At 41.7% G+C, this 70,776-nt stretch overlaps 10 protein-coding genes across 12 annotated transcripts in view; 6 read left to right on the forward strand and 4 right to left on the reverse strand.

The window, feature by feature from the left end:
- Positions 1–937: 937 nt before the first annotated feature.
- LOC308100959 (histone H4) lies at positions 938–1,249 on the forward strand (the record flags this gene model as incomplete). Its single annotated transcript, XM_080450164.1, has 1 exon — positions 938–1,249. One exon carries the CDS (start codon positions 938–940, stop codon positions 1,247–1,249), a length of 312 nt encoding a protein of 103 aa, XP_080306290.1.
- Positions 1,250–2,598: 1,349 nt separating this feature from the next.
- Positions 2,599–2,973, forward strand: LOC308100952 (histone H2B-like; the record flags this gene model as incomplete). The annotated part of the gene is made up of 1 exon (XM_080450157.1): positions 2,599–2,973. The coding sequence occupies one exon, from the start codon at positions 2,599–2,601 to the stop codon at positions 2,971–2,973; it is 375 nt and encodes a 124-aa protein (XP_080306283.1).
- Positions 2,974–3,498: 525 nt separating this feature from the next.
- LOC308100943 (histone H2A-like) lies at positions 3,499–3,882 on the reverse strand (the record flags this gene model as incomplete). Its single annotated transcript, XM_080450148.1, has 1 exon — positions 3,499–3,882. The coding sequence occupies one exon, from the start codon at positions 3,880–3,882 to the stop codon at positions 3,499–3,501; it is 384 nt and encodes a 127-aa protein (XP_080306274.1).
- A 3,837-nt stretch (positions 3,883–7,719) lies between these two features.
- Positions 7,720–8,334, reverse strand: LOC308100933 (histone H1-like; the record flags this gene model as incomplete). The annotated part of the gene is made up of 1 exon (XM_080450137.1): positions 7,720–8,334. The coding sequence occupies one exon, from the start codon at positions 8,332–8,334 to the stop codon at positions 7,720–7,722; it is 615 nt and encodes a 204-aa protein (XP_080306263.1).
- A 1,956-nt stretch (positions 8,335–10,290) lies between these two features.
- LOC308100357 (histone H3.2-like) lies at positions 10,291–11,246 on the reverse strand (the record flags this gene model as incomplete). The annotated part of the gene is made up of 2 exons (XM_080449378.1): positions 10,291–10,414; positions 10,940–11,246. 2 exons carry the CDS (start codon positions 11,244–11,246, stop codon positions 10,410–10,412), a joined length of 312 nt encoding a protein of 103 aa, XP_080305504.1. The 3' UTR covers positions 10,291–10,409.
- Positions 11,247–11,681: 435 nt separating this feature from the next.
- LOC308100675 (histone H2A-like) lies at positions 11,682–12,789 on the forward strand (the record flags this gene model as incomplete). The annotated part of the gene is made up of 2 exons (XM_080449741.1): positions 11,682–12,084; positions 12,686–12,789. 2 exons carry the CDS (start codon positions 11,682–11,684, stop codon positions 12,787–12,789), a joined length of 507 nt encoding a protein of 168 aa, XP_080305867.1.
- A 21,751-nt stretch (positions 12,790–34,540) lies between these two features.
- Positions 34,541–43,015, forward strand: eif4e1c (eukaryotic translation initiation factor 4E family member 1c). The gene is made up of 7 exons (XM_080449504.1): positions 34,541–34,566; positions 35,708–35,838; positions 38,407–38,502; positions 40,068–40,131; positions 40,894–41,007; positions 41,124–41,263; positions 42,522–43,015. The coding sequence occupies exons 1-7, from the start codon at positions 34,549–34,551 to the stop codon at positions 42,634–42,636; spliced, it is 678 nt and encodes a 225-aa protein (XP_080305630.1). The 5' UTR covers positions 34,541–34,548; the 3' UTR covers positions 42,637–43,015.
- A 4,175-nt stretch (positions 43,016–47,190) lies between these two features.
- LOC308101130 (transmembrane protein 150A) lies at positions 47,191–54,846 on the reverse strand. Its single transcript, XM_080450487.1, has 7 exons — positions 54,481–54,846; positions 52,798–52,845; positions 52,629–52,694; positions 52,434–52,501; positions 52,203–52,333; positions 49,378–49,561; positions 47,191–49,045 (listed from the first exon to the last, which is right to left on the reverse strand). The coding sequence occupies exons 1-7, from the start codon at positions 54,543–54,545 to the stop codon at positions 48,837–48,839; spliced, it is 771 nt and encodes a 256-aa protein (XP_080306613.1). The 5' UTR covers positions 54,546–54,846; the 3' UTR covers positions 47,191–48,836.
- Positions 54,847–61,190: 6,344 nt separating this feature from the next.
- LOC308100186 (NFU1 iron-sulfur cluster scaffold homolog, mitochondrial) lies at positions 61,191–68,955 on the forward strand. The gene is made up of 8 exons (XM_080449137.1): positions 61,191–61,260; positions 62,161–62,252; positions 62,419–62,554; positions 63,299–63,365; positions 65,581–65,692; positions 65,840–65,903; positions 67,442–67,616; positions 68,272–68,955. The coding sequence occupies exons 1-8, from the start codon at positions 61,196–61,198 to the stop codon at positions 68,338–68,340; spliced, it is 780 nt and encodes a 259-aa protein (XP_080305263.1). The 5' UTR covers positions 61,191–61,195; the 3' UTR covers positions 68,341–68,955.
- Positions 68,956–69,866: 911 nt separating this feature from the next.
- ccar1 (cell division cycle and apoptosis regulator 1) overlaps positions 69,867–70,776 on the forward strand; it is a 30,582-nt gene continuing 29,672 nt past the window's right edge. For 2 of the 3 annotated variants that reach the window (XM_080450378.1, XM_080450380.1), the window contains exon 1: positions 70,537–70,658. In XM_080450378.1, coding sequence (XP_080306504.1) covers positions 70,639–70,658 — 20 coding nt within the window. In that variant the 5' untranslated portion in view covers positions 70,537–70,638. Of the gene's footprint in view, positions 69,895–70,536; positions 70,659–70,776 lie in introns of those variants that run through there. The other variant, XM_080450379.1, reaches the window with a different exon arrangement.

The following is a 70,776-nucleotide window of genomic DNA, read 5'->3' on the forward strand; positions in this document are numbered from 1 at the left end:
TACCTTTTAGGGTGGTAGTCCACTGTTTTAAGTTGGTCTTTCTAAATGTCTTATCGATTCGGTCTCATTAGGTAGCCTATTTTAGGCTCCAAGGTGATGCATTTGAAATAGAGCTCAGTGAAAACATCTATAGATTATCCATGACACGTTTGTCTCATGTCTAAATGTTCTATTTTATAAGGGAGACAAGAATAGCGGCACCACAAAGTTTAAACATATGATATTATATAAACATATAATGATCAGATTTTTGCACACAGTCAACGTGGATTCCATTTTCACCATTGTTTTAAAACAGCAGTGTAAATAGATGTATAGATAGTGTTTTTGTGCCGTTGTCTGAGAAGTCTGTCTTTACTACATCATTTCAGCTACTAATTACTCTACTTGTAACATTTATTTGTCATGAGCAAATAGTATAAATGATATGACTGTATATTCTCTATTGCTGTATATTATGTATATCTTTCAATATTCATGTTGAAGTCTGGATATATTTTTTTTTACTGTGAACCTACTACTGACCATGATAATGTGAATGTTGTGAGTGTTTTTATTTTGAAAAACAAAACAAAATAAATGTTAACAATAAACAAAAACATGTATTTGTTATGTTTACTGCTTTACCCCCATACCTGGCTTACAAGGATTTATAATACGATATTCTTGAAAATACATGGTATATATACTGGAATAAATGGGAATAGTTAATTACTTCCACCAAGTCTCAGCTTTATAACCATGCCCAATATAACCGTTGGAGAGGTTATTGTCATGCAGAACACAGAATAAAGGGGGTGGGGCTGCAGTTTTTCAGGCAACGCCCAGTGCAGAGCGGGCTGCCTGTCTTCCTATACGTCCTCAAAACACAGATAAATAGACATGGCTTCAGCCTTAGCAGTTACATCTTATTCATTTATAACCAAATAGCAACAAAATGTCTGGTCGAGGGAAAGGCGGAAAGGGTCTTGGAAAAGGAGGCGCCAAGCGCCATCGTAAAGTGCTTCGTGATAACATCCAGGGTATCACTAAGCCCGCCATTCGCCGTCTGGCTCGCCGTGGCGGTGTGAAGCGTATCTCCGGTCTGATCTACGAGGAGACCCGTGGTGTTCTCAAGGTTTTCCTGGAGAACGTGATCCGTGACGCCGTCACCTACACCGAGCACGCCAAGAGAAAGACCGTGACCGCCATGGATGTTGTCTATGCTCTGAAGAGACAGGGACGCACTCTGTACGGCTTCGGCGGATAAATGACTAACAATGACTGACTGACTTCTGCCAACAATCCAAAGGCTCTTTTAAGAGCCACCCACACTTTCAGTACAGAGTTTACTTCCATAATGAAATTGCATGATTGCAGGTGTTATACAGCAGATGAAACTGACTCGGAAGAGTCCGGTAGCAAAAGGCACTCTGGTTCAGACCAAAGGTACCAGCGCGTGAGTTGTGTGGAATTTGAATAAACTGCCATTCAAACATGAGCCAAGCTAACCTGTCTCTAAATCTGTCTGTATGCTGTTCAGAGTCGCCAGTGGGGGGCATGGTTGGCTCAAGGAAAAGTAGACCGTTGTGGCCATGATTCAACATGTCACTTATCAAGAAAACCACTTGTGAAAATCTTCCAGCAAGCTACACACAATGCATTCCAAGAGGATAACTAATATAACACGAATGTAATTGTTATAAGACGTTTTATATAGTCAACTCAATATTAAGATGAAGACTGTAGTTAAGACAGTTATCCTTTATCCTTTATCCTTTAAGATAGGGCAACCAATTGGTCCAGCACTTTCTATAGTGTCTAGAGAGTGACTTTATTTGACCGTGCTACTATGCTTATAAACAGTTGTTTTTTGGACTATAACAGTTTGTTACACACACACCCACTTGCCAGCATCATGTCATACTCCCTGATTTAGTTTGGAATAGAATGGATTCCCATAACGGGAGTCAAACCCGCCCAGTCTGGGTTCAAACCAGGAATCCTAACTGCTATAGACCATATGGGACCGTTTAAAGGGAACAACTTAATCCATGTCACAAAATTACACATGTCTCCAAGTATGTGTTTGAAGTCAGAGACCCCACTTATCCCAGCTATAATGAACATGATCAAATCAAAACCCTAACCCTTTGTGTGGTACAACCATAGAGGTAGGGTACAACTGGTCACGGACATGGGTCATAGAAGTATCATCTGGGATTAGTAGCAATAGTCTATTTTAATAGACTATAATATAAAATATAATAGACTATATATAGTATAGTACACATTATGCATAGATAGAAAGTGTGTTACAACTGGATTGAAATTGAAGCGTGGAATAGGACTATTAATTTCAATTCAAATATAGAATAAGATTTACCCTTCATGTTTATTATACTTTATCCCTAGTCTATATGTTAGCGGGATAAATGGATGATGCAGGCGGGAAAACATTATGCAGAAACAAAGACAGTGTAAGACACCTCCCTCTATGGGTCACATAAGCAGTGGCACCAATCATGTGCTGGGAGTAGCACACTTCATTTGCATTGGCCTGGTATTTATAGTGGTGCGAATCGGAGTTTCCGTTACTTCTTACTTCGAGAAAGAACCATGGTTGAACCAGCTAAGCCAGCGCCCAAGAAGGGCTCCAAGAAAGCCGTCACCAAGACCGCCACCAAGGGCGGTAAGAAACGCAGAAAGTCCAGGAAGGAGAGCTATGCCATCTATATCTATAAGGTCATGAAGCAGGTCCACCCTGACACCGGTATCTCTTCCAAGGCCATGGGCATCATGAACTCCTTTGTCAACGACATCTTTGAGCGCATCGCCGGTGAAGCCTCCAAACTGGCTAACTACAACAAGCGCCGCACCATCTCATCCAGAGAGATTCAGACCGCCGTCCGCCTGCTGCTCCCCGGTGAGCTGGCCAAGCACGCCGTGTCTGAGGGCACCAAGGCTGTCACCAAGTACACCAGCGCCAAGTAAACTGCATAGTCTGCTTAGTAAACACAAAGGTCCTTTTAAGGACCACCCACATTTTCAAGTGAGAGTTGATTCGAATACAAAGCAAATGTAAACTCTTCTCCTGTCATTCAGACATGTCATGGCATCACCTACACATTGCATCAGAGATGACTTACAAAGTAAGGGACCAGCAGTAGATGACTATATGAAACCTGGCACCTGCAATCGTACTTTTAGTATTGTTATATAACGTGACCATTTTCATCTACAGTGCAAAATTAGCAGTAATCCAAACAGTGAAGGTGTCTGGGACATCAGAAGCGTGTTGAAAAATGGGGAACTATATTGTGAATTGAGTGTTAATTAGATTGTCCGTGTGCCATTGTTGTGTCTAGAAATGGGTATGCAGAGTATGCTGGCACCTTTATTTAGTATTAGCAGATACATGTTTCCTTCCCCTCCCCTCGAGGGCATTAGAATGGACTCTTTATGTTGAAACAGTGGGTGGCTCTTAAAAGAACCTTTGTTTTTTCGAAAGAAGTAGATTTATTTCTTGGCGGCTTTCTCGGTCTTCTTGGGGAGCAGAACAGCCTGGATGTTGGGCAGCACACCGCCCTGAGCGATGGTCACTCCACCCAGCAGCCTGTTGAGCTCCTCGTCGTTGCGCACGGCCAGCTGGAGATGACGGGGGATGATACGAGACTTCTTGTTGTCACGAGCAGCGTTTCCAGCCAGCTCCAGGATCTCAGCGGTCAGATACTCGAGAACAGCCGCCAGATAGACCGGGGCTCCAGCACCAACTCTCTGGGCATAGTTGCCTTTACGCAGCAGCCTATGGACACGGCCCACGGGGAACTGGAGCCCGGCACGAGATGAGCGGGTCTTAGCCTTCGCCCTGGACTTTCCTCCGGTCTTACCTCTTCCACTCATGATTTAGCTTTATTTCTAGAGTTTAATAACAAAGATATGTGCTGAGGAACAGTGACAGTGCTTTTTGTATCTTCAACTTAGTACTGTCTGTGAGCGCCCCACCAATCATAAATGTGAATGAGAGCGCGGGGTGAGTGTGGACTGGAGTTCCCCTCCAATCACTACTAGTGGCGTGTACGGTTCCTCCCAGAGAAGGAGGTTCCTGACCACTGACCAATCAGAGAATTACTTATTCTCAGCGTCTATAACTTTCAGTTATCCAGTGTGATTTTCAAAGTGCATGATCAGAGACGACAAGTAAATGGTCGCGTAAATAAAGGACAATTACTACAAACTTAGCTTTATAAAGCAATCAGATATAGCCTAGGGCAGGCTATGTAAAATAATCGTAATATGAGTCGTGTAAAATATACGATGCATGGAGAATGAGGCCATGTCAGTTAAATAGCAGAAGATAACAGATGTTAAGGTGTGTGGCATACCGTAGAGAGAGAACTCACTAATAACAATCTAACATCTGATTTGATTGTGTGGACATTTATGTTACTCCCTGTCAACTAACATTCCTTCATGGTGTGTATTTAATAATACTGCTATTTATTTTCAGACTGTGACAATACAATGTTTTTTCACTACTCTACCACTAGAGGTCGCATCCTGCTTATGGAAAACCTCGGCTTGCACATCTGTATGCGTTCAAATCATTGTGTAAATACTTACTATTATGATCATCTAATTCCCATAATGTTGTTTATTATTCAACACCTTCTACCCAACTCTAGTCTGAGCACAATTACGCGAGATAATCACAGTTATTTTACACAATCGTGGGATTAGAAATGTAAAACATTAAAATAATAATAATAAATAGCGAAAATAGCAGACCCTACAAGCTCACACCGTTTAGATCGGCTATTTCTGCTACTTTTGAATGATTTTGAAAGTATTAACTTGTTTTGACCATCAGTGGTGGAAAAAGTATTCACATTTCTTACTTAAGTATAAGTGTCAATACTGAAATACTCTGTTACAAGTAAAAGTCCGGAATTGAACATTTACTTCAGTAAAAGTACAAAAGTATTTGCATCAAAATATACACATTTTTTTTTAAAATAGCAGATCTACAAGCTGTACATGCATGGCATCTCAATGCATTGTGAGCTTGTAGATTGGCTATTTTCAAATGGCCGGAAAGTATAAAGGGCTGAAGTGGTTAGTATGCTACAAAGTAACTAGTAACTGAAGTTTTCAAACGATAGTGGAGTAAAAGTATAATATTTGCCTCTGAGATGTAGTGGAGTAGAAGTAAAAGTACTGAAAATAGGAAATACTCCACTACAGTACTTGAGTAAATGTACTTAACCATTTAGAACAAGAGAGAGAGAGAGAGAGAGAGAGAGAGAGAGAGAGAGAGAGAGAGAGAGAGAGAGAGAGAGAGAGAGAGACAGACAGACAGACAGACAGACAGACAGACAGACAGACAGACAGACAGACAGACAGACAGACAGACAGACAGACAGACAGACAGACAGACAGAACGAACAGCGAACAAGACTTAGCAACATAAGCACACTTCCCCTGGAGTACACCAGAGGGTCTACAAAAGAAAGGTCATGTCAGTTTGGACAGAATTCAGCTCTATGTATTTCAAGTTTCAATTCAGTTGTCCAATGTGTGACCCTACACTTACTTTATCAAAGTCAGTATGGACCTCTGAAAGGACATGCTGTGCTCTAGAAGTAAAAGAGACATAACATAAAGTAGTAACATAAATCATTGGTTCTCAAAGTGGGGTCCGGGGACCCCATGGTTCCTTGAGGAGGTTCCAGGGGGTCCCTAGCGATTTGTTTTCATATAGCATCAAGATCAGTTTAACCACTTCAACCATATTGTAGGCTATACTTTATCTATCGGCTATTTGAAAATAGCCAATCTACAAGCTCACAACACATCACATTGTGACGCGTTGCAGACGCAGATCTGTCTGTCAGACAGACAGGCTGTGTTCATGAACCCGGTTGCCTGGTGTTAAAAGCTGTCACACAGGCTGCTGTTCCAGACCTTGAGGCCGTGGCTGCTATTGTCATTCCCATAGAACATTAATGTAGGAGCAACATGTCATTCTCCTCAGTGCAACATGCATACAGTAAACACAGACAAGACATAATTAAAAAAAAATCTCAATGTAAATATATACTCTCCTATGCCCATGGCAAGCATGGTGTAGCCATCATGTTGAGGAACATGATGGGTTGGTGGTGATACTAGGTCATCATTATTTTTGTCTATCTGACAAAGACAACATTTCTTCCAATCAGTTTGCCTGTTGGCTAACATTGGATTTGCGTTTGCCATTTTTTGGTGGATTGATTTCTGATTAAGGCCGAGGGGCTATCCTTTTACCAACTTAATCAAAGTGATACTGCACATTCAGGTATGGGATACAACTAGGTTCGGGTGATTACACCTAGCACGATCATTCATCCAGTGCCATTTAAGTCCCGTGTGATCTGTACACCTTCCGGCAGACCCTGTATTGAACTGTGCTTATTTTTGCAAACTGCAAATAAAATACTCAATCAATCAGTCAAAACAATGACCTCCAACGGTTATATTGCGCATGGTTATAAAGACTTGGTGGATGCAATGAACTATTCCCACTTATCCGGCAGTATGTATACCATGTCTTTTTAAGAATACTGTATTATAAAATCATTGTAAGCCAGGCATTGGGATAAAGCGCTCAACATGACAAAAACGTTTTGTTTATTGTTTACATTTATTTTGTTTTGTTTTTTCAATATAAAATCCACTTCATGGGTAGGTTCACAGTCACAAAAAAAAACACATCTCTTCAACGTGAATAGTGAAAAATATAAATAATATACAGCAATAGAGAATATACAGTAATATAATGTATACTATTTACTCATGACAAATAAATGTTACACGTAACTTGAGTAAATTAGTATCTGATATGATGTAGTAAAGACAGACTTTTCAGAGAACAACCTAAAACAGTATGTCAATTATAGTACAATGTAGGAGGATTTCTATGCATGTGTGCACGCTTGATGTGACACTTGATGTGTGCAGATTAAACAAGTTCCATAGTCCAGTAGAGTGCTACTATCGGTATCTATCAATCTATTTACACTGCTATTTTATGTTATTGTGTGTGTGTGTGTGTGTGTGTGTGTGTGTGTGTGTGTGTGTGTGTGTGTGTGTGTGTGTGTGTGTGTGTGTGTGTGCGTGTGCGTGCAGCGTGTGTGTGTGTGTGTGTGTGTGTGTGTGTGTGTGTGTGTGTGTGCTCTTAACGATACTTGTGTTCCCCCCCAGCTTTTTTTCTTGTATTAATTAACATGTACTCAAGTAACATGTTGAATGCATTGCTTTGTTGTACTTCTACATTGCGTTATTATTTTACTTAAAGGGCCACATCACCCCATTTTCATACAATTGGTCCTGCACTCATTTTAATATGGTTGGGGGGGTCGTTTTAAAGCTTCAAGCCTTTACTCAAAAGTGACGGTGGAGACAGGATCTGGCAGGAGAGCTGAGGAGACACAGCCAACTCCAAAACATGCAGATTCCTCCCCCCCCCCCTCTGAAAAGTATTTTGATGTTTTTTTTCTAAAATAGCAGACCTACAAGCTCATAGTGCTGCAGCATGATTGTGATGCTATATTAACTAAATTTGCTGGACCACTGGTTGAGAACCACTGGTTTATGGTCATTAAACATGTGATAAATGAGAAATAGAAACTCTTATAAAAAGTTGTGGTTGGCTCTTAAAAGAGCCTTTTGTGGATAAAGGTGGAATAGGTTTACGACTATTTACTTCTTCTTGGGAGCTGCCTTCTTTGCTGCCTTGGGCTTGGCAACCTTCTTGGCTGGGGCTTTCTTGGCTGCTGCAGGCTTCTTGGCTACTTTCTTAGGGCTCTTGGTGGCCTTCTTCGGGCTTTTAGCTGCTACCTTCTTGGCGGCAGGCTTCTTGGCTTTCTTGGGCGATTTCTTGGCGGCTACAGGCTTCTTCGCCGCCACCTTCTTTGGCTTTTTAGCCGCGGTGGTGGGTTTCTTGGCAACAGCGGGCTTCTTTGCTTTGACAGCTTTCTTAACAGCAGGCTTCTTCGCTTTTACTGCTACAACTTTCTTGCTCATCTTGAAAGAGCCAGATGCGCCGGTACCTTTGGTCTGAACCAGGGTGCCTTTTGCTACCAGACTCTTGACGGCGATCTTGACGCGGGCCTTGTTCTTCTCCACATCGTAGCCGCCGGCAACAAGAGCTTTCTTGACCGCAGCCAGGGACACACCGCTCCGTTCCTTGGAGGCGGACACGGCCTTGACGACAAGCTCAGCGACGCTGGGGCCGGTCTTCTTGGGTCGGGGAGCTGCCTTCTTCTTGGCGGCCTTGGCCGGAGCCGGAGCTGGAGCTGGTGCAACTTCTGCCATGATTCTATCAGATTCGGGTCGTCGTAGCTTGTCTTGGTACGGTAGATTAGACTGGTGGAGAACACAGTGAAGGGGCTGGATTTAAACACAACATGAGAACCATGTAGACTCATCGCACACAGAGCCCCTCTTCTCTAGGTGGCTTAATGTGCCACTTGTGTTTTCTCCTCGACAAAAACAACATATTATAAACGACTGTGTATATTATGAAATGTAACAAAGGGCACACTGCTAGCACACTTGTGCCTTTTTGTCATGAACATTATCTGAGACGCGAAGAACGCTCTGGTTTTGTATTGATAGGCTCAACATCTCACTCTTCAACGGGCAAAACACAATTCCCCCATCATTTTCCTTCTAAAACAATGTTAAACTATGTTACATTAACACCAATCCTCGTAATACTCTTAGCAGACATACCCAACGACAGGATGACATGAACTATACTCTTGTTTTATTATCTGTTTAGTTAACTGTTTAGCAGCAACTCCCATTGACAGCTATTGAATGGTGGAAAGCTTTGTTCATTGTGGACAAATAACTTACTGTGAGTAATACATCTGATCAAACTAAAGTAAACACAATAAAGCTTATCTTATACAATCAACTGTCGCTGTCTGTACCTTGCTTATGGACACAGACATGCTGGTACACAAGCCAGTACGTACCCTTCACATTTTAAAACTCCATGATGCAATGTATATCCTGCTTCATCCCGTGTTATGATTGATTCATCATTGCGTTCTGTATGAAAACAGTGGGACTGCCATAACAAATATGTCCATCCCCATATCAATTAGGCCTACCTTTATAGCAGCATGGGACAGAACTGTTCAGTAAACATATCACAAGTGAACTGTTTTCTTTGGTAAAGCTACCTGGGAGCAAATATGTATTACTCATATATTTGAATTGACACATCGTCTGATTTTGATTGATTGAATACTAAATTAACAGTTTGCAAATAGCACAGTGGTACAATTGTACAATGATGCTAAAAGGGTAACACAAAAAGCCATATAGGGGCTTGTTTCCATTACAACACAAGTAATCAATCAACACTATACACGTATATGCCCAGTAAACCGTTTAGGGGGAGGTCATTTCTGGTGTTAGGCTTAGATTACTTTTCTAGGACCAGTTAGTAATTCATTCTGCTCTTTTTTATTTAACTTTAAATGCAGACTTGGGGAAAATATTACACATTTGTTTTCACAACAAATTAGGGCCTACTCACTAATATTTTAATATACTTTTGCAATTCCATATTCAAATATTGTTAATGGTTCCTTACATTCTGGTGTTCTTTCCATTTTGCTGCATTTTAACACCCTTACCAGATCAATCTGCAGTCTACACAATAGCCTACATGAGTCTACAGTACACCTGTTCATGCAATGACCGTTAGCAGATTACCCGACTCCCTTTGTACCCGTCTGTCTGTCCCTATAATGCCTATGCAGATGTCGTAACTCCATTATAACTCAATTGAGCATGTTATAGACTCATTGAAAACTCACGTCCTGGTGACGGATTTTATTTTTCACTATATATATATATATAGTTATATATAGTTATATAGTTATATATATATTTTTTTATATACATATTTTTTAAATATATATATATATTTTTGGAAAAACAAAAACGTGGCCCACTCACACGAGGATAGCAGTCACCAGAACCAGGGGAGATGTTATTTGGAGGGCTCTATTATCAATCATGTTTTATTGTGTTTACCAAGGTTTAGATATGGTAAAGAGAGACCCCAATCAAATAGCCCAGTATATCATTATGGGAATTACAGATTTCCCTTTATAATATTATGAACTTCTATACAAACGTTTATAGTTTGACTGCTATAATTACAGCCATAACGGTATGGCTAACAGTTTTAATAAGTGGAAATCTTTTACAGAAATAAGTGGGTGGCTCTTAAAAGAGCCGTTTGGGGGTTGTGGCAGTATCAGATAAGTTTAAGCACGTTCTCCACGGATACGGCGGGCCAGCTGGATGTCTTTGGGCATGATGGTCACCCTCTTGGCGTGGATGGCGCACAGATTGGTGTCTTCAAACTAATCTCTCAAGAACAGATTCTGCACTGCGTTGGAATCTGTCGTGAAGGCTCGTCATAACATGTACACACTGGGCTACAAGTGGGCGTGCCTTCAGATCAGGAAGCAGGCCGCGCTTTACCCAATCAAATGTAGTGGGCGGGATTCACATGTCCGTCGATCTTTCCTCCTCGAAACAAACCCAAACTAATTTAACAATAGCGTCCGCGGAGCAGACAAAACCACGGAAAGATTATTCACATTTTAACTTACTCTTTCATCATAGAAACAAGTGGGCTTATAACCAAAACGATCCATGTTCTCTGGGAGAAGTGGTGTTAGTGTTCCGTGTAGAAATATTGTTAGTGGGAATGAAAACATAGTGGCACCCACCGGAAGTGAAAGCTGAAGGCAGACCTAAACCCCGGTTTCCTTGTGCACTGGCGTTACGTTTTCTTCCGCCCAGAGCCAACAGACATAGAACAAACAGCAGAGGGCGCTGTTTTTCATTTTCAGTTGGCGATGGGTTCCCAGATTGTCTTCAAACAGACCGACCAGATAAGCCTCGGCTGACTCCTGGAGGGCCATGACAGCGGAGCTCTGGAAGCGCAGGTCGGTCTTGAAGTCCTGGGCGATCTCCCTCACCAGGCGCTGGAAGGGCAGCTTACGGATCAGCAGCTCGGTAGATTTCTGGTAACGACGGATCTCCCTCAGAGCCACTGTACCAGGACGGTAACGGTGAGGCTTCTTCACTCCACCGGTTGCCGGTGCGCTCTTACGAGCAGCCTTGGTGGCGAGCTGCTTCCTTGGGGCTTTGCCACCGGTGGACTTGCGAGCGGTTTGCTTGGTTCTTGCCATTTCTCTCTGTCTGACTCTGTAGAGTAAGTTAGAAGTTGTGATGAAACGAGCGCAAACTCCTGCACTTTATCTCAGCGGCTCTGAGACGCCGTCTTTCTCTGATTGGTCTCTGGTCAGGAACCTCCTTGTTTGGGGAGGAACCAGAGTTTAGACTGGGAGGAAACGATCACGTCACGAGTCTAGTGCTGATTGGTGGGGAGCTCATACACAGCCCGCGCTCTCATTCATGGTCAGGAACCTCCTTCTCTGGGAGGAACCGTTCACGCCACTATAGGTGATTGGAGGGGAACTCATACACACTCACCCCGCGCTCTCATTCATATTTATGATTGGTGGGGCGCTCACAGACAGTACTGAGTTGAAGATATAAAAGGTTTCGTGTTCATTCCATTAGCACATTTCTTTGTAGATTAATTCAAGAAATACAGCTAAATCATGAGTGGACGAGGCAAGACCGGAGGAAAGTCCAGGGCGAAGGCTAAGACCCGCTCATCTCGTGCCGGGCTCCAGTTCCCCGTGGGCCGTGTCCACAGGCTGCTGCGTAAAGGCAACTATGCCCAGCGTGTTGGTGCCGGCGCCCCAGTCTATCTGGCGGCTGTTCTCGAGTATCTGACCGCTGAGATCCTGGAGCTGGCTGGAAACGCTGCCCGTGACAACAAGAAGTCCCGCATCATCCCCCGTCACCTCCAGCTGGCCGTCCGCAACGACGAGGAGCTCAACAGGCTGCTGGGTGGAGTGACCATCGCTCAAGGCGGTGTGCTGCCCAACATCCAGGCTGTTCTGCTCCCCAAGAAGACCGAGAAAGCCGCCAAACTAAACCATTTCGCTACTCACCGAAGCAAAGGCTGTTTTGTGTTGTTGAAAGTCTATTCTCGGAATGCGCGAGCCTCTCAGCACCCCACCTACTCTGTAAAATAAAAATTTTGGGCAGAAAATAAAATATGTCAGCGAGACGGAAATTATTTTTATTACTCCACAGTGCCCTCTACAGATTTTGGTTGATGGTAAGCAAATCCTCCAGATCTGTAGAGGGCACTGTGGAGTAAATACATTTTATTTCCGTCTCGCTGACATATTTTATTTTCTGCCCAAAAAGTGTATTTTACAGAGTAGGTGGGGTGCTGAGCGGCTCGCGCATTCCGAGAATAGACTTTCAACAACACAAAACAGCCTTTGCTTCGGTGAAGCGAAATGGTTTAGTTTATTTTCACTACTCTTGAGCGCTGGCAGGGCAGTGGAATTCCTTGTACATGCGCAGAGCGAGGGGTCTTCCAGGGCGTTAGAGGGAACTCACTAACGCTCTGAACCAGGTCTAGGTTGTTGGTAGAAGTCAGTCAGTCATTTACCCGCCGAAGCCGTACAGAGTGCGTCCCTGTCTCTTCAGAGCATAGACAACATCCATGGCGGTCACAGTCTTTCTCTTGGCGTGCTCGGTGTAGGTGACGGCGTCACGAATCACGTTCTCCAGGAAAACCTTAAGGACACCACGGGTCTCCTCATAGATCAGACCAGAGATACGCTTCACTCCGCCACGGCGAGCTAGACGGCAGATAGCGGGGTCTGTGATACCCTGAATATTATATATATAAATTGTGACGGTTCCCTGTATTATGTGTAGTTGCTATATGTATTTCACCTTCATATGTTTCACTTAGGTTATATGGTTATGTTGTGTTTCCCTTCTAATTGTTTGTTTCTATTTGGTTCCTAGGACTTGGGGAGCAGATTGATGCAGGTCATCAGGCTAAGTGGTGTGCACCTGGGCCCAGGTGCTCACGCCCCTATAAAAAGCCTGCTCCCCAGTCCTTTGGCAGATCTCTGTCTTCTGCACTTCCCTACCTGCACTCCTTCCAACATTTGTTAATACATACAACACTCGCACCCACACTACACCATCCACTCATCCATACACACATTACATTACTGACTACTGATTTCCACACCTCATATGTTGAATTATAGTTTGTTTGATTTGGGTTTGATCTTTAATAAATATTAAGTATACTTTTTACACTGCGTCTCCCTTGTTTTTGCTATGTTCCCTGGTTCCCCTAGGCCAGGGTCATAACAAAATGGGGGCTCGTTCCGTAAAATTTTGATTGTGCAGTAAGTTTGGTGAGTTAAGTGATTCTCCCTTCTGCATTTGTTTGTGCCACATTGTGGTAGTCAATTGGCTCGTCAGTGGGGATTTCCGGGGATTCCCTTGCATTCCTGTTTGTTCAACTGGCACGGTCCGGTGAGTAGCAAAATAATCTTGCGCGCTTTTTGTTTGGGAGATGCAGTGAATTTGTTTGGTTAAAGTTAGTATTTGAGTAAATTTGTGCGGGTGGGGAGTTTTTTTTTTCCTGGTTTATTGGTGCTGCTAAGTGGAGAAAAAAAGTTTTCTGGCTGTTTTTTGTTTGAATTAATATGAGTGTCCCTGTTAGGTTTAGTTTACTTAACAAAATAGGGGGTAATAGTAGCAGGGTTTAGTTTGGGGGGTGGATTATGTGCAAGGAGCGGCTGTAGATAGCGAGTGGGTACCGGTGCGTGCGCATTCCGTCTCGGGGGCACAGCTAAGGGCTGGATGCAGGTCGCCAGCTACTGGTTGCTTTTCCTACCCCTTGGTATGAGCTAGGCCTTTGCGGTGGCCTTCAGTGCATAAATACCCTCCGCAAACCGGCATGAAGACGGGTGGAGTTAGTTTGGGGAGTAAATAGAGGGGCACTTGTATACTTTTTTTTTTGTGAATTTGGTTTGCCAGCTGGTACTAACTAAGCACACGTAAGCCAGGATGGTTACTGTAGAAGAGTTTGTGGACTCTCCCTCAGAGGAGCTTTTAAACCAATGCACCAAGGACCAATTGCTTAAAATTGCGGAGCATTATAAGGTTAAAATTGAGTCTGGTGATAAAAGGTTAAAAGAGAGTTTATTGGTTGTGTTGAAAAAAGATTTGTTTTCACATGTGGAACCGTCAGAGGAGGTTTCTCCTCCTCCCCCTATGTTAGATGCCACTGTGGTGGTGCCTCCTGCACCGGTGGTATTGGCCCCAGGATTAACATTTGAGCAACAAATAGAGTTAATTAAGTTGCAAGCTGTGCAAGCTAAGTTGCTAGCCGAGCAGGATAGAGTGAGGCTAGATACGCAATATGCAATTGAGAAAATGAAACAGCAAACTGAACAGGCTAAATTGCAAGTAGAGCAGTCCAGGTTGGATTTGATAAAGCACGGTAAGATGCCAGCGGTGGTACAGGTATCAGAACCTGCAGAGCCGTCTTTTGAGATTTCTGGTAATCTAAAACTAATGCCAAAGTTTTCAGAGCGGGACCCAGAGGTGTTCTTTGCGCTGTTTGAGCGTGTGGCCGATGCACGTAAATGGCCAGACTCGGTGCGCACTTTAATGTTACAGTGCGTTTTGACTGGCAGGGCGCAAGAGGCTTTTTCAGCTTTAAGTGCAACTGACAGTCAGAAATATTCCTCTGTGAAGGCTGCGGTGCTTAAATCATATGAGCTCGTTCCCGAGGCGTACCGTCAGCGTTTTAGATGTTGGAGAAAGGGTGAGAAGCAGACTCATCTGGAGTTTGCCCGTGATTTGAACACCCATTTCAGTCGCTGGTGTGCCGCGTCAGAGGTAACTGATTATGAAGGTTTATGCGACTTGATGCTGTTGGAGCAGTTCAGAGATTCTGTTCCGGCCCAGGTGGCAACCTATATCAGTGAGCAGAAGGCGCGGCTGAGGCAGCAGCTCTCGCAGACGATTACGTATTGACGCACCGGGGAGAGTTTTGGGCAGGCGGTGGTAAGGAGTTCAATGAGTCTGGTAGTGGTGGCCGATGGAGTACAAATGGTCCATAATATGTTCGGGTCTCGTTCTCTTGTTGATGTCGATGTTGAATGCTGTTCTGTTTTGGTCTCTGATCTTTGAGTTGAAGCATACATTTGTGAAATAGGTGTATATAGCCTATCCGCCAGGCATGGAGCGGCTGGGAGGCGGAGATGGATGTCTCCGCCAGGCCGTAACGGCTGGGAGGCGGTGTTTGTTTGAATGCTTCAATATTTGTAGGTACAGCCTACTGGGCTTGTATAAAGTTATACTGGCCATGAGTCTCATAATTTGTCTGAATTCCTGTAGGAGCCGAACCAGAGGTTGGTGGTCCTATTCGTTAAAGTTGGACATGGTAAAGAAATGGAGAGCGTGGTGGCGAACGCGCTATTCCGGTCTCTGATGAATAAGGTTCGGGGTGTTCTCTGTGGTTCCTTTTCTTGTCTTGTCATTCATCCCTTAAATGCTTCCTTGATATCAGTTGCTGGGGTGGAGGCTGGTGACAGGGGGGGCGTTGGCCATTGGAGGAGTGCCCTTAAAGGGGAAATCCACCCATTTTCAATATTTAACTATGTCATTAATATAGCATAAAGGAGTTGTGTGGAAATAAGAAAAAATTTACATTGCAAATTACACTGTGATGAGTCATCACAGTGTAATTTGCAATGTTAATTTTTTTGCAATGTTAAATTTTTTTGCAATGTTAATTTTATTTTTATTTTTTTCTTATTTCCACACAACTCCTTTATGCTATATTAATGACATAGTTAAATATTGAAAATGGGTGGATTTCCCCTTTAATAAGTTAATTCTGTTTGAGTGTGTATATATATGAGTTTGACTAGGTGCCGGTGTTCCCTTTGGGACTCCGTCTTTATGGGGGGGGGTGTGACGGTTCCCTGTATTATGTGTAGTTGCTATATGTATTTCACCTTCATATGTTTCACTTAGGTTATATGGTTATGTTGTGTTTCCCTTCTAATTGTTTGTTTCTATTTGGTTCCTAGGACTTGGGGAGCAGATTGATGCAGGTCATCAGGCTAAGTGGTGTGCACCTGGGCCCAGGTGCTCACGCCCCTATAAAAAGCCTGCTCCCCAGTCCTTTGGCAGATCTCTGTCTTCTGCACTTCCCTACCTGCACTCCTTCCAACATTTGTTAATACATACAACACTCGCACCCACACTACACCATCCACTCATACATACACACATTACATTACTGACTACTGATTTCCACACCTCATATGTTGAATTATAGTTTGTTTGATTTGGGTTTGATCTTTAATAAATATTAAGTATACTTTTTACACTGCGTCTCCCTTGTTTTTGCTATGTTCCCTGGTTCCCCTAGGCCAGGGTCATAACAAAATCACGAAGCACTTTGCGATGGTGCTTAGCGCCCCCTTTGCCTAGACCTTTTCCTCCTTTCCTTTTTAATATACTTTATTGTAATTATTCAGGTTTACAAAGTATGCACGGTTACATAATATGGTAATAAACATTTCAATATATAATAGACATTTCAATACTTAAGTTAATAAATATTTCAATACAAAAATAGTGGCACATTGTCAATACCCTCGTCTTGACATTTTAACTTAGTTGAAGGATCAGAAATTACGCTACATGTGAAGCCATGCCCATTTATATGTGTTCTGAGGACGTAAAGGAGTACAGGCAGACAGAGCTATATGGGCGCGGCCAAAAAGCGCGCTCTCGTGGGTGCACAAACATGCACACACGCACGCGCGCAAACGCGCTCTCACACACACACGCAATATAGCTAGTCAACTCCTCTACTTCATATCACGTTAATGCTGTTCATGTTTCATCCCAATATCCATAATCCTTGTCAATTCAAGACACTGATGCAATCATTTGTTTCCAACATTGGTTATTATCCATTTACAATGCTCTGGGCCTTATATTTCTTTCAGACTTTTAGACAGGACCAAAGGGGTAATATCTATACATTTATGCAATTTTGAACTATATTAATGTGTGACTAATTAATTGATTAATACTCCATGTTATTTTCAATTTGAAGAACCAAAACATACATTGTCTTGACAGTAATTTATGAACAAATATACTGTAGGTCAATAGGGGGTTACTTGCGACAGTGAGAGGAAATGGCAGGAGAGAAATGGGGAAGGAAATGATTGTTAACTATTTCTCTCAATGTCATCTTTGGGCATGTTTCAATATTAAAATGATGCTAATACTTTTAAAGCATTGCGTTTTCATTATTTTGGAAAATGTTATGTTTTTCGTTTGATGTGCCACAATGAACAGATGAACTGCCACTGAAAATAACGTGATCTGGAAATTCCGAAGCAAGTGTCTTGCAGAAAAAAATTGGGCCATTTCACAAATATCTACTGTAGCAATATTTTGGAGACCTGTAGGCCTACACCAGTTTCTGGTGAACTATACTGATTAAATCAATGTCTGTCCAGTTAATGACCCAAACAGACTTAGTACTTACAGTATAGGATGACTTACAGCATCATCTTGTACACTCCTCAAAGCCCCTTTGTTTGACTCATCATCATAGGCTGGTTTACTTAAAACATACAGGAGACTAGTCAACCTTTCCAGTTTCTGATTAGCCAATCTGAAATAGATCATATCATCTTAGACACTGTAACGAAAGCCTAACTAGAGACTAAATTATCTTTGCTGTAACCCTCAGTGTTTGCTATTCATTGTTTGAATGCTTTCATGTTGCCCCCTATTCTCTGGAATCTGCTGCACCAACAATATAATGGGAGTACACAATCCTTTTATTCATACATGTAACCTAGATCATGTAATTTGATCAGAACAATCAGACATGAATAAGTCAATAGTGTATACATTTTTAATGTAAGTACATTGTTGGAGAACAAAAACCTATAAATAAATAAAAGATAAAAAGCCATGACATGAGCATAATATTCTAAAAAAATCACACCCTGTGTGAAGTGGGCGGTGTCTTGCTAGCTAATCACAATACTGAATGGAGTCAACCAATCATGTACAAAAGATAAATACATTTATTGAAACACTCTTTATGATGGACGAAACCATAACTTTAAAAAAACAAATTTATGTTTTTTTTAAAAGTTATGGTTTCTTATATAGGGCTATGCACATGTGTCATGTGACACTGGCCAATCACAGTCCTGAATAGATTGTGATTGGCCAATCACGGTGCAGGGTTAGGCGGGGTAAGTTTTTGGCCAATAACAGCGCAGGATAATTGTACAAATTTCCAAACCTCACTTATAGGGGCGGTTTCACCGCCCAAAAATAAACACAAAGAAAAAAATAAAACTTATGAAGTGCATGATCAGAGTAAATTGCGTGTACCATAGTCAAACGACAGGGTAAATGGTCACGTAAATAGAGTGCAAAGTTCAGAGGTCATTCCATAACTTGTGAGCCAGGAGGGAGATAGGGAAGGGAAGGGTGTTGGCCAGGGAGCGGTAAGGGCTATACACCCTTCACTGTCTCCATGAAGCAGCAATAAGGTCTAGCACAGCTTCCTGGAAAGGCCTAAGCTGTTTGTTGACTGCACTCTCAAATAAATACCCCAAATCGGGGTATTTGCTGCTGAAGAGCACTTCGGCATTGTGCTGCTCCCCCTGTGTCAGTGTTGAGCACCTCTCTTGATCATACATGTCAGCAGCCTCTGTCGGTCCTGGCATGAATTCTGAGGGCACTTTCACCTGGAACCCACCCTCCATCCACCAGCGCATTTGGTATCCCTCTGCCTTAAGCAAATAAAGAGTGTTGAATTAACTTTTTGTAAAAAGATAATATTGGCACAGTATGGCAATAAACTTGCTTTTGTAGCATTAGGATGTAACATTACGGATATGATGTTTGGACAAATTCTGTTATACTTTAATTCATGGTTAATGTTACAGTATTTATTATTTAACTAACCGCTTGCTCTGAGACAAGTCCTCTGTTTTAGTTCCTGTGTGTCTGTTTCAGACCATCAGACAATATAGTATTTGTCCAATTGATGTTGATGCTGATGGGTCAAACCTGCCAAGATCAATTTGTTTTCATGTTGTGGAGAAAACTGGATGAAATGCCTTGGGCTGCGTGACAATTCCAAGCATCAACAAACTGCTGCAGTCCAATACTGGAAACCTGACAGGTCAGGCTTGAGACACAGTATCGTACTGTGGTGTTCTCCATATCTTTGACCTCTTGGTCCTCAAGCTGAACCAAAGCTGCCTTCAATGGATAGGTTATTACGCGGTTATTAGCTTCAGGCCACATCCGTTTGAAACCTATAGGTTCTGCAAAAAGAAACAGAGGCAAATCAAATATTTTAAAATCATATTGAATTTAAATGTTTAAAGGCAGCATCTCCTTCCAGTAGTGGAGAGTTCCAAAGTTATCCTTATTTTTTCAAAATACCAGAAAACAAGTTTGAAATTGTGTGGTGAAATGTGTTTTGTATTATAAGCACCATGGTAGTATGTTCTTTTTCTTTTTTTTCTTTCTTTTTGTTTTACATTTGTGCCTTTCTGACAATTATTAGTATTCAGACCCTTGGACAGTTCACATTGTGTTTCCTTGCAGGCTGGAATTTGATTATTAATTATTAATTAATTATGATATTTTTTACACAAGTGTCATTTGATGCCTCAAATGCAAACCATGTGTTGATAATGTACTAGCAAAAATTAGAGCTTAATCTAGTCCACTCACTTAATTCCCTAAGAGATTTATTCAAATGCAGCTTCTGTAATAAAGCTGGTTTAAAAGTCGTTGCTGTCTGGCAGAAACCAGCTAACTCAATTTTTCCGCTTTTGCATTTTATATTGATCACCCTTTATGTCTGTGTGTTGATTAACTAAATATTGAACCAATGAAAAGTATTAAAAAGCGCTTCTGACAAAACCAGCTAACTCCATTGGATCCTCAAACTTTCAGCTAAGTCGACCAAAGGGGGGTGGAGTTAGCTGGTTTAGCTGACTCTAGGCTCCACCCCCTTTTGACCTCCAACCTCATTGTGAGCTTGGAGGTCCATTTAGCTGTACTTATTAATGACGAACAAAACCTCCTAACTCCATTTTGTTTTGTTTTTGTCATTTCCTGAAAAATGAACATTTTGGAGTTAGCTGGTTGCTGCCGGACAGCAGAGATATATTATGCACTTGCCCTAGCCTTAACGACCTTGCAGGCTTATGCAAAGGCTAAAATGTAATTTAGATAGCTTGTTATGTAGACAAATGCCAGGTAATTTTTAGACCTGGCATCCTATAGTGTGTATAGTTTCAATGTTAGATTATTGATTTGTTTATATTAAACTGTTTAGACTGATGATAGGTTCTTGGTTTACCTATGATCCTAGATTACTATTTCTACGCATTTGATGTACAGTATAACCTTGTTTTTCTTGCTTAGGCCTACTTTAAATCACTCTGGATAGAGTGTCAGCTAAATGCCTAAATTGTAACACAGGGGGAGCCCGGGATCGAACCGGAAACCTTTCAAATCCCAAGTGGCAGCTCTAGCTCCTGAATAATTATGAAACATGGGACCTTGTATAAGGGTCCCTGGCACAACATATTTTCAAATAGGGGTCCGCAGCCAATTAACCATTAATGAATTAATTAATTGGAGGGGGTTGTTGACATGAACATTTAGAGAATCAATGACCTACAGGTTATACGTATGTATATGACCAGCGACTCACAAGGGACTAGAATACACTAAATTGTGAGAAAGAAAAAAACTGTTGTCCAAAAAAGTCTCAAAAGGTCCCTGCTATCCCCAAAGACGGACATTGTAAAGTATGAAGCTTCTAGGAGTAGCTAGAGCAAGCCAAAGTTTTGAGAACAAATAAACTACACTGGTACTGTTTTTTGGATAACAGAATTGGCTTGCTGTGATGTCATTCATTGACTACAGTAAATGCAGGAATTGGGAAATTGAGAGAAATAAAAAATAATTATGAAAAAAATTGAAAATACCTCCAATATACTTGTGCTTGCACGTGTAGGTAGAAGGGCCTTATATATGAATGATCCTGAGCATATGCTGGTGGTGGGTGCGTTTTGCATTGATTGATCAAATCCAGAACCTTGTGATTCAAGGGTGAACACCGCCAACTGATTGATGCAAGGGTAGAACTCCAGGGGACTAGGGGTTTAAATCCCCTGTGATGCATCCAGCCAAAGATGGTTAATGGTTAATGTATGAATATAGTCTATAGACCATCCCAATTGGAGCCACTAGAGGCAACATGGTACACAAATCCTACAAATGGTGTCCTAAGTGAGCGCCGACGTCTGACAGCAAATCTCGCGAACGTCCAATGTTGACTGGTGCTAGATCCCGCAAGAGTGTGTTGCTGGGACAAAGAAAGGTCGATAATAAAGTTGATTTTCTCCTGATGTGTCAAGTGTTAAAATGTTCGGGATATTGTGTGGCTTGTTGCGATCGGGTCCAATATCTAGTTCAGCTGTGTTCATGTTCACTCTTCCATTGGAATCAATAGATTCCAACCTACATCCCGTCTCCTAAAAAGGCCTCCGCCCACTTAACGCAGATACGGGAAGTAAACTGGAGATGGCATGTCTTGCTATTTCCGTCTTGGCTCCAGCTTGGCCAGGTGTTTCAAAGAACACAATTGGCTGTGTTCACAGGTGGGAATCTGGGTGGGGGGAGGGTGTTGATCACTTAGCAACTCCTACAGGTTATTCAGGGAACCTGCTCAGTGGGAGTGCAGAATTGAGAGGAAATGGGTAGTGTGTTCCTCCACCAGGGATACGTCCTCCCGGTGAATCTCGTCACTGTCAGGTGAAAAGTGGCCTTGTGTATCGGAGGAGCTCCCTAGGGCCCACCATTGGGGCTCAGCATTGACAAGGGACTACAGTTCATGGGGAATTTAGCATAATAACAACTAAATTGAGAGGAAAATAAAAAAGGAAAAGGGAACTGCAAAAATAACCTTCATTTATGTTACAAGAATTTTTTTAATTTACAGTAGGTGAAAGGGGACTCGCTGACAGGCATTGGGACCTGCACTTGTCTTCATCTCTTTCCCTGTTGAGGCAAACCTCACCATGGAAACATTATATGCCTCTTGCTGAGGATGTTAAATTGCTGTGTCTGTAGACACTGAGCTTCAGGACTGTCCGATACAGCTCAAGGACCTCCTTGAGGTCGGCCAGCCTCGGTCTTGTCCACATCGTGAGGGTTGTTTACACCGACTCTCCTTTCTCTCTTCCACCGTTCTCTCCCTCTCCTCCACCTCGATCATTGCCTCCTTCACTTTCTTCTCCAACTCCTCCACGGCTTTCAGCCACTCACTTGCCATTGTCTCCCACTGGTGAACGCGCTTCTCCCTGGAGCGAAGCACCTTCTCCCACAGCTCCAACTGCAGCTTCTTATCTTCCACCCTCTTCTTCCTCTCCTCTACCTCTTTCTTCCTCACCTCTACCTCCTTCTTCCTCTCCTCTGTCCTTTCTATCTTCTGCTTGATCTGCCTCTCCCACTCAGTGACCTTCCTCATCTTTATCACCTTTTTACACTCTTCTACCTTCCTCCTCACCACCTTCCTTTCCAACTCCGTCACCCTCGTTAGATTCTGCTCTACCTTCATGGGCGCTCCTAAGTGGGGCTCCCCGGTGCTCGGGCTTTCCCCCTCCTCCCCCTCCTCCACCTCCTCCACCATCTCCTGTTCCTCCTCTACCTCCATATTCTCTTCCTCTGGATTAGCTTTCAGCTCTTGAGGAGATGGGGAGAACATGTTGGGTTGAGGCTCCCACAAGGGCAGGCCTTTCTTCTCCTCCACGACCTCCGCCTCCTTATTCTCCTCCTGTGGTTTTGCTTCGAGCTCCTCCGGAGACAGGGAGAATATATTCATGGGTTCTGTGATTTGTGGATCCCACGTGGATAGGCTTTTCTTCTCCACCAGCTTCTGTTCCGCTTCTGCCTCCCTATTCTCCTCATATGGTTTTGCTTCCAGCTCCTCTGTGGACAAGGAGGAGGAGAACATGTTGATGGTATCTTCTACATGGGGCTCCTTCATCGGCAGACATTCCTTCTCCTCCATCGCCACAGTCTTCAGTTCCTCCTCCGTCTCCTCACTCTCGCCCTCTGGCTTTGCTTCGAGCTGCTCCTCAGTAGACAGGAATAACAAGGAGAACATATTGATGGGCTTTGCTAAGTGCGGCTCCCATACCGGCCGGCTTTTCTTCTTTTCCACCGCCACAGTCTTCTGGTCCTCCTCTGGAGGAACCAGAGAACACTGTTCCTCTGGTTTATGTTCCAGCTCCTTAGGACACAAGAATAAGGAGAACATACAGATGGGCTCGGCTAAGTGGGGCTCCCATGCAGGCAGGCTTTTCTTCTCCACTATGATCTTTTGTTCCTCCTCTGCCTTCTCATACTCTTCCTCTGGTTTTGTTTCCAACTCCTCAGGGGGCTGGAAGAAGAAGGAGAACATACTGATTGGCTCTGATAAGTGGGGCTCCCAAGCTGGCAGGCTTTTCTTCTCCTTCCCCTCCATCACCATATTCTGTTCCTCCACCTCCTTATTCTTCTCGGGTTTTGCTTCCAGCTCCTCAGAAGACTGGAAGAAGAAATTATTCATGGGCTCTGTAAAGTGGGGCTCCCATGCGGGCAGGCTTTTATTCTCTTTATCCATCCTCTGTTTCTCCTCTACCTCCTTATTCTTCTCTGGTTTGGCTTCCAGCTGCTCCTCATGAGACAGGAAGAAGAAGGACACACTAATGGGCTCTGCTAAGTGGGGCTCCCACGCAGACAGGCCTCTTCCTTCCCCCTTCATCTTCTTTACTAACTCCTTCTTACACTCCTCCACCATATTCTCCTCTGCTTTCTTCTCTTGCTCCTTCTTATTTGACTCTTTATTATCCTCTACCCTCTTCTGGTGCTTTATCTCCGCTGTTTTCTCCTCCTGTACTTTGCTATACTGTTTCTCCACCCCCATAACCTCTTTGGCCACTAGCCCTGGACAATCCTGTGGAGCTCTATGCATGTTGTGGCCTTGAGCTGGGTGGATGGGGTGGTTGCTGATCTTGCTGGCAGCGTAAGGGTCAGGGGACATACGCTGCTTTGGAGAAAACCTGGGGATGTCCTGATCTTCCATATGTTTTCTGAAGGTCTTTCCTATGTGTGGCTCCCATGCAGATATGTGCATATTTTCCGGTGTTCTCGCTGTTGAACTCTCTATCTGCTTATCCTCCTCTGTCTTCTCATCTACTCTCCACTCCTGCACATTCTGCTCCCCTGTTTTCACCTCCTCTACTTTCCTCTCATGTTCCTTCTGCTTCTCCCTTTTGTCCTCCACCTTCTCCTCTTTGGACCCATCCTGCACCACAGTCTGCTCTTTCTTCACCCTTCTCTTCTTCTTCTTGTTCTTATAATACTCCTCTATCAGTTTTTCAATCTCTGTTTTCTCCTCCTGTACTTTGCAATCCTGCTCCTCTAGTTTCTCCATCCCCATCACCTCCACATTGGCTGCAAGGTCAGGCCAATCCTGTGGAGCTGTATGCACACTGTGGCCCTGAGGTGGCCGGATGGGGCGGTTTCCGATCTCTCCAGCAGCATAGGCGTCAGGGGACAGACGCTGCTTTGGAGAATACCTGGGGATGTCCTGACCTTCCATGCATCCCCTGAAGGTCTGTCCTGTGTGCCACGCAGATTTCTGTGTCATGTTTTCAGGTGTTCTCAACGTTGATATCTGTTTTTCCTCCACTATCTTCTCTTCTACTTTCATCCTCTCCTGATCCTTCTGCCCCTCTGTTTCCTCATCTACATTCCTCTCATGTTCAGTCTGCTCCTTTGTTTTATGCTCTTCTACCTTTCTCTCCTGCTCTCCCTGCTCGTCTCTTTTATCCGCCAACTGCTCTTTCTCTTTGTTCTCTTCCCGTACCCTATTCTCTTCTTTCACCACCCCCCTGTTACAATAATCATCCTCTATCTGCTTTTCCTCCTCTGTTTTCTCATGCTGTACTTTTCTCTCCATCTCCTTCCGGTTCTCCACCCCCATCATCGCCACTTTGGATACCAGCTCAGTACAATCCTGTATAGCTGTATGCACATTGTGGCCCTGAGCTGGTGGGACTTCAGATTCCAAATTCATGGTTGTTTGGGAACTGCCTGTGTTATTAAAATCATCCTCTGTGTCAGGTATCAGCTGAGTTGTAATGAAAGCTATCTCATAAGATTGTCTATGAGCATTTCCATCATACCGTGAGTTAGAAAGGTTTCCTAAGTGTGCAAGTAATTTCTCTAAAGTAGAATAGTAAACCACCACGGCTTTGCCATTAGCATCTTCAGTGGCCTGTTTGTTACGTGGGTGTGGATCAAATACAGCAAACCAATTGTCTTGCTGAATGACAACGCACGTATTTTCACCAAATGTTACAAGACAAGCTTCAAAATTCAACAAAGCACGATGAAGTGCTTCATCGAAAGCCATTGTGATATCTGCTATTTCTTCATCATAATGCTCAACCTTAATCTTTCCATGAAAAGAATTTCCCATGTGGACTGAAAATGTGCCTCTCCTGGTCTTATATGTATCTGGCAAGTCAGACATCACAATGTATCCAGTATTGCTCTTTATCTTATGTTTACTGAGCATTTCATTATAGAATGTTGTTCCCTCATCTAAAACATTATCAATATCATTTGTTGTCCATGTGAGAATATTCTTCATCTTACTCATCATAACTGCTGTCAAACTATTAGCAACACATTGTTTGCCCGCATGACTTCCATAGCGCTCGTGTAATTGATATGAACATTGTACAGATGGTTGATGCAAATCTTCTGCATTGTATTTTTTCACCCTCCTCTGCTTCTTAAAATACTCTATCTGCTTTTCCTCCCCTGTTTTCTCCTCCTGTACTTTGCTATCCTGTTTCTCCATCCCCATCCCTTCCACTTTGGCCGCCAACTCTGGACAATCCTGTGAGGCTGCGTGCACATTGTGGCTCTGAGCCGGCCGGATGGGCCGGTTACCGATCTCTCCGACAGCGTAGGGGTCAGAGTACAGACGCTGCTTCGGCGAGAACCTGGGGATGGGCTGATCTTCCATATGTTCCCTGAAGGTCTGTCCTGTGTGAGGCTTCCATGCTAATTCCCATGCAGATATTTGCTTCAAGTCTTCAGATTTCCTCATTATTGAGGAAATCTGAGGAAATTATCTTACTCTTGTCTATTCTCTGTTGTAGGTCTATGACTAATGAATGTCTGACTAATTAATGTCTACTGTTAATAACAAAGTATTTTGCTGTGCTGCTCTGCTGGCTTGCTATATAAGCACAGCCGCAGTGACGTATGACTCATACGTCACGGCAAGACAGGTCAGCATTATGAATGCCATGCCCCCTTGTGGGGAGACCAGAACAGGGACATAATGTTGGAGAGGATCAGAGAGGTAGGGGGAGCGAGATTATCGAGTGCCTTGTACAGTAGGTGGTAAGCAGGATTTTGTAATGGATCTGACAGGAAGCAAGTGTAGGTCATGGAGGACTGGTGCAATACGTCTCTGGAGCGGGTACTAGTGAGCAGAACTTTGGAGGTGGTGCCGTTGAGGATACTGTTGCAGTAATCAAGCCGGGATGTGATGAATGCGTGAATGAGTGTTTTGCCAGCTGAAAATGTCAGAGAGGGCCTGAGGCGGGCAATATTCCTAAGGTGAAGAAAGACAAAAGGTTTTGCTTTTACATTGTCTGTATAGGGCAAACTATCTGTCTGTGTCTCTCTGTCTAAGCAGTGGCTCCCAACTGTTTCTGGGTCAGGGCCTACTGGCAATCTCAAGCGTTTGTGGCCCACCCATCTGACCACTTAACACTGCAGCCAACAGGCTGCTGCATGCATTTTCAGAGCATTCTTTTGTTCATTTTTATAGCAAATCATAGTTTCTGTTTTGTGCAGCTAAGCTACGATCGCCATACCCCATGAAAAAGGGAGGTCAGAGTGTAGAGAGTTTAAGCAAATTACTCAAACCTGGTGTCTTTTAGATGTTTATTTACTATACACACATTACAAACATATATCTCTAGTCTAATACTTAGGTACCAGTTAGCAACGGTTAGCAGTTAGGCACCGGTTAGGTAATTAACCAACGGTTAGTTAACCTACGGTTAGGTTAGTTAGGTAATTAAACCTGACGAGAGAGAAAACAAACACAGAACATACATAGTATTAAGGATATGACTTCACACCATTATGAACCCATCAAACATACAATCATTACAGTGTTCAATACTCACTATTAATCTCACACTCTTTCCAAATGGTCAGTGGGTCCCTCTAAAGCCCATACTCCGGAACACCCACGGTACAGTTACTTCTTCGAATCTAACCTTTCTGCTCCAAGACAGGCTTATTTATCAACTTCCCGCCTAAGGCCCTCCTTCAGGGAGGTTTCCAGCAACCGGAAGTTCTGATTACCCACAAAGCCTTGTGTTTTAGTACTGTTTCCTGTTACCAGCAGAGCAGACTGGCACCTCTGCTATCTGTTTGCCCTGTCTCACCTACCCCCGCTTTGGTATGCAAGATCTCTTTGTTTAGAAACCCCCCACTTGATAGTGGGAACCGTTTCACCCCCCTCTCTTTTCCTTAATGAGGGGTAGGAATTTATGACCTACAGAGACTGTGGCCTGCAACTGTCTACTTGGTTCCATCTGGGCATACCTTGGTAGGACAGTTTTAACTACATTACTATAGTACCAATAATAATCCACAATTCTCTTGCTAAAGGCTTGGATTATTGCACACTGATCGATGAAGTAGTTTGCGAGACTAGCTGTGGACAGACACATACAAACACACACACAGGGGTGAAAACATAATACTCCTTCGGCCCTGGTGGAGATAATTTGGCCTAACAGGGAGAGTGGAAAGCATCTCCACAGTCCACACCCACTGTGTTAGACATTTTGTGTTTTGTGAAGTAAAACTTCATGTAGGCTAATTTTTTTACAACCATCTGGAGTGAATCCTTTTTAGTATAAGAGTTTTTTGGGAAATATTAAAGAGAGCAAAAGAGTAAGCCACTCGCTGCCAGTGGACAATGTCTTTTATCACGTCTACTAAACATAAACCAGCCAATCAGAATCAAGGATTGGGACTACCCGTTTTAGAATGTTATAGAAGTGTATATTTCAGAGTGTCTTTTCTTAAAACACACAAGTGTGTACAGTATGTGGGATAGTTAATGGATAATACAATTAACAGCCTGCAAGCCAATAAGATCTCCGTTCCGTTTATGAGGCTGTTAAAGTCCGCATTGGGATCATGACATATTTCTTGCAAGCAAAACTTATTGTGCTGAGATACGCAAAGTCAATCTGTCCGGCCGAGTCTGATTTTATCCGTCCCCGTGAACTAATAGCCTCTTTAAAGGGAAACCTGAGAGATCTTCAACATGAATCAAACCTTTTGTATGTATGTCCGTCTGTCCCTCTGTCCACCCGTCCGTCCGTGTGTGTGTGTGTGTGTCTGTCTTAGGTCGGATTGGGCTGCGGCCTACTGGCAGCATGGACATAATTCGAATAGCCATTTGACCAAGACATCTAGTTTCATAGCCAACATATTCCCTCATACATATTCCCCGCAATATACACCGTCGCAGGGACGTATGACCCACCTATGTCACTGGTGCATCAGTGCAGCATCATGAATGCCACGCCCTATTGGGGGTATTAAACATTCATGTAACAAGATAAGGTATATTACCAGCGTAGCTCCCATGTGGATCTCAGACTTCATCCACATTTGGGGAAGTTTGCAGCCTGATGGGTCGTCGGTGCTAAATATTTCTTACATTGATGATGTCAGAGTGATAAAATCATCAAGTCAAATTTTACATATTTGGGAAAGGTTCCAGCCCGGTCCAACTGCCATTGGCTTCCATTATAAATAACGTCCTTGGCACAATACATTTGGCTTTGATCGATCCAGTGGTTTGCAAGAATAGCCAGACGGCCCACGCGCGCGCACACACACACACACACACAACTAAGTGTGTCACACACACTTAGTCACACTCATTTGCCAACTGAAGGACCAAAACGCTTAAAAAAAAAAAGAAGACTCTTATTATTTTATTTTATTTAGGTGTTCAGGTGTGTCGTTAAAAAATATATCAAATGTTAAATGTGCAAGCAAACTCTGATGTTTTATCCTTCCCCACTCCCCATGAACCGATAACTTTCAAGCAATTTCATAGTACACCACAAATGTCTCTAAAGCGTTTAATTCAATCATTCAGATGCACGTACGTTAGTTACATTTGCATCTTATAAAGACACAAATGTAACTCCATACACGTCTCCACTCATTTGAAAAGTATGGGTATTGTTGTCATTTGCTAAACAAAACAAAAAATGTACACAAGGTTGTTTATGCTTTTATGCCATGTTAGAATATTCTTTTTAATTACACTGCACAGAAACATCAGAATAACACTGTGTGATAATTTATTACAGTTGCGTGCACATGCAAATTAATAGCATGGAATGAATGAACTAAAAGGTACGGGATTCAGTGGACACCTTGGACGCAACTGGACGACTTGGACTATGCCGATGATTTGGCACTACTGTCGCACACCCATCAACAGATGCAGGAGAAGACCAACAACGTGGCATCCACCTCGGTGCAAATAGGACTCAACATTCACAAAGGAAAGACCAAGATCCTCAAGACCAATGCAGCAAACAACACCAACGCAATCACGCTGGATGGCGAGGCATTGGAAGAAGTCGAAGCCTTTACCTAACTTGGCAGTGTTATTGACAAGCAGGGGGGCACAGATGCTGATGTTAGAGCACGAATTAGGAAAGCACGTGTAGCATTCGTGCAATTACGGAACATCTGGAGCTCAAATGAACTGACTTCCAACACCAAAGTTAGATTCTTCAACACCAACGTCAAGGCAGTCCTCCTATACGGAGCAGAGAACGACAGCTGCTACCACTAAGAAAGTGCAAGTTTTCATTAACAGCTGCCTGCGGAAGATCCTCCACATCCGATGGCCAGACACCATCAGCAACGTTGAACTCTGGCAGAGAACAAACCAACTGCCCGCAGAAGAAGAAATAAAGAAACATAGATGGCGCTGGATAGGCCACACCCTGCGAAAGCCTGCAGATACCATCATCAGACAAGCCCTAACATGGAACCCTCAGGGCAAGCGGAAAAGGGGTCGGCCAAGAAACACCTGGCGGAGAGACCTGGAGGCAGACACCAAGACCATGAAGATGACCTGGAACCAACTGGAGAGAACAGCTCAAGACAGAGATGCCTGGAGATCGCTTGTTGACGCCTATGCCCCAGAAGGGGTAGCAGGCGTAAGTAAGTAATGAATGAACTCAACTGGAGGGATGGAGCACCATTCCTCCAAAAGATATTCCCTCATTTGGTGTTTTGATGATGGTGGTAGAGAGAGCTGTCTTAACAGTCCAAACGTTCCTATAGGTGATCTGGTGACTGTGTAGGTCATAACATGTGATTCACATCATTTCCTTACTCATCAAACCATTCAGAGACCACTCGAGTCACATTGGCACATTGAAATTGTCATGTGCCTATGGGACCCTGCTCCCATCAGGATAGAAATGTTCCATCGTAGGATAGAGGTGATTGACTTGGAATAACCTTTTACTGATTGCCGGCACCTGTTACAGGTGGACCCAAACCATCCCAGAGAAATGCTTCCCACAGCATAACACAGTACCCCTCACTGTGGGAGTCAGATTTTACAGGCCTTTGGTGTATGCCACACAGGTAGAATGACTCATCTGACAAGATGACACTTTTTTCCACGTCTCTGTAGTCCATTGCTATGGTTTGTGCACCGCTGAACTCTCAAAGTCTCCATGTGCGTTTCTCCACCCCCATCACCTCCACTTTGGCGGCCACCTTTGGCCAATCTTGTGAGGATGCGTGCACGCTGTGGCCCTGAGCTAGGCGGCTGGGACGGTTTCCGATCTCTCCGGCAGCATAAGGGTCAGAGTACAAACGCTGCTTCTGGGAAAACCTGGGGATGGGTTGATCTTCCATATGCTCTCTGAAGGTCTGCCCTGTGTGAGGCTTCCATGCTAATTCCCACTCAGATATTTGCTTCATGTTTTCAGGTTTCCTTATTGTTGAAATTCTGGGAAAATTTGCTCTTAACTAAGCTTACAGTTAATGACAAGGTGTTTTTCTCTGCAGGCTTTCTATATGCACCGTCGCAGTGACGTATGACACATACGTCATGGTCTACCTCCAGTGGGGGGGAAGACAAGAACACAGGAAGATGCAATACACAACTACATAGGTGCAGGCAGGCTCATGTAACACAGGCACAGAATGGGTTATTAATGGCCTACAGAACTCAGCACTTGCAAACACAAGCCTTAAAGCTATACTAGTTAAATTGTATATATTTTGTGAGTGGCAAATGTTTCACAACAACCACTCCATGAATTTCACCCCGGAAAGCCTTTTCTATTATATTTTCTATTGTGTGGTGGGGCGCCCTTCCCGCGAAAATGACGTCATCCGGCCGGAAAACAGAAACGGAAATGCACCGGTTTCCTGTTTGGCCAGGAACTACTGCGCTATTAACAAAAAGGAATCTCACGCTGTTTTTAAGACATTATAGAATTGTGCGTGTGAAATTTCACGGAAATCGCAAGCTGCGTTCATGATTTGAGGCATTTTGTTGAAAACGGACCAATCCTGCAAACTTTGGAAGCCAATCTTAGGCAATCAGGATGTAATATGGGAAATCGGATAGATCCGTGTTGTTCACATGACTATAGAGATATGTACCGATTTGTGTGATGTTTGGACAAAATCTGAAGGAGTATCAATAAATGTGTTTTGCACAAATCGGCCTCCTGGTGGCGCTATAACAGGCCAATCTGAAACATTTGGGCCAGAGGTTCTGACTTGGCATCCAGGGAGTGTGTGTGCACAGTTTCGCAGCGGCTGCGGCCGGGCCAACGGTGCCGGAGATTAGGTGGTAACGGACGGACAGGACAACGGACACACGGACGGACGGACGGACGGACGTACAGGGGGTAAAACATACTCTCTCGCCATGCCTTTCGGCCTGGCGGAGACAATAAATTAATAATAATAATAATAATAATAGTAACAGAATATAGTTAAATTAACAATAAATTATAAATGAATCCCTCCCAACCCACCCTGTCATAGGCCTAAAAAGAAATATCAACCCAAACCCTATAATAATCAACAAAGAAAATGGGCATACAATGTAAATGTTAGCAGTACATGAACAGTTGAGTAGAGGTCTAACTATTGTCTGCCAGCCAGAAACGTCTCTGAACTGTACTTACAGTTAAGGAATCATCATCATCATCATCATCATCATCATCATCATCATCAATCATCATTAAGGAGGATCAATTTTGGACAACAGGGAATATAGCCTACTTAAGATAGGTAGGCTAATTAGGGCTAATCTGTCCCAAAAACATTTTACTGTGGGACACTACTCCCACCACGTCATGTATAAAAGGTACCAGTTACATTTAAAGAACAGAGTGAACAATATGTAGTAAGTTTCATTCTATAACGTTTCTGAGGGGTTAAGTACGTTCTATGGACAAAATTAAAATGGATCTGATGATGATTTGGGTTTCGGGATGCCATGATATTTCCCCAGACTTTGGTCCGATTGATAAATTGATGTTGTAATCCCAAATCAGTGTTACAAGATTGAATGATAGGTATTGAGGAAGTATCTTTGTGATAAATCTTTGTATATTATGGAAACTTGATCTTTGGATAAACCTGCAATGTTTTAAATACAAGTAACTAAGTGGTGAGTAGATGGCTGAGTCCGTGGAACTCCATAGGTCCGCATATAGCAGCACGGAGTTGCAAAGACAAGAAAAAGCAGGAACATGGTAAATTATATGACTCCTTCAGATCTTAGAATGATCTTAAACCATTACCATCCATGATATCGCCAAGTAGCTACAAACATGTACCACAGTTGGACCAAGGATTAGCTACAAAACAATGACCTCCCTTACGCCAGTGGTTCTCAACCTGTGAGTCGGGAACCCCAGGGGACCCCTCACATGATTTTGGGGGGGGGCCCTAGATGACAGTGAAGTGTTGATTTAAGGACTTTTAAAATATTTTGAATACCTAAAAAAAGGAAAGCAAAGAAAAAGACCATTAGGCTACTGCATCAAAAGTAATCAACAAACTAAAACTGGTCAAGCACCAAATTGTCAAATATTTAAGAAAGAGACAAAAAAACGCCTTGCAACGCAAGACATTGTGAGCTTATCTGATTTTCACAATATTTAGCTATGGAACCAAGTCAAACAAAATTGATTGCCTCAACTCCTACATTCCAAGTGCTTATCAGGGTGGGGGGTCCCCAGTTCAAACACGATTATTTTGGGGGGTCACGTCCTGAAAAGGTTGAGAACTACTGCCTTACGCAATAAGGGGTTATGGAATAAGGAGTCTGTTCATGTCACTTAATGTCCCAGTAATATTTTCTATCATTGGGGTGTAACTCAATCTACACTGCTTAAATGAAATAAGATATATGAATGAAAAGAATGTCCTGTAAAGGAATGGGTGCCACAATATGTTTTTCAATATTTTGACCAGGGTGGTCTCGTAAATTAAACCTAACTCAACAAAGGACAATATGATAACGCTCGAAATATATTGTCTTCCATATAATTTTTGGAATAGCTCGAAACAAATCATTTGTTACAATTTAATTATCAACAAATAATTTTGTGAATTACAGTAATGTAAAGGGGAATATATATATTTATTTATCCCTTTTGGGTCTCGAAGTAAAATCTTTGGGTACCACTTGGCCCTACTTTGTTAAGTGAGTTTCATGGCAATTTTTGCATTCGCGTTTGGGGCAGTCTTGCCATGTCTGCTTATTATAAGCGACTTTGGTTGTTGTTTTTTTGCGGTTTTTCTGGGCTTGTTTCTCTAAGTATAGTTGCTTATCTTGGGCTTGTTTCTGAAGTGCTGTTGCTTATTTGGGCTTGTTTTCATTCTGTATTATTATTATTATTATTATTATTATTATTATTATTATTATTATTATTATTATTATTATTATTATTATTATTATTATTATTATTATTTAAACCAGTGGTTCCTCAAATATGTCCATGTCATGGACCCCCAAATGAATTATGTATTTGTCCATAAGCCCTATCTGAAAATGTTTTATGCCAGGGAGCCAGATTTGTGTTGTTTTTTATTTCATTTTATTTCGAGATTTTTTGAAAATAGCCCATGCATAATTCTGTTTAAAGTGCTCATGTGGCCTATTGTAGTCGCTTCTTTTGGGCTTGTTTTCACAAACCTGGTTGCTTATTTCTTTCGCAAAATCTGGCAACACTGGTTTGGGCGTGTGGCGCTTCGGGCTTCCGTAGATGTGTGAGTGGCTGGCTGGTGACGCACCGAACAGAACAGAACAGAGACTCTATCACAGTCAAGATGGCGACATCGGAGCCGGTAAGAGAGCGGCCGCTCACACCACTTAAATTCGGTCAACTAACACGGGAGAGAACAAAAAGCCACCACATTTGACGAATTTCACAGATAAATGCCGCGTAACTGGAGTCATATGTGCGATATTCGGGGCGAATTATTGCCCGTTTCGGCGCTGTTGTGTCATTTAATGTGGCTGGTTAGCTTAGCTACCGTTAGCACAGCAATGTGATGGAAAGGGGGGGGGGGTGGGTGGATTTTATTGCTTGACTTTGTTGGCAGGGAGGGACTGAGTCGCTCTCCATTCATTGATTCCTTTTTACTCGTGTCTCTCGATTCGTGAACCTTTTGATATTGATTTAGAAAACACACCCCGGTGGCTATAAACTCTTATCGGCTATTGTTTTACGATATCACGATATAAAATAAATTGTGATACCTGGACACGTGTGTCTCGCTGCTAGCTAGGCGTCAGCGTCAGCTAGCACAGCTATGCGTTTTCTTAGTGTAGCTAGCTTACGTTTTTCATTTATTGCCATCCTTCGTGAATCTATCGGCGGCTGAAACGTTAGTTGGATGAATCAGTAACTGGAGAAGTCACTGACACTGCACTTTTGGGTGAATCCTTAAGCAGTGAGACTGAAATAGGTGTAGCCCTCAATAGGGGGAGTGATGCTTTACTGTACTCTATAAAGTCAGGGGTCAGGGACCCCCCCGGGCTTCCTTGAGGGAGTTCCAGGGGGTCCCCTGCTGAATGATAGATGGTTAGGAACCACATGGAAAGGGTCTGTAACTCAAGAGTGTACGGTTCCATTTGGTTACATTTTGTACACTCAGAGTTAAATTAACATTGATTTTACAATATGAATTGGGGTCCCAGATATAGAAATGCCATTAAATGGGGGTCCGTAACCTAATGCATGTCAGACTGGGGGTCCTTGAAATTAAAATGGTTGAAAATCCTTGCAAGAGCTGTAAAAAAAATCTCTCATGGGGGGCCTTGGCATATCTTTTCAAATGGGGGACCACGGGCTGTTAAGTGTCAATTTGGGGGTCCTTGACGTTTGAGAACCACTGTTCTATATAGCCATTTATAAAGTTATTGTGACAATGAATCAGCCACTGCTGTTAACATTCGAGTTTTCTCATCTCACCCCCCCAACAGAAAGCAGCAGCAGACACTGTGACTGAAGAAGCCGAAGCCGAAACAGTCGCCGACACCCCCGGCCCCGACCCTGTGGCCCCACCTGTGGTTGAAGGTTCCGAGCAGTATATTAAACACCCTTTGCAAAACAGGTACGGATCTGGGATTTGTAACCTTCTCTTTTTTCCTCATCTCAAGTACCCTGCCAGTTTGACATGCGTGACTAGGTTGAGAACCACTGATATAATGTACAAAGCGTTGGATTATCATATCATTTTATTTGGCTTCAATGATATTGATTGATTGAATACTTTATTAGTCAGAAATGTAAACATTTGGTGGTACAGTAAGACATTTAGGCTAAAAGGATGACACAAAAAATTTCATTGTTATAGAATTGCTACTGGGACTTAATTAACATAGTGTTGGGGGAACTGTTGGTTTTGCTAGTTGGTTAGTTGCCACACGTGATAGTTATCTCACTCTTGGCATCAATACATCCTCATTGTCACTGAAAAAAAAGGACTTTATCATGCTAACGTAGTGGCTCTTTAGATGTGCGCTGTGGAGCACACCTTTTAAAGTAGCAATGGTCAGTAACAGGTTTTATTTGATTTATGACTTCCTGTGATTATTTAAGCTTAAAGCTCCAATCCGGTATTTCCACACGCCTCCTCAACGAACCTGGTGATATGACCCTGAATATATTATTCACTGAAGTGATTAAATTATTAGACACTAAAATAGCATATGGTGACGGCAGGCTAACGGTCATGTACACTTCTAGCTGTGAATATAACGTGCGATTGGACAGCCTGATCAACATTTACCAGAGTATGGAGATTGTTGCTCCACTAAATAGCAGATTGGGGCTTTAAAATGGTACTCACAAGCAATGGATTATTTGCCACAGTGGATATTTGTGTCGTCTTGTTGAAATGTGGCGCAGAAAAAACTGACAACTACTAAAAAAATATGAATATGCTCATCTTAGAGAAGGTTCAATTTGGTGTTTACATTTCAAAAAGAGCTCAGAATTAAAGTTCATGGCCACCTGCTCGATTTACAGACTGTTGCCATTCACGGGAGTCTTTAAAAAAAAAGTGACTATAATCCTCTGTTGGTGACGACCAATTCAGCAGCACTGTAGTAGAGCTGGAAGGGAAATGCTGAGTGGACGGAGCCCTGCTTCAGTGGGACACTTCTGGGCCTTTCTGCTTGTTCAGCTCAGCCCCTCAGATGAAGGTTGTCCTCAACTGTTCTAGCCTTCACAGAGCTTCTAGTCTTTCAGATTTGTTTGGGGGGGAATTGGGTGTTAGTGTGTGTTAGTGGAGTTTGCACCATGAAACTCTAAAGAGTAGGTCTCTCAGGCTGAGGGGGGACATATTGAATCCACTCTCTTATTGTGTGCCTTTTGTCTGCATTGTGGTTTCACCTGAAGGAAGTCTCGGGGGTTCCAGATGGCCTGGACTTGCCTTGTGTCACTGTGTTTAGCCAAACTGGTTTACACATGTGTGTCGTAACTAATCTCGTCAGTGTTTCCCTTTGGCATCTCCAAAAAGTAGTGATATATCCAAAATATATCTGCCATTCATTGGCTTCACGTCAGCTGACATATTTGTTTACATGGCTGTGTGTCTGTGCCCTCGGCTGGGTTCATCGGAGGAGTCACGCCTGCGTGCCGTCTCGCCGCTCTGCACCACTGTTGTGTAATATCTTGTGCCAGTTACCTACTAGCAGTAGACCCCCACCCTGTGCTGTCCTCCTTTACCGCTTGACTCTGATGTGCTGCTCATATGGTTGTGGCGATAATTACAGGAGTCTTTTCGGGGCACTGGTCAGGTTATGTATGCACTGGTTAAAAGAGGGGGGGGGGGTGCCACAGCACACACAGGGTTCAGTTCATGCCCCCTTATGCTCTCATAATCCCTTCCTTACTAGCACATTAAGACCTGAGGCCGATTCTACAAATGCCTTCTAAATCAGTAGTTCTCAAACTTTTTCGTGCCAAGGAGGACCCCAAAATGATATGTATGTTATGTGCCAGGGATGAGGGACCCCCAGAAAAGATTTGTTTACAAAATTATTTAAAAAAAATCAAAAATAGCAGATTTAAAAGTGACGCGATGTGAGCTTGTATATCTGCTATAATTGAGAACCACTATTTCTAAATCCCAAGAGTTTTCTGAAAAACCTATGTTGCTATATATCTAAATTATAGCTATGTCTCTAAAATGACACGGATGCTTTCCCGGTTTTAATGGGCTAGGCATACCCTTCCTGGGAATGAAAGAATAATGGCACCCCTCATAAACAATGGATGTGTTTGTAGGCCAGATGACTGCCTGGCTCCTCTGTACTTTTGCATTGATATGCATGCCACTCTGACTAGCTGTTGTACTGTGGTGAAACATGATTTGTGACCTAGCTTATTTGGTGTATTTATGTTTTGGCGTCTCAACGCATTCTGTTGTTTTTCTTACAAAAGCAGGAGATGTCAATATTTGCTATTGTCTTTTCTACGGCAGAATACATTTGTTATGTTAGTTAAAAAAGTTATGTGGCCGCTAGCCCAGCGCGCTTGCCATTTTCCACAAGAGGCAAAAGGTCTGGTCTATATTCATCATACCAAGACCTAATTCCTTAGAAACTCTTCTGACATTTGTATTTAACAAATGCTTTTTAAAAAATGTATTAACTGTTCTCTTTTGTTTTCTTAGATGGGCCCTGTGGTATTTCAAAAATGACAAGAGCAAAAGCTGGACGGAGAACTTGCGTCTCATCTCCAAGTTTGACACAGTGGAAGACTTCTGGGCGTAAGTGTTTCTCAACAACTATGTAATCATTACAATGTAATCATGGCTTTATTATCATGCTGAATGGAAAAGCAAAGACCCCCCCCCCCCACCACCCCTCTCCCATTCAAACACAGGGGAGGGCAGTTAGGGACAGACTCCCCAGGGCTCCTCCAACAGCTGAGTCAGCAAGCACGTTTATACTGTGGTAGTAGATCACCAGAGGAAGAGAAGTCAGAACAGAGGCGTCGACAAGTCACAGACAATGCCCAATGACAAGGGTCTCGGAATGTCTGTGAACATCTGTGACTACAGTGGAGGGTGGGTTTCACCAGAGGCACACAGAATGGGAGTAATTGGTACACATACCTCACATTTCTATCACATTTAACAAGGTGCTACACAGGTTGTTTGAGACCTCCCAAAGAGTCCTAAAGTAGGTGAATAATCACACATTCATTTTTATGTCTCTCACAACCCTCCACAATCAGAGGTTGGTGCTTTCAGAATGGGTAAATGCATTTATGTAGCGCTTTTTTTCCAGTGGTTTACAATTTGCATTACATTCACACATTCACACACCCAACAGCAGAGGAAACCATGTAAGGCACCAACCTGCTTATCGGGAGCAATTAGGGCTTCAGTGTCTTGCTCAAGGACACTTCTGCAGTAAGCCAGGGGGAGCCTGGGATCGAACCGGGAACCTTGCGATTCCCAAGCGGCCGCTCTACCCCCTGAGCCACTGTCGCCCTTTATAGGTCAATATACTAGAAACAGAAATGGGTCACTTCTCAATAACTGAATCCAAATAACACACAATTCACTTTGTTTTATAGATTGGGTGCAACTGATCATTTTAAAGAATGTTGGTTTATTTTTTGGCTGCCAACCAGCCCTATATCTATGAATGTCCATTAACTAATTGTGGTGTAATAACATGACAACTTGGTTGAGGCAAATTCCACTATGCTTTACGTTGTCCATTATTTCATTTTCTCCGCCAGGGGTAGAGATTCAGTAGGATTGAAACACAGGACGGCTGTCACTGATACTTTGGCCTTTTCCCACAGATTAAACATAAATCATCTTCATTCATTTCCTGTCGTATTATCTCTAGCCAATCAAACAAATCTAGTTTGTGGCCTTCACTTTTGCAGTCTCACAGTTTATTCCGCCAGCTAACTTGAGCTGTGGCTTTCTAAGATTTGTGTGATGTTCCATACTCCATGTAGATTACCCCACACACATTTGGTGACTGAAAAGCTTACAAATGGTTTTCCAACATACAACCAACGTTTCTTTATTGCTGTCTATACATTTGAATTGATAGATCCCGTGCAGACTCAAAAGTCAGGAGTTGGCCTGGGAATTTTGTATACCACTACATACTGCAATTCCTTTTTGTGATGCCACACAAAGTTTTATTTTATTTTATTATTACAAATGGGATATTTGTTACTTTAATCTTCTAGTTTGCGTATCAAAATGTATGTGATATTGTATGTGGAATTATATTGGCCCAGAAGTTAATATTTTTCTTTACACTAGTAATTGACATTTCTAATCACTTTCTTTTTCTCTTCCAGGTTATACAACCACATACAGCAACCGAGCAAACTTGGCTTTGGCTGTGACTATTGCTTATTTAAGGTAAGGGCCTTTCACAAACCAGAGGCCAGTATGTCATAGTGTTCAGACATGTGGTGTTGAGCTAAAGCACCGACATGTGCTAAAGCTAACCCTAGTGTCCCTGTTCTGGAGCGAACATTCGGTGAAAATATCAGATATACATTAAAGGAGAATTCCGGACAAATTAAGTGTTATCTTTGATGTCTCGTTACTCACCTACCGATGTGAAAAGTAGCGTTCTTTTTTTTCATATATTCCCCTGTCGTCATTTTTTAAACCCCCTCCGTTGTCATAATGGGAGCGCGTGGCTAAGGGAAATTCGTCTATTATAACCGACGCAAAGTTGTTTTTTTCACTACTAGTATTCATAGTAGAGTCTCATGATAGTCAAACATGCGTTGAAACTATCTGCGAGGCTGCCGTCAATGGCGAACGATTTAACACTGGTTGCTTGTTTCCAGATTCTGGCAACACGAGTTGCCAGGTTCTGGAAGAAACAAGCATTATGACACATTATGAGTTTGTAGATCAGCTATTTTCAGCAAAGAGATTTGGTGTGGTGGGGGGAGTACTTTTATGATTTGACTTAAGACAAACCTAACAGATTATGGCATTATGCTGCTGTATTGGCATGGTGATGCTATTTAAAGGGGTGCACTGAATGACTTTTTGTTGTATTTTGAATACAGTGGCAATAAACATACTTTATCGTATAGACACCTGGGGGCCTCCTCTGAAGTACATAGGGTTTAAGTGGTAGTGTTTGTGTGTGCTGTGCTTCAGGATGGGATCAAGCCCATGTGGGAGGACGATAGGAACAAGCTGGGAGGCCGATGGCTGATGACCCTCAGTAAACAGCAGAGACACAACGACCTCGACCGTTACTGGATGGAGACGGTAAGGCTAACCTCTGCATGCTGCTTCAGAACGGCACTCACGTATTATAGTCACTTTTAGCCCATGCGCAGCCACTTCTTAGCATCATGCACTCCAATGTCTCTGTTTTTTCGTAGCTGTTGTGTTTAGTCGGAGAGTCGTTTGACGAGGCCAGTGAAGACGTGTGCGGTGCTGTGGTCAACGTTCGACCTAAAGGCGATAAAATATCCATCTGGACCAGCCAGTGCCAAAACAGGGACGCCATCATGACGATAGGGTAGGTGTACCTCCTGTTTCAAAGTGGTTTCCTTCTACTTTTAACTACGGTGCCTGGAGCAAAGGGTGAGAATAGGCTCTGTGCGTACCTGTAGTCCCAGGTTTCCAGAAGGTGGCGTACTGTACATGTTTCCTGTTCAAGTTCATTTTCCCATAGGTTTGTTTGATTGGCTCAAAAGCAAATTTGGCAACATGCTGAAGGTGTCACGTGTGTTTGTGGTTCAAGCCTGCTGCCGAGGCAATCAGACAAACCTATGGGAAAATGAACCAAACAGAAAATGGGTATGCCACCTTCTGGAAATCTGGGACTACAGTCATGCATTTAGCCTGTTATAAGTTACATCATTTTGACCACTAGATGGTGCCACAAAGTCACTTTATTTGGACACAACCACTAGACATGAAGTTCTTGCAGAATCTGCCAATCTCCACTTTGTTGCATTTCCCTTTATCCAAATATGAATGTCATTTAGCACTAAAAACATTCTGAATTTTGACATTTTAATACTTTGAAACAATTTGGGGTATGATACTAGAACCAGCATCTCACTCTGTTAACTTAACTGCCTCTCTGGTGAGCATTAATTAATTGGCAACAAAAAGTGAATTCATTGAATAATTGAGATCCACACTGAGGACTAACATTGCATATGTTTTGGCTATCATGGAGACTATGTTAGTTAGCCATAGTATAATTAGAATAATGCACTGTGGGCAAGTCAGTTATGAGATAACTGCACTTCAGGGTGTTAAACTCCCTCCATCACCATAGTATAATTGATTAATGTATGTGTTGCAGTTTAACTATCTGCCCCTGCATTTATTGTCCCTCAACTGCTGTGCTCCCAGTGCGTTATCTCTTTCATATAAGACGGTACATGTTTTTTATCTGCAAAGCAATGCTTGCTGCAGTTGTCTCTTCAAACTGCCAACTACCTTTTAGACAGTAGACACAATGTTGCATTCTTGTTTATAGTTTCCATTCTCATGTCATCATACAAAGGACATAATGCTGTTTTGTAACTTGTTATATTGCTATATTATCTGGATGTTTCATTAGCCACTTGAAATCCAGCGTCCCGACTCTAGGTACTCCAATTTCCCCAAAATAGCCGATCTACAAGTTGTGAGCTTGTAGATCGACTAGATCTTGTGTAGAGTGGGGGGAGTGCGTACCAAGTAAAGCTGCGACTCGGGTCTGTTTTTACGAAGTATAGAGAGTAAAAATTGTTAAAATGCACATCTCCCTCTTCCAACAGGCAACAGTATAAAGAGCGCCTGAGCCTGAATATCAAAGCCTTGCTCGGCTACCAGTCACATGACGACACCTCCAGCAAGAGCGGATCCACCACCAAGAACATGTACACCGTTTGAACAGCCCCCCCGCTCTCTACTTATATACCATAGATTTCAACAATTACCAACCTGCATAACGTTAATACTTTTTTTTTTTTTTTTTAGTTGTTGGCTACTGTAGTCTTTTCCTTTTTTTATTGAAAAGAGAATTGTTACTTAGTGTATAAAGTTGGAGTTACGCTTAAAAATCACACGATGGTGTCACTTGCTGAAAAGAATAGATTTTCAGGGTTAACCTAGCTTGGAAATCTGTTTGTTTGGGTTTTTTTCTTTTATTCGTCAAGTGACACTGTCGTGCGGTCGAGTACAAACGAGGCTTCGCGCTCTGAACCCCGAATCATGAAGTGGCCATATGGGGCGTCTGCGTCTTCAGTCACTAACGGGGGGGAAGAGGGGGTACAACGAAGCATCTTCTGTTACTAACAGGGGGGGGGGGGGGGGGGCGGTACCATGGAGAAGCGGCCATGGAGCGTCTTCAGTTACTAACAGGGGGGGGGGGGGAGGAAGGGTACCATGGGAGAGAACAGCGTTGGCTGAAGCTGTTGCATCGGAGCTAGAGAACATGATTTCTTTTTTAGAATTGACGAGTTTCTGTGATTAATACCAGTTACTGCCCCTAGCTTAGCTGAGGAGGACGTTTTGCATTACTTAAGGCTTGGATGCGAAGAATAAAAAAATAAATTAAATAAAAAATAACGTTTCTTAAATGTAAAACCTTGCGTTCTTTTCATGCAAAGTTGTCACTCCATATGAAAAGTGTTAGTAGACTCACAGGAACGGATGATAGGCGATTTAATTAATTCACAGAGCAAGATTTTAAGGGCAATTTTAACTTGCTATATCCAGGTTAGGTGGGCTTATGGATGTGCCTGCTTAAACTCTATAAAGTATCTTAAATGGCTTGGAAAAGATTAGGCGTGGTCACACTCCACACAATGTGGGATCTGGGGTGGGGGGAGAAATGCCACTTATTGTTTCAGCTATGCTGGAATTGTGGAATATTGCTTGTAGTACTATTTTTTTGGATGAAATGATTTTTTCCCCCCCTTCTCTCTCTCTCTCTGCCCCCTTTACATTTATTTATAATGTATGCATTGCAGTTGAAACTACTTAGTTGGAAGACTACCATGAGACACGTTTCTTCACATTTTGTTTATCTCAAATTTTCCCTTTTTTATCAAGGAGAATGTGGACTACTGCTTAATATAGAACTCTTTTCTTTTTTCCCTTTTCTTTTTTTTTTTTTTTTTACAGTTTATCATGCATTAAAGATGCCTGAACATAGACCCTTTTCACAGCAGATATTTTGATGGGTAAACACAGCTGAAGGTAAAGGGGTTTAATTATGGGTGTGTTTTCATTTAGGTGTTTCTGTGTACCCGTATGAAGTTAACTGTACAGGAGCTGTCCACACCCAGCAATTGAATATTACTACCGTCTGCTGTGTTTACAGATCTGCTGTGAAAATGGGTCCATTAGGTGTGCTTCTCACTGTTTTCACCCTAACAAACTGTAGATATTGTCGCGCTACTCTTCAGGGTGGACGCGAAGAAGAGATGATATTCATTGTGAAATGATTTTTTTTTCCTTTCTCATAATGTATCTTTATTATCTGTAATTCCAGGATGTATATTACCTTATTTCAAGTAAAGGGTAAGTGCTTTGCATTAAAACCTGAGCCACGTGTTGTTCTGTTTGCATCTCATGTACATATGGGGGGTAATATGGGTAATCTGTACATTAGTTACTGTGGTGACATGGCTTTAAATAGTGCATTTTATATTCACTCCTTCACTGTGTGCACGGTACCACCCTGCTCATTGGGAGCAGTTAAAGTGTCTTGCTCAAGGACACATTGACACAAAGTGGGTAAGAGCCCGGGATCAAACCCAGGAGCCTTATGATTCCAAAACGCCCTCCTGAGTCCCTGCCGCGGGAGCGTACTCAAGTTCCCTCAGCCCTATGTCCTCCCATCCAAAATTAGACCCCATGTTCCCTCAGCCCCATGTTCCCTCAGATGAGTACAAATGAGCTGATGTATTTGCTCCTGTTTGTTTGTTTGTTTGTTCATTAAACTGTCTGTCTGTCTCAGATATCTTTTAGCAAGATATCTCAAAATTATAGACAGATTTTTACACAGGCCAAGGAAAAACTAAAATCCACATGTACTAGTCCATATACTGCAATGTGCGCAGTCAAACTATATGCAGACTTTTGGGTTATGCGCTCGCTATGTACAGTTAGGTTTTGGACTGATTTAATCCTGTTGGAGTGGTGTGTGTGTGATAACCCGATCATTTATGAACAGACGTGGAATTGTTGCCACCCACAACCATGAGAAGTTGATGTTTACGCTGTTTCAGCTAAGCTATGTGTGCTAATAACACAACCTGGATTCGAACATTGCACGCGTCAGTCTGCGTGGTAGTGCGGAGATGGAGATGATATCTAAAGCGCCGTCCCGCTCATAGAACAGTCCTTTATAAGTTTGCAGGCAGCGTCTGTCTTGGCGGCCTCTGGCGGCGTGGGTGTAAAAGCCAAGTGAAGGCTGCAGATAAAGTCCCATAGCCTGCGGGGCTGTAACATGACAACAGAGCCCATAGGCCAAACTCTGGTGTTAACACAAAAACGTCAAACAGCTAAAATCTGGGGAAAGTGAAAAACAGGCCACTGTCTGCATATACTAATGGCCATTGCCTGTGTGCAAGTTCAGATCAATTGCTCAACCCACTGAGGAGAAACATGCTAAACAGACAGAGGTTTCCTTAATATATAATAGGATAGGATTAAAAGAGGGTGGCAATGTCATGTCACAAAAAGTACATTTTGAAAACGGAAGTTAAACAATATCGACCCAGTCCAGCAAAAATTAATGATAATGTATTGATAAGCCCTAAGCGTTTCTTCAGTTTAACCCATTAAAAAGCCTGTAAGCAGCACATACTGCAGTACCAAGTCCACACTTTTGAGCTCGAATAATGTCCTGTGTTGTAAATACAGTTCACACCCACATAAATGTTTCCATTTCCTTCTGCTGCTATGTGTTACTAAAAGTGTTGCATGGCGAGTGCTGACGGTGCCATGTCATTATTCAGACGGCCCATTATTCCGACATCCCTTAACCCTCAGGTTACACTGCATGCCACACATGTTACAATGTTGCATTATAAAGCACATTTGAATGGCCAGACAGACAAAAAAAAATACTTTAAATGCATTTATCATACAAAAATAATCATACAAATAATATCAATGTATTTTTTTCCCCCAGTGGAAATGTGTCATACATTCGCTTAGTCTGCAGTTTTAGTGTTGTCACAAATATACGTTTTTCAATGCATATACTGAATATTTGCAACACATTTGCTGCAATATTGATACTATACTAGCCATGCCTCCTCCTACGTATCTTATTGTTTCTGCATAGTGGACAGGTGTGCGCACACACAGCCAGAGAACCACCTTTTACTGTTATTTAGCACCATTTACAGTATATCTAGTGTGAGATATGATCTACTGGTCCACACATTTCAACATAAAGTTGATGATGAAATTTACCACTTCTGTAGCTGGTCACTTCTCTATCTTTTATCTTTTTGTAATCAGTTTCCTCCCATAACATGAAAAAAGGCAAGTATCAAAATATGAGTTTCATAAGCTATGTGCAGTACAATACTGTTTTGTAAAACAGACCATAGGGGTCTTGCCCTATAGATTATCCATCTATATAAATAACACATATGAGGGCTGCTATAATTAATATTCCCAGGCTGACTTGTTTCCAGTCCACCCATGATGTGAAGTTGGTGATAAAATTGACCACTTCTGTAACATATTTTTTTGTATCTTTTGTCTTCAGTTTTCTCCCATAAAGAGAAAAAAGCTGTTTCATATGCCTGTGCAGTACCATACTGTATGATTTGCAAAACAGACTAATTTACAATTTAGGCATTTAGCAGAGGTAAGCAAGGTAAACATATACCTGTACATCAAATGCATAGAGACAGTGATCAGCCTCAGTAATCTATGATCATAGGTCAACCAAGAACCTAGCATCAGTCTAAAGTAAACTTTAGAAAGATTCTTAGGCATTATCTATAAATCATTATCATTCATATTAAGTACAACATAAACTATATACACTTTTGCTTGAATGGGTCTACATTGTTTAATTCACTGTTTTCAAAATGTGCTACTGTGGTGGTTGTGTTGGGTAGTATTTTTTCTTCGCTAATATGTCCGATTCATGCATATTTTCAGTCCAAATAAAGATATCTACAATATCTTGTGACTGAGGACCCCCAGGGGTCACGGACCCCCTGTTGAATACCCATATATTAGGGTGTCCCTGGTTCATCTGTCAGTCAAGGGGTCCTTGGCCTGAAAACCGTTGAAGACCCCTGCACTTTACCAATGATAACCAATGAGCTAATTTATATTTATTTTAACATTGATCTGTGCTTCAATCTAAGACAGGTTTTCATGAAGGTCCATGAAGGTATTGCATGTGGTCCCTGACCATGCATTTAGTAATGTAGGAAAGTGACGATTTTTTGATTTTGATCATTTAGATTCCCTCTAGTTGAGCGTCAATGCCATTTACTGGGAAGTTGGAGGTCAAGAAATTCCACAGAAAAGGAGTTAGAATCTCAAGAAGTTAAAGTGCACTGAATTGCCTGGTTGAGTCACTATTAGGAAATGTGCCCATGTAATTGCATGTGTTCTTGCTCATGAGTTACCATCTGTATATCAGTTAACATGAGTTCAATATGGAAGATTGGATAAAGTAAGAGAACAGAATAAGGGTAACAGTGAGAAAGGAATAGATCAGTGGCTCTCGACGTTTTTTGAGCTCTCGACCACTAGCACATTTCAGTTAAATTACTTAAGGGCTTGATGTAATTTGCCTGCAACAAATTATATCAAGCCCTTAAGTCATTATTTATTTTCAAGCTTTTCCCCCCACACCACTTTTATTATAATTATTATATATTTTACGATTTTCTTTTACCAAGGTGTTAACTTAAAGGACGTGCAATCAACTCATTGTGATTTACGTTCCAAAGTCATTGGTCTCATGCAGGTGTCCATTTCAAATTCCTCCTATTAATGCACAATCAAAAGAACCTTCGAGCTGACGTCTAGCAACCTCATAATGGATAGCATTAAGCCAACAACACCCATGTGTTGTACTGAACTTGGAACAGTATGTTGCTGGTGAGCGCTTTAGCGTCAAGACATTCTTAACTGAACGTCATGTATGTGGTCACAAGCAGTGAAACAAGATTTTCTGATCCAGTAAGTACTAAGTGGCTGGACACGCCTGAATATTTCAACAGCCGTCATACATGAACGACCGTTGCAACATCAGATAAGACAAGAACATATTTGCAAGGTGGGGTTCACACATTCCAGTGAGGTTCAAATTCTTATGTGAAAATATGATGGTAATGTGTTTTATTATGAGTTTTATTATGAGAATGAGGAAGCCGTAAGTAATCAGTCCAGTTCGACGGTGCTTGAGACAACTATTGTTTGATTGTGTTGTGACATGTATCTACCGTTAGAGGATACAAAATATCCATCCTGTGTTAAACAAAAACCCTGAGATTCTAGAATATCTTGCTTAATTTGAACAAAAGGCATACTAATTAAAAAAATATAATTGTTATACTCTTTGCAGCAAAAACTGATAACATTGTTACAACATCTGCATCATGGCTGGCATCTTTGTCTCCTTTAAACATTAAAAATGTAATTAGAAAGTGCCAACAGTAACTGGAGGTATTTGAGGAAATATCAAAATATCTAGGCTGAGCCAGCAATGACGATATGCATTTAGAAAACTATTCAATAAATTATGTCAACATATTATACCATCTAAATTCCCTTGATTTCAGTATCTTTGTGCTTTCAAGGCAGAAAGTAACAGAAATCTAACCATGATTTCTCTACATTTTCCAGACCCCACCAAATAAGTGCCTTGAACAATTCAAATATATATATTCATTGTCAACAGTATTAGGACTGTGGAGAGACACTGGTGCGCATCATGTGTCGCATAAATCCAACAATGCCAATAATGATGCACGCCCAGCTTTCAGGTGTTGAAGACGCAGACATCAACATAGTCATGGTACAGCCATTTACTTCTCACATGTCTCAAAACATCCAACTGCTGTACCGGTGTCTGATCACAGTGCCCTGGTAGCTTCATGTCAGGACATTCCCATTGGTTGCTGATTCAATATCAAAGGTTTGTCTTCATCTTGCCTCGCCAAAAGATTTGCGAGCATGGCCGATGTAAAGAAGCAAAACTCCACACTGTAGCTGAGCTCAAACAGCTCCAGATTGACGCTGAGCGTCCATTCAAATACAGCAGATATGTGCTGGGACAAGTAATCATCCTGGGCAAACAACACAGTGTCTGGAGGAACCATATTAAGGATGTATATGACAGCTGTTAGTTAGTGCAAACCTATGCAGTATCTGAAGATATATCCTGAACCAATTAATAGATTATGGATGACAACAAGCCTTTATATCCCTTGATTTATAGTCTAGTCTAGAATATACCTTTCCTTAACAGGTCACGCCATCAAACAATGCAAATGTGCAAACAACTTATTTAAATGGAAGCTTACAAGTAGGTGGGCAGCCTTGATGTTTTCTAGCCACTGACCCATTGCACAATATTGATGACTGACGATTTATGATGGATACATACTTGACTAGCCCTAAGGCTTAAAGAAAGGATACAGCAGGTGGTAACGATGACTTGGATTATGGTGGAAATGATGCGTAATGGGTAGAGAAACTTCTCGAATCCTGTTAGCACACACTTCCTAGTCAGTGCGGTGAGCAGGGTGATGTAGAAACAGATGCACATGAAGCTAAGAGCTGCTCCCAGGAAGTGTAGGAGGGACAGGTTTTGGTAACCTGGCTGTGGAGCACAGGAGACAAGACACTCATTAACATCTGGACACCTTTTGAATAGGTTTCAATGGGCTCCAATTAACCTTAAGCTTGTTTTAAACTCCAACAAAACAAAATGCATGGTATTTACTAGGTCTCCAAATATAAATCCCTTTACTGATATTTACACTCTTAAAGGTGAACAAATTGAGCTGGTCACATCTTATAAATACCTGGGCATTTGGCTAGATGCCAAACTCATTTAAGGTTCATGTGGAGAACCTAATCAAAAAATTAAGAGGACAAATTGGCTTCCTTTACAGAAACAGGTCCTGTTTTTCTTTTACCAGCAGAAAGACTATTGTTCAATCTGTAATAATGTCTGTATTTGACTATGGGGATATACTGTATATGTATATGCATGCTTCACTCTCCACACTGAAGCCTCTGGAGGCAGTCTACCACAGTGCTTTGCGTTTTATTACTGGCGATGATTATCTCACCCATCACTGTATTTTATATGATAAAGTGGGTTGGCCATCTCTCGCAGTTCGTATAGAGAAACATTGTATTTTATTTATTTATAAGGCCTTGTGTGGTAAACTTCCTTTATATCTATCCTCGCTTTTGGAACCAAAGGTTACTGGACATTCAACACGTTCACAAACACACATTAGATATACCAGTCCACGTAAGAGCAGTGAACAAGGAAAGACTGCTTTCATGTATTATGCTCCACACAAATGGAACAAACTTCAGGACTCTCTGAAACTGGTGTGATTGGTCTCAATAGAGAGACATTTAGGGTGCTTCTTGAGGACACACTACATAGTGACTGCACCTGTTTCATGTAACACTATGTTTATTTGCATCTGTGACATTGTAATGTGATTCAAATGTTTGTTATTGTTTCTCATTATATATGTATTTTATATGTTGTTATCAGGGCGTCCTTGAAAAAGACGGGGAGACTCCTGTTACTGAACAAATACTCTATAGCAATGATTACTATCAGAATATAGTGCTTTAACCTTTTAACAAAATACTTTTTGTTTTAACCCAAAAATATCACTTACCCTACCTTTAACATATGTACGTGCAAAACTACCTGTACAGTATGTGCCTTAACCAGTGTTCAGTGTGAAAATGCAGACATACTGCCACTATTTCTTGCATTGACTTTATTAATACAAATGTAATTTCTGACTTTAGGCGTTGACTAATAAGGATAACAAACAGATCATTTACTAGGTTTTAATTACATTACTAACAATGCCACTTTTCAGTCCGTCCTGTTTGAATATGGCTAAACAATGGCATGCCTTTATCTTCCTAGGTGAAAGCCCTGACACAATGACGGCGTCAGACGCTCACGTCAGTGGCGCTTTCAGGGTGCCAGGCCCTGCTGCAGTATCTGTCTCTTTGTTACAAACTGTCATTTGGTAGCAAAGCAAATACAAAGCTAGATTGACTTCAACAATCATGGACCTCCCAAATAGTATGACGTTGCATGTTTCATTGAAGTGAGAATTCCTAAGCATACTTGTACTGCTGAGAGTAACACTCAAGGTGTGTCCTAAAGAGTCTATCAGCAGGCTTAATGTGAACACAAGTAGCTATTTTGAAATCATTTATGTTTTAAAAGTTCAGCAAATTGTGAAGTTTTGTATTTCGTGTCCAGAACCATCATTATTGTTACCTCATCCTTCTTATCCAAATATAAACTGTATGTGTAATATAATTTCCCTTACTCAGGAAATTCTAAAGGTATTAAGTCATTGAGTGTGTCTGCTCAACTTGTTAAGCATGTATGTCATGTGTGATGACGACGAGATGACTATGTATAGAATCTGTTGAGCTCACTTGAACGTGAACATGGGATGTGTGTGTTGATGAGAATGTGTAGGTTATTTAACCCATTCAAACAGGGAAAGCATCTGTGTCATTTTAGATTTTTGCGTTGGCTATTCAAAAATAGCAGATCTACAATTTCACGCGAGCTTGTACATCTGCTATTTTTGAACATTTTTGAAACATCTTGAAAGTGCGAGAACAACTGATTTAGAAGGGCATTTGTAGAATCGGCCTCAGGTCTTATTGGGATAAAATTCAATCTGATCTAAGCTTTCTGTGCATGGAACTCTGGAACAAGGTCTTGTTTTCTTTGGTCATGCTCTCGGCCTCAACAGACACATAAAGCAAACAGTTTCCACCTTTGTTTACTTTTCAGACATGTAGGCTATACTGCACAATGGAGGCCGCTTAACTTTATTGCTCATCGTCCAGGATATGATATATTACCCTTGATAGCAGAAATTGCTCTCAGTTTTGCAACTGCTATTTAGATTTTCCTAATCCTATAAAATGCTACTTAGTATTTGATCGATTCATTGAAATTTGTATTGACAGAACGTCCATGTACATGTACATGACCATGTATATGTACATACTGTACTGTATGTCAAAAGAATAAAACACAAAAAAAGCAAGAGAGCCCTTTTCTATTGTTGTCCTTGGAGTGCAAATGTGTGTGTAAACTGAGTGACATGCGTTTGGCAGAAATATAATCCATAACAAATACATTCTAACAATTTTAACATACTAGACAAGTAAAACTGTAAAGGTTGGTGTGTATGTGGATTGAACCATTTGACATATGAGCTACTCACATTGCTGTTTCCGGCTACAAATGACCCAGTAGATGCCACCACACCAAAGGCCAACGCAAACCTGCTCAGCATTGAATGAGCAGCATTTCGCTCCATGATATGGGCATGGTGGAAAATACTGAACACCAGAACTAAGACATAGAATCAAAGTTAGTTTTAATGCATATCATTCATATCATCATGGAGTAGCCCATGTATTTTTGTATACAGTATCTTTAGTCTTTCACTCACAAAGGAAGGAGCCAGCACTGATGGTGGCAGTGAAGAGGGAGTTCTCTGGAAGGCTGGTTCCACTTGAGCTGAAACCAGTAATTCAATAATTGAATCAAACAATTATTCCCATGTTACAGTGATCAATTCCAAGAGGAAGTGGTGGCAGGTGAAATGTTCTGGTGCTCATTTACTTCTCATTTACAGTCTAATTACCTTATCGTGGGGACTCTGCAACATCCCATTGATGAATTTGTTCTGCAGGAATTCCCAGAAAAGTCCCTAAAACAGAAAAACGTTTTTACGTAATAGCTTCCAACCCCATCATTAGTCCAATGAAAGTCAACTATCCACTAGATTTCCCATGAAAGGAGATGGAACTCACCAGTTACCGAGGGAGCACACATGATTGTTTTGGAAGGCCAGGCCATATCTACGAGAGAAACAGAAGTACAAATCCTGTACATTAACAAATTAGAAGCTAATACTTCAACCTAGTGTGTTTTTTCATTGGGATATTTATTATAATGCAGACACAGATTCTTGGAAAAACATCATCTTCTCTATAATGAAACAATGGAGTAATACAATTTTAAAAAAGTGGGACCTCTGGAACTGAACTGAAATTTCCATAGACTTTCTGTGGACTTTGGGTGCTGTTAAAGTATTGTATGGTATATACAGTATAGTGTGTACTATGGAGCAATAGTGTGGTGTGCCAGTGATTAATCACAACAAATTATCTTCCCCAGTCATGGAAAACATTATGCAGCTTGAGGCACAAAGTTCCCCAACAACACAGACCTGCGTGTAAAAACAAGCAACTGTATGGGTGTGGTTGACAAAGCAAGAGAACACAAAGTAGAGCTATGAAGAAAAGTAGTACCTAACAATCATACTTTATCATCATAGTAAACCAGGATCTGTCTTTACAAGCAACCAGCCAATGGCAATAAGGAAGGATTCGTATTTTTGGCTGTTAGTCAATAATCACAAACTGGTTTATGATTTATCGTCATCAGTCTGTAATTGAAGTTGGCTGTGCATTATGTGTTGAAATGAGAGGCAGGTTTAGGAGAAATCTGTGGAGTTGTTTCTTAGTTGTGTCATCGCGCACCCTTCTGTGCAACAGGCAAAACTTGTTTTGTTATTATGCAAGAGCATATTGTCAAATAGTTTGCAGGTCAAATAGCTCTAATCAATCTAAGCTTTGTCATATAATTACATAATTACAATTATGGTCACAGTTTCCTAAATTGAGGAGTACTGCCGATTACAAATTACAATAATTTCAAAACCTGTGAGATTGGGGCAGTTCAACTGTCCACTGCAGACAGTAAACTTCCGTTAAGGTGGCAGAGCCTGGACATTGCAAAAGACCTAAGCTCTTTCGACAGTGGTTCAAGTCTTCCCCTGTGTAAAGTTGCAGGCGTTGACAGATTGTTCTATCCTGTCAGACCCAAGATGGAGAATATTATGATTAAAATAGAACCCAAAAATAAGAAAATCCTCTTCTGATGATCTGAATTCAACAATAATAAATTAATATAATTGAGACACAAAATTACACTGTATGTTTGGCAAGATAAATGTTTGCTAAAGTATGAAAATTATAGATTGAGAATCTATAGAACAAAGCTTTTCATCATCCCCTGATTCATGCCAGGTAAACGTCCTTTATTTTTGTAAATGAAGGCTTAAAATAAGTCAAACGCGTATTTATTGAACATCTGTTGGACATCTGTTGAAAATTTGCATTGTAGTTATTACAATGTACTGAATGTAGAAGGAAGATGCCATGTTAATTATATAGTAACAAGGCAAAATATTTTTTTTATTATATTTAAAGCTGCTGTTGTTATGCACTGTTCTTATTTATACTATATTGTTCCATAATTATGACAAAAATACAGCATGTTTACCACACACACACACACACACACACACACACACACACACACACACACACACACACACACACACACACACACACACACACACACACACACACACACACACACACACACACACACACACACACACACACACACACACACACAGTACTTACACAGTCCATGTTCCGATGAAGGACACCAGGGACAGAGAGATGGGGAGGAGAATCCAGACGACCATGTCCTGCTGGAGAGTAAAAAACAGCAACAAAAGTCAAATATCCACACGCTGACTGCGTTTTGAAGTCTCTGCCAGGGAAACGTCCTCAGATGTAGTCACTGTTATCAGTCACCGGAGTAGCAGCACAATAGAAAAGATCTTGTCCCTATAGCAGACGTAGTTGTGCTGGTAAAGTTTCAAAAAAAGTTACATAGTTCTACTGCGTCTTCCCTCACACACAGAATACATTTCATCTAGTAAGGAGGTGCGTTAGGCATACTGAAGGCATTTCCTCCTCTCTGTCTCATTCTCAGCCACTCACAATGGAGCCGTCGGCACCACCTTGTTTTGTTAAGTGACATGTGAGGAAACACACTGTAGGGTGGACCCTCTTTCTTATTGACTCACTGTTTGTTTAATGCTCCACAGATTGACTCTAAAGCATCTTAAGTCCACGGTTGCATTCTTTGCGCCACATCACTTGTTTTGACAGCGGGAATTTGGGCAAACAAAAATGTGGATGTATATTTATGCTTAGTTTGGGTTTGAGCAAAATAGTTTGGCAGTGAGCGAGGTTTCAGTTTGGAAAACTGAAATGGTAACAAAAGAGAGAGTGGCAGAATAGCAGTTCTGTATTACTGTAATGTTTTTTCCTGTGCCTCAATTAAATGTTGATGACATTTCAAAAAAATATAATTTCATTTACCTATAACTGTAGGTATATTCTCTTTTTAGTGTAACGGAAGGGTAAAGTAACTGGTAAGAGAACTCAATCACACACACAACTCAGAGACAGAAATCTTTTTTTACTTGTAAAGGTCCACAGGGAGTCAACAAATCTGGCAAGGAGAAGACCCGGGTTAACAAGGTCCAGGTAAGTAAGCAGAGCTCAAACACACCATAATAAGATATATGGAAAAAGGCTGGAATGCTTGACACTGCACACAAAGATGAACTGGCACTAGAAGGGAACACAGACTAGGAAGGGAAGGATAATGAGGGACAGGTGAAACTAATCGGGGTGGGGTAAACACTAACCCAGGTGGGAAACACACAAAGTCAGGAAGTGGAGCATCCAAGGAGGTGAGTATGTCAAAATAATGGTCCCAGATGATGAACTACCAGGGGCCTAGAGGCAGGAACCAAGGGACTATCCCTCACAGGTTTGGAACGTGAGGTGTATCCTCATGGATCTGGGGAGTCTGAGTCACATGGTCACCAGATGAATCACCTTAGAGACTGCGACAGGCGTCACAAACCAGGGAGCCAGCTTGCAGGATTCCACACATAGGGGGAGGAGGTCATGGGTTGACGGCCAATCTCTCTGACCAGGCCGGTAGGTGGGAGTTACGGCACGCCAGCATCCTTTTGTAAGCGGCCAAGGTTCAAGGTTCAAGGTTCAACTTTATTGTTAACAATACCATTTACAAGTAAAAGGCACGTGAAATTTATTGTGCGCTAAAAACAAACACAGCAGCTACAGGCCAAGCTTCTGATGGGCCCGGAAAAATAATGCCTGGAAAAGGGGATGGTAGCTGTTTAGGTGGCTGGTAACAGTATAGGTGCACTGAAAGAGAGAGAAACTAGTAGAGCTCGGAAAGGTACTGTACCCAGATTAGATGTTTGCTCCAGGTGTCCAGATTCTGGTTGACAAGGCAGCATAGACCAGCTCCTGGTTAAGCCTCTCAGTCTGTCCGTTTGAGAACAGAGCTAGGAAATTAACTGTGGCCTCTGGTCTGACACCACATTCCCTGGGACTCCGCCTTCTCTTTGGTGGAGGTAAACTTAGGTAGAGGAAAGAAGTGAACCATTAGTCTGTTCACCATCGTTAGAATGGTGGTGTCATCTTCAGAGGGGGGTAACGATGTGGCGCAGTCCGAGGAGATGTCAGGCCAGGGGCGATGTGGCACAGGGAGCGGGCGCAGGAGACCAGGAGGCGGGTGTACACATGAGAGGAGAAACAGGAGGTGTGAAACAAATATATGGCCTTGGAACGATAAGAGGCAGGAACAAATAGCTGGGAGAGGGCTGCACTGATGCCACAAAGACAAACGGGTTCAGCATGTCTCAAAGAACGTCATTCACCACAGGGCCTGAAACACAGCTGTCGGCTGAGTTCATAGTCTTAGCCGGTTTGTACTGTAGTGACTGGTAAAATAAATAAATAAATGGATGACTCATAGACAGAAATCTTGATTTTAAAAAAACAGTCTTCACTGGCAAAGGTTCTGTACAAAGGGAGTCAGTCAAACAAATCTGGAAAGGAGAAGACAAAGGCGAGGTCCAAGTAAATAAACAGATATCAAAGACACCAGGAGAACTAGATATGAGGGAAAAGGCTGTAACGGGTAGGGAGAAGAACTGGCCCTGACAGATTGCATTGGGGATAATGAGGGACAGCTGAAACCAATTGGAAGGGGTAGACAATCAGGCGGGAAACACACAAGGGACGGAAGTGAGGTCTCTAAAATGGGACTAGGAGGTGAAATTATAACAAATAAATAAATGAATAATGAATACGTCAACACAAGGGATGCCAACAAACTGAACAAGCTGGCAATGAAGGCTAGCTCCACAGTTGGGGTTAAATGGGACAGAGGTCCCAGTGGAGGATGAGGAGGAAGATGATCATTATTATAATATTACCTATTATCCCCTATTATGATGTGCTTACGGGAATAAGTCACAGAACAAAACTAAGTCACTTCTTGTAGTACAGTCCTTTGTGGGTGCAGTGCAGACTACAGCAGTGTTTCACAAATATAGGGTTGCAACCCCATTTTGGGTTTTGGGTTATTTTGGAAAAGCATTCTTACCCTTAAGTGACTTGAACTTTGGAGGATCACAGTCAAGGTTTGATATGTTGTGCTTTCAGGGATACTCTTCTGCATACCTTGGTTGTAACCATTCTGTCAGCTCAAACCAGTTTGGCCATTCTCCTCTGACCTCTGGCATCAACAAGGCATTGTAGGCATTTTTGGGCGGTGTAGCCACCCCTATAAGTGGGGTTGGGACACCTCATTAGTATTAGTGTCCTGCACTGTGATTGGCTCATTAGTAGACCCCTAGCTGTACTGTGATTGGCTGACTCTATTGGCTGACTCTATTCAGCACTGTGATTGGCTAGCGAGACACATGATGACATTAATAACCTATAAATAAGATTATGGACTTCCTTTTTTGGAAGTGAGCTTCCGTCACTGTGATGACCACTGTGATGACCACACCGCCCACTTCACACTGGGTGTGATTTTTTACTTGGGGGACACAGGATCTGGCCCTGCACTCTACATAGTCTCATATTTACTGTTATAGTCTTTACATGATCCATTCATACTATATTAATTGGCTTGGCGATAGATAAATATTCATCTGGGAGCAGTATGGGTTAGTGCCCCAGCCTGTGTCTTCCGTGAGGAAGAAGCCCAACAAATCCACGGTGAGGCCTTTAGGAGGGCCATTCAAGCAAGCCGCAAGTGGAGCCTGCAGTACCACCACGGACTAATAAACCATCACGCCAGAGGGAAATGTTTGGAACGGGGGAAGTCTGGTGCAACGCTCAGGTCCTGGACCTGGTGAGACGAAGGAGGAGCCACCTACAGAGCCTAGTAGTCCCTCCACGCAGAGCCGGCTTAATGGAAGGGCTTTAGGTGCTGCAGCACGGTGAAGCGTACATTTTCCATGAAGCACAACCCCCCCCCCCCCCCGCGCTGACAAAACGGTCCCTGGGGGCACCGAAACGGGTTGTAGCACCAGGCACCACGAAGGGTTAATCCACCCCTGAATACACACACGCACTACATTACTGATTTTACTGATCCTCACATCCCTCACATCAGTTTAGTTTTGTTTGTTTGTTTGTTTTTGGCTAATCAATAAATATTTGTTGCTTTTAACTGCTTCTCCCCTGTTTATTTTTTTCACGCCTGATCTGCTGTAAAGCAGAGGTTGGTTGTGTAATGAACACTGAACATTGTATTGGCATAGTAACAAGGCAGACATCTGCAAACTTTCACTTTCACTTGTGTCTAGAGTAATTAACTGGAAATCACTTGATCATGGTATGTGTGTTTATCTGCTATTTAAATATAATACTTAATTACACAAAGTGAAATATGTCAAACCTGTATCTCCTATATCCAGCCTATATCCAGTATCTCAAAAATATTGAAAGACCAATAACAAATTGTATTTATAATACCAAAATATCAACCTTGTGAAAAGTATGTTCATTCATTATGCACTCATACTCTTCTTTTACACAAATGACTGCATCAATGGAGTGTGGCAGGGAGGTGATCAGCCTGCAGCACGGCTGTAGTCGCTTTGACAGCCCTTATTTTTCTTGGAAATAAGGGTTGCCCGGAATGCTTATTTGAATATCAGGTTGCCAGCCCACGTGCCAAGTCCTGCTGGGAAGGCTAGCTCCACAGTTGAAGTTAAATGGGACAGAGGTATCAGTGGAGGATGAGGACAAGACCGAGCTGATGTTCCTCCCGGGGAAGGGCTGTCCGCACCGAGACATGGCCATCACCATTGATAATGCTGTGGTGACATCAACTCGGACTGCGAAGAATCTGGGTGTGACCCTGGACGATCAACTGTCGTTCTCGGCAAACATCGCATCAGTGACACGGTCCTGCAGATTCCTGCTCTACAACATCAGGAGGATTCGCCCCTTCCTCACGGAGAAGGCAGCCCAGGTGCTCATCCAGGCTCTTGTCATCTCCCGCCTGGACTACTGCAACTCCCTCCTCGCTGGTGCTCCGGCATCTGCCATCAGACCTCTGGAGCTTGTTCAGAAAGCTGCGGCTTGTCTGGTGTTCAACCACCCCAAGTTCTCCCACACAACTATCCTTCTCCGTTCTCTACACTGGCTCCCCGTAGCGGCTCGCATCCAGTTTAAAACCCTGGTGCTAGCCTATAGGGCAGTGAAAGGAACAGCTCCTTCTTACCTCCGGGCTATGGTCGATGCCTACACCCCTGCCCGACCACTTCGGTCTGCCACCTCGGGGCGACTGACTGCCTCGTCACTCAAGGGTCCTTCTGGCCGATCCACACGGTCACGCCTTTTTTCTGTTCTGGCCCCACAGTGGTGGAATGGACTTCCCACTGATGTCAGGACAGCAGAGTCACTGCCCATCTTTCGCCGCAGGCTGAAAACCCACCTCTTCAGGAAACACTACCCTTCCTCTTTGCCTGGCCTACTTGTTGTTACTAGTTGTACGAACGCTTGTTTTATTGTTGTATTGTTTTATTGGATCTTGTTTAGTCGATACAATTATTAGTTTTAGCTCCTGCTCATTTGATTTAGCTATTTTGTCTCATCTGTTTAAGGAAATAGGTAGCTGATATATTGCACTTTTACCTTAGCGCTAGGTTGGTTGCTCTTGGTTGCTTGTTTTTGCAGAAAATGCACTTAAGACTTAAGACTGGTGATTAGTAGTTTTCGTTCCCTACCTATGTTGAATGCACTTATTGTAAGTCACTTTGGATAAAAGCGTCTGCTAAATGACTGTAATGTAATGTAATGAAGATGATCATCATCATAATATAGCCCTATTATCCCCTCTATGATGTGCTTGCGGGAATAAGGAGCGGTTTCAGTCTGTAACTTGAACTTTGGAGGGATCACAGTCAAAGTTTAATGTGTTGTGCTTTCAGGGATGCTCTTCTGCAATCTGCATACCTTGTAACCATTCTGTCAGCTCAAACCAGTTTGGCCATTCTCCTCAGGCTCTGACCTTTGGTCGCACCTTCAGTCAGAGGAGGCAACAAGACATTGTAGGCATTTTGTACATGGGGGACACAGGATCTGGCCCTGCACTCTACATATAGTCTCATATTTACTGTTATAGTCTGTACATGATCCATTCATACTATATTAATTGGCTTGGTGATAGATAAATATTCATGCATAGCTAATTAGCTATATACACTGGTGATAGAGTGTACATTATTTATACTTATATTTCACTTATTCTGAGTCAGACCAAGTGCAGATTGTGAGACTCTATATATGTCTATTTCATTTGTAATTTCTCTACCTGTCCTATGCTGTGTTTCTGCTTGCTGCTAAAACACTTGACTTTCCCCACATGAATCAATACAACTTTGCAAACTCAACTATACAACTCAAATTAATTTGATCCACATCTAAACTATAATTCAGTGGTGGAAAAGGTACTCAAATGTTTTACTTAATTAAAAGTATCAATATCGCAATATATAAATATTCTGTTACATTTAAAAGTCAGGTATTCAAATTTTGTTAAAAATGTTGTAATAATCAAAATCTACAGAGTAACTAGTTACTAAAGTTTTCAAATATATTAATATATATAAATTGCAGTGGAGTAAAAGTACAATATTTGCCTCTGATGTAGTTGACTGGAAGTAAAAGTATTGATATTTGGAAATACTCCAGTAATGTAAAAGTACCTCAAAACTGTACTTACTTCCTTGAGTACATGTACTTAGTTACACCACCACTGGAAATGTATTCATTATAAAAAAAAATATTACACTTTTTAACTCTTGACATTTTCACTTCAATAATTTCTCTCAAAAACATGTCTTCTAAACTATAATTATTGTAAATAAAATGTAATCACATCAGGATAATGCCGTGTCTACCACATGGGGTCCTGATCGTCTCCAAAACAAACAAAATGGCGGCGCACATGAGATTGGCTCTTCATCAGTTACTACGGTCAACAAGTCCTGCTCAATTTAGGTTGTTATTTCAACACTACGTTACATTTGCACCTCATTTAACTAGCTCTGGGTGTTTATACTCAATAACAACCCGTTCCATTGTGTGTTAACTATAATAGCCACTGTTATCATCATCAGAGCTATAGGCTAATGTTTCAAGCTAGCGTGAGGGTTAGGTTAAATGTTATGTTCACTCGTGTTGTTATTTTATAGCCAATAGCCATCAGTGGTGTAAAGTAAATAAGTACATGTACTCAAGTACTGTACTTAGGTACAATTGTCAGGTACTTTTACTGTTACTGGAGTAATTCCGATTTCCAATACTTTTATTTCTACTGTCTACTCCACTAAATATCAGAGGCAAATATTGTACGTTTTACTCCACGAGAATTAGTTACTTTCTAGATTTTGATTGTTACAAAACATACATTAACCAGTTCAGCTCTCTATATATTTGCCTGAGCTTGTAGATCTGCTATTTTCAAAAGATTTTTAGACATTTTAGACATAACTTTTGAAACAGGACATTCTGCATAATGAGTACTTTTACTTTTGGTACTTTAAGTATATTTTGATGCCAATACTTTTGTACTTTTACTGAAGTAAATTCTGATTAACAGACTTTTACTTGTATCAGAGTGTTTCTACATTGCAGTGTTGATACTTTTGCTTGAGTACAACGTTTGAGTACTTCTTCCACCAAACGATATTCCCTTATACTAAACAATTGCCCATCGGCTGTATTTGCAGTGATTATCTTCAGTAGATCACTGGATGCCAGAATTGAGCAGAATGTCTCTTGAATAAGCGACGTCTATTGTCCTAGACTACAGTCACAATTCTATTTTATGATAGTCCATTTAAACATACTCATACACTGAGCTAATTGACATGTCTTATATCCCCATGATGCTATAAGGTTTGCAGGCAAATCAAGAAACCAATACCACACGCAGTGTGCTGGTACAAAAGATCAACTTCTACATGTGACAGGAGCTACAAACTTCACATGTGAGAAAGCCTGATGAGTCTCTTAATATGTTCTATCTAATGTTCAGTTCTTGGCCTCCGTTACTTTCATTCTGAAAATACCTTCATGCTATAACAATGAACATTTGCACCAGAAACAAACAAACGAAACATTTACAAATACCTGCTTGTTCAAATAATGTTTCAGGGCGACACTTGTCCATTCAGACACAGGATACGCCAAACCCTAGCAGCTTGAAGTTTCTCCCTGGCAAACCCGTCTTAGGAACTGGGACCCTGGACTTTCCTTCGCCGAAGACTGCAGAATGTTCATCATTAGCCAGGTGCTATGGCTTTTAAAGTTTCATTTGAATGTTTCACAACTCAATTTGAATACTGCCTGAGATAATGATGCATGGTGGTTGAAGAGTGCATAATGGTAATGATTGTGTGTAAGTGATAGTACTGTACAGTATGTCATATTTATGGTGTCTATGAATGAATTTCTAATTATTCACTTTTGAAACAAATATCTGTATATGCATTTCTGCATAAACAAAATTAACACAGAATGAAAGGACCATACCATTGGTCTGGTATGTTTACGCATTGACTACAACTCATGGTATACTTGAGGTGTTTAGTAATGAGTCGTGTCGACCATTTTCCAAAGCATACTGTGGTTTGCTAGATGGTCGATGATTCTGTGTGTTACATTCAAACTTTCAGAGACTACAAACTTGCTTGATATACATAGGTAATCCAACACCCTAAATATCATTGCAGTTATTTTTGTCATTTATTTATTATTATAAATTATTATATTATATTTAAATGCAGTTTTAAAACACTTGATTTGAAAAGCTTGATTTACAAATGAAATGAATAACCACACTATGCTGGTTTGCCAGCATTGACTAAATTATTCAGGTAAGCACACACAAAACCATTAACGGACTAATAGTATATCTTCATGCATGATATATTGAAGTTGTGAAAGGACAGTGATGTATGATCCTCTAACATTGTCATGGAATGTTTTTACTTATGTTGAATAATATATGATAACTATAATTTTCCACCCACAGGGACCTCTTTGAAATTGAGGGAGTAAAAAGTGTCTTCTTTGGCCCAGACTTCATAACAGTCACCAAGGTATTTTTGTAGCATGTGCTGTTACAGCATACATGTCATGCATGATTAATGTCATATGCAACATATCAGTCCAAATATTCAAAGCGATTTTGAACTTCTGCCTAGCCATGATATGAGTCAAAATATTGTTGCTCGTCTTTATGTGTTGCTTCTGGGATCGAGGAACCGGATTGTAAGAACTCATTGTACTGTATGGTGACACACCATACACATATGAATGTGAACAACGTAGATTCCGCCAGAAATTTGTCCTGGTACTTTTTAACCACATGAATAGGATCCCTATTCTGGGCATGTCATAGGCGAAAATACACAAAGTGACGAAAACAGATAGACATTTGGCAGTTTGTAGATCAGCTATTTGATGTACAGCTAAATATGTAGGGTTTAAGTGGTTAAAAAATAAATCTGTTTGTTGGAGTTTGTTTATATTATGTGCTAAAAGTGTGATTTTGCTGTATATACTGAGCAAATGTATACTGAGCAAATGTAATTGCTACTTCCAGTTCTTGAATCATAGAGCCCAGAAGCAACAGATACAGATGGACAATATTTGGACATATCATTCGGCCTAGGCTACACGTACATGGATCTTTTTCTAAACGCACATTTTTGTCTGCGTTTGGGCCTTTCAGCCACACGCAAACGGTGTTTTTGGCCGCTAAAACGGATATTTTTGTAAACGGATAAATAAGTGAAGGTTTTCCAAAACATGCGTTTCAGTGGATCTGTGTGGACATGTAATCCGGAGATTTTGAGAAACGATGACGTCATCGCGCATTCGCACATGGTCATTATAATAATAAATAATATAACAATACATAAACACCAGACCGCTCATGGTCATTATAATAATAAATGAAGAGAGAGAGAGAGCAACACTTACAGTCTATGAAACAAGGCACGCTCATTTATGGCAAAATAATGTCATAATTAATAATAAGACAGTGGTGGGAAAAGTAGCTCATTCACTGTGTGATGAAAACCCTCTTTCTCTGCGCCGAGTAGCACACACGGCACGCACACGGGTTGAATGTGGGGTCTGTCGTCCTAAAACACAATCGCCCCAGGTCAAAATCCAGCGACCATGGAGCGGCCGCGGGTGGCCCGCTCAAAAGGTGCGTGGGGCGGGGAGTTTTGGGACGATGGAATGAATTGATGAAGTAAAACTCATCTGTTTGCGTAGCCCTGAAACATGACTGTCATACCATGACAGTCATGGTGCTTAGAGTCCCTGCTTTATGGTGGTGTTCGATTTTTTTTTACATTGCCAACTCTCACATGTACATAAACGTTCAGATTTCAAATATAAAGTGCTTACCCCTGAGCCACGGACGTTACAAGGCGATCCGGACCGCGATAAGTACCTGTATCTCCCGTATTGTTCAATAAAAAGCATTTTAATCCGATCGCCGGCCATTTTCTCCAAATTTTCTCCGATGCTTTCAACAATGCGACACTAATGGTTGGGGGGTGTATTGCACTCTGATACATTACCAAAAAAAGGAAAAAAATAAAAGAAAATGGCCGGCGATGGGATTAAAATGCTTTTTATTGAACAATACGGGAGATACGGGTACTTATCGTGGTCCGGATCACCTTGTAACATCCGTGGCTCAGGGGTAAGCACTTTATATTTGAAATCTGAACGTTTATGTACATGTGAGAGTTGGCAATGTAAAAAAATGTGAACACCACTATAAACCAAGGACTCGTCATGTGAACCATGGCTACTGTTTGCGCTGCAGCTGCGCCCTAATAATGTTGTTTTCGTTTATGTTCACGTATGCTCAGTGGTGATGCTATTAAAATAATGCAGCTATTGCAGTATTGGGCCTTAACATGTGATTAAAAATATGTATAGGCTATATGTATTTGGCCCCTCATATATAAAATGTAAATATAAAATCTGATATAAAATTGAAACTTGCAGCTGATCAATGCGTTTCTGCGTCTACGTGTGGACAGGGATTTTTTTTTAAATCTTTGTCATGTGGCCAGGGATTCTTTTTAAAAACGGAGGACTAAAATATCCGTTTAGTAAAAGATCCATATACGTGTAGCCTAGGCCTTAGATAGCTATATATTTAGCAGAACAACATTTTGCTGCTTGTACTTGTTTAAGTCAGTGACAAATAAAACCTCATTGATTCTTCATTCTATACACCCCATGGTTCAAAGTTCAACATTGCTTTTATGTTTTAATACATTTTAGACAGATGAGGATGTGGAATGGACAGACATTAAACGTAATGCTGTGGAGGCCATTGCCAAGTTCTTTGAGAGCGGAGACCCTATAACAACAGGGGTAGTGCACCATGAAAGCAGTGAGTATGAAACACACCTACCAAGCTTCTCTGTGAAACACGCATCTAGAGCCCTGGAACCCAGTCCTGTTGCAGCCCTCTACTGGACATGTACCTTATTTGCCCATCCTGTTATCATTATTGCATGTTGTCTCAATTGTACTGCAGGTCATTCTGAAGATGATGATGAAATTGTATCTATGATCAAGGAACTTCTGGATACAAGAATCAGGTACACATTTATCCCCCCTCTGGTCATTCCAGACACCAATAAATATATATATATTTTGCTGGTGGAAGTCACAGGAGTTCTCACTGGGAACTGCCTTCCACTCCGACATCCCACCACTCCGACTAGTGGCTTCCGCGTGCGGTTAGGGTTAGGTATAGGGTTAGTAACCGTCGGAAAGGCGACATGTCGGAAAGCCGACATGCACCCGTTCTCACTCTATGGTGTGTGTGATATGCAAGTGTTATGTAAGCTTACCATAATCACTTCAGCACAGGGGAGGTGTGTGTGTCACTATCCAGCTGACGCTCGTTGACGCTCGTTAATGTTACTTCCCTCAAGGAAATTATGTTGTGTTTCTGCATCAAATAGAACTACAGTTAATCCAAGATACCACAAAAGCCAAGAATTTTTACAAAAAGCCTTCTCTGGTATTACATAATTTTTCAATTTTTTATCGAATCTTGACCCTAAGAATCTCAATCAAATCGAATCGTAAGATAGCAGAAGATTCACAGCCCTATGGCACATGGCACACAGACACCTACAGAGTTTCAGCAAGTCCTCTACAGACCCACAGACAGACAATCGTGGATTGTCGCTTCTGGACAACTGCTGGTCTGACCGAATTCCCACAGCATGTTTGCGGTTCATCAGCTATACAAACGCCAAGTTTGAAGCCGATCGGTTGTATGGTGCCCGAGTTATGACACACACACACACACACACACACACACACACACACAATCTGACATAGTTGGCATCAACCAGTGGCAGTTACATAAACATGTTTGTCTTTCTGGGTGCATCTATCTAACCATTATAATATATCAGGACCTTCTGTCTTCTCGGCTTTGGTCAGAGAACTACATGACCACTGACCAGTCTGATGTACCTTACTTTCCTTGATATCGTGCAGAAGATTAAAACGTATTAATAGTTGTCTCCATCTGCCTCAGCACCCTGACTGAACCTTTAATTACTTGACAAGCCCAAGGCTATTTGAGAATCAAAAACGTATCACTATTGCAAACCAAAAGCCAATTTTGAAAACACCCTTATTTTATGTCAGGAAATAAGAAGTCAGACAGATCAGGTTGGTTAGCACATTGGTTCTCAAAGTGGGGTCCGGGGACCCCCAGGGGTCCTGGGGTGGGGTTCCAGGGGGTCCCCTGCAAAAGTAGTTAATATAGCATCACAGTCATTTTAACCACTTTATCCATTTATACGTTGGCTATACTAAAGATAGCAGATATACAAGCTCACAGAGCGTCACTTCGTGCCACGCTGCGAGCTTGTACATCATCTATTTTTGAAAATAATTGAAAAATATCGATTTTTTATACACAAATCTTCTCTTCTGGGGGGTCCCTGGCACAAAACCTTTTCAGATGGGGGTCCGCGGCCAAATAAATATCAATTTGGGGGTCCTGCACGAAAAGGTTTGAGAACCACTGGGTTAGCATAATTTGACCCTGCATTCTGACTTACTCCACCCCTCTCTTTCTCTCTGATCTTTCCCGGTGAACGTTCCCCTCCAGACCTACAGTGCAAGAGGACGGTGGCGATGTCATCTTCAAGGGCTTTGAGAACGGCACGGTCAAGCTGAAGCTGGTGGGCTCCTGCACCGGCTGTCCCAGCTCCACCGTGACACTGAAGGGCGGCATTCAGAACATGCTCCAGTTTTACATCCCGGAGGTAGATGACGTGGAACAGGTGATTATTAACGACATATCAACACTCTTTATGTCCACACCAAAGTCTTATTAACCCATTAAGATCGGGAACGCAGCTGTGTGTCATTTTAAGATTTCTTTGGGCTACTCAAAAAATATCAGATATACAAGCTCATAGCGCGGCACAGATCTGCTATTTTTGGAAAAAAATTGCAAATCTTTGAATATATATTCTTTAAAGCGAACATTGGTAAAATATTTTGTTCCAGGGACCCCCAGAAGCAAAGATTTGAGTTAAAATGTTTGCTTAAAAAAAATATATATTAAAATATTTGCACACATGTTATTTTTTTTCTCCAAAATAGCAGATCTACAAGCTCACAGTGCGACACTTGGAGCCGCGCTGTGAGCTTGTATATCGGCTATTTTTTAATAGCCAAAGTATAAAATAATGGTTTAAGTGGTTACACAGATGCGTTCCCGGTCTTAAAGGGTTAAAGATAACAAGGAATATAATGTTGCTCAAGTCATGAGATAAGAATAAAATTGAATGTTTTTTTTCTCTTTTCCTGTAATTTGTATGTATATGCTGCAATATTATTTTTCATTCTACCTACCTATTGCAGATTTTTGCTATTGTATATGGGGGGCAAGAATAGCTACACCTTCATTTGATTGTCTTTCTTTTCCTCCAGGTGGAAGATGAATTGGATGAAATCAGTGCAAAGGTCTTTTCTGAGCTGGAGCAAAAATTAAAGGAGTAATGCATGCCTTCACCCACATACCAGTACGCACATACCAGTACCCACATACCCCAAATACACACACCCCATAATATAGGAAATGCTTGTGAATATAAAAGAAAAACCTGTCTTGCACTACTTTCCCCTGGTACCATTCTGCAATGCAATCGTGTCTGTGAGAAGTTGACCTTCCGTGTACCTTTGCATATTAACCGTTAGTGTTCAAGCTGTCAATTTATGTACATATTGTATGAAGCCCGTTCTAGTGGAAGAGAGCTATTTGTGAATACCGGCAACTAGGATATAAGATGGAATATTCTGTTCTGCTGATGACTGTAAATGTTGTATTTACTGCTTTTTCGTATTCCTATTGTATGTTTTGAACGAATAATTTTGTATGGTGGAAAAGAACATGAGGCTTTTTGAAGCTGCCAATGGTCTGCGCTGATAATGCCCAGAATGACTAATTAGGAATGGAATGTTATATTTGTTAATATATGGAGCACCAGCCTATTACTCTGTATGGAAAAAAGAGTGTGTATAGTGCAGTAAACTATAAGATCATTAGGTTATTTATGGCTGTACATCACTTAAGCAATAAATAAATTAAGCATATGGCTATGCGACCCACTGAAATTATGTTTTCATTTTTCCATACTTAAGATCTTCCCCCCCCCCCCCCCCCTGAAAACTGTACTTGTGTGTGAGAAACTTTTTTTGTTTGTTTAACTTTTAATGACTATTTTTATAACTTAATTTGTGCAGTGGTAAAAACAACATACAGACACAATACACAGATAGGCTACCCAGGTCAAAATACAAACTAAGGCAAAATTACAAGCTTTAAGATATGTTTTCACAGTGATTGCATTTATTTATTTATTCATTCATTTGTAGTTAATGGATCAGATGTCAGTGGAAGCTGACAGACAGGACATTTGGCTGCAGTGGTGTAAAGTAACTAAGTACATGTACTCAAGAACTGTTTTAGAACCCATTTTAGGATTTTTACTTAACTGGATTATTTTCGATTTTCCAAACTTTTACTTCTACTCCAATACACCTCAGAGGCAAATATTGTACTTTTTACTCCACTACAATTATTAGAAAACTTTAGTTACTAAATTACTTTGTAGATTTTTATTATCACAAAACATACATTAACCATTTTATCCCTACATACTTTATATCTACAAGCTCACGCGGCGCGTTGTGAGCTTCTAGATCTGCTGTTTTCAAAAGATTTTTATACATTTTGAACACTTGTGAAATATGACATTCTGCATAATGAGTACTCTTACTTTTGGTACTTTTTAAGTACATTTTGAACCCAATACTTTTGTACTTTACTCAAGTACATTTTTGAATTGCAGACTTTTACTTGTAAAAGTATTTCTTATTTTCTACATTGCAGTGTTGATACTTTTAGTTCAGTAAAACATGTGAGTACTTTTACCACCACAGACAGACAGGAGGACATTTGGCTGCTCGAGCTCGTGGTGGTAAATGTATTCTCTCATTGGCTGCCGCGCATGCGCAGTACATTCCTTCTCCCACCGGTGCAGAGCAGTGACGGTAAGGAGAGATGAGGACAGTTTTTCCTATTTTATAATTCATATAAAAGCGAAACGTCGCTCATCAGCGGCGATCATCTTTGCATAAATATCACATCTGTCATTTCGTGCCAAATGTAGCAAATCGATGTGTGCGGTCAAAGCGTTTAGCGTTTTAAGAGCAGCAGTGACGTTACTAGCAGGCGATGCGTCGCTAACGTTAGCCAGGGCCTCGTTGTTGATCAGCGTTGCCAGATTGTGTGAGAGAAACAAGCAACCAGGTCTAGGAAAACAAGCCCAAAAGAAGGCCGCATGAGCACATTTAAACCTGTTATGCATCGGCTATTCGTAAATAGATCTACAAGCTCACGAGCTTGTATATCGGCTATTTAAAAAAAAAAACTTGTGAAAAAATGTTTCTGAAACATTGTAATCTTGTATTCTTGTCTCTGGCACAAAATAAATTTAGATCTTTGTGGGTCCTCTACATGAAAATATTTTAGAACCACTGGTTTTAAACAACATTAAGAAACAAGCCCAAAATAAGCAACTACAACACTTAAGAAACAAGTCCAAAGTCGCTTATGATAAGCGGACATGGCAACACTGCCAGGGCCTCGTTCGTTGTTGACCATAGCCTAAATCTCGCGCGAGTTGACGATGTTGATAACAAAAAGCCATTAGCTTGTGTTTATCACAAGGAGGAGCTAAGCTAGCCAGCTAGCTTGCATTTAGCCGACCGAGCTGAACACTCTACACCAAATGAATGGCGTGGTGTTTTAATGAGTGAGCTAAACATCAGTAGCCACGTTTTAGTCTGGCGTTTCACTTATAGGATTTTTTTAAGGGTTTTAGCTGTAAAACGCGTTAGCTAATATATGTAGCCAATGCTAGCTAGCTCTCC

This window comes from Gymnoscopelus braueri (assembly GCF_963280865.1).
Source record: "Gymnoscopelus braueri genome assembly, chromosome: 14".
Lineage (NCBI taxonomy): Eukaryota > Metazoa > Chordata > Actinopteri > Myctophiformes > Myctophidae > Gymnoscopelus > Gymnoscopelus braueri.

What these genes read in the sequence shown, in the direction of transcription:
- LOC308101130 (XM_080450487.1), bottom strand. Translation starts at nt 54,545, where the DNA reads ATGGTCGTCTGGATTCTCCTCCCCATCTCTCTGTCCCTGGTGTCCTTC. An exon ending in CAGTGCTGGCTCCTTCCTTT is followed by an intron (nt 52,334 to 52,433) that starts GTGAGTGAAAGA and finishes TCTATGTCTTAG; the next exon opens with TTCTGGTGTTCAGTATTTTC. An exon ending in AGTCATCGTTACCACCTGCT is followed by an intron (nt 49,046 to 49,377) that starts GTATCCTTTCTT and finishes TGGTTCCTCCAG; the next exon opens with ACACTGTGTTGTTTGCCCAG.
- eif4e1c (XM_080449504.1), top strand. An exon ending in GTGACTATTGCTTATTTAAG is followed by an intron (nt 40,132 to 40,893) that starts GTAAGGGCCTTT and finishes GCTGTGCTTCAG; the next exon opens with GATGGGATCAAGCCCATGTG. An exon ending in ACCGTTACTGGATGGAGACG is followed by an intron (nt 41,008 to 41,123) that starts GTAAGGCTAACC and finishes GTTTTTTCGTAG; the next exon opens with CTGTTGTGTTTAGTCGGAGA.
- LOC308100186 (XM_080449137.1), top strand. Translation starts at nt 61,196, where the DNA reads ATGGCGGCGCACATGAGATTGGCTCTTCATCAGTTACTACGGTCAACA. An exon ending in ACTTCATAACAGTCACCAAG is followed by an intron (nt 63,366 to 65,580) that starts GTATTTTTGTAG and finishes AATACATTTTAG; the next exon opens with ACAGATGAGGATGTGGAATG. An exon ending in CTTCTGGATACAAGAATCAG is followed by an intron (nt 65,904 to 67,441) that starts GTACACATTTAT and finishes GTTCCCCTCCAG; the next exon opens with ACCTACAGTGCAAGAGGACG.